This window comes from Argiope bruennichi, chromosome 3 (genome assembly GCF_947563725.1).
Source record: "Argiope bruennichi chromosome 3, qqArgBrue1.1, whole genome shotgun sequence".
NCBI lineage: Eukaryota > Metazoa > Arthropoda > Arachnida > Araneae > Araneidae > Argiope > Argiope bruennichi.
The window spans coordinates 94,898,922-94,971,010 of record NC_079153.1 but is presented as its reverse complement, the minus strand read 5'-3'; the positions used below and the strand labels follow the sequence as shown (position 1 = coordinate 94,971,010).

The 72,089-nt window shown below is 29.3% G+C and overlaps 1 protein-coding gene across 2 annotated transcripts; it reads left to right on the top strand.

Annotated features, from left to right (window-relative positions):
• Window positions 1–21,768: 21,768 nt before the first annotated feature.
• Window positions 21,769–56,678, top strand: LOC129963113 (probable cytochrome P450 301a1, mitochondrial). 2 transcript variants are annotated; one of them, XM_056077189.1, is made up of 12 exons: window positions 21,769–21,923; window positions 31,973–32,204; window positions 33,861–34,007; window positions 34,096–34,186; window positions 36,328–36,518; window positions 38,037–38,247; window positions 43,078–43,231; window positions 47,151–47,317; window positions 50,108–50,186; window positions 51,696–51,905; window positions 53,076–53,193; window positions 56,105–56,678. In XM_056077189.1, exons 2-11 carry the CDS (start codon window positions 31,991–31,993, stop codon window positions 53,184–53,186), a joined length of 1,575 nt encoding a protein of 524 aa, XP_055933164.1. In that variant the 5' UTR covers window positions 21,769–21,923; window positions 31,973–31,990; the 3' UTR covers window positions 53,187–53,193; window positions 56,105–56,678. The 2 variants fall into 2 exon arrangements, with proteins under 2 accessions (XP_055933164.1, XP_055933163.1); XM_056077188.1 differs by lacking the exon at window positions 21,769–21,923 and adding an exon at window positions 28,848–29,000.
• The last annotated feature ends 15,411 nt before the right edge of the window (window positions 56,679–72,089 follow it).

Sequence of the window (72,089 nt, the reverse complement as noted above, 5' to 3'; positions counted from 1 at the left end):
CCTCTGTCATTCAACGGGTACTATAAAACGAGCGAAAGAAAAAGAAAATGGTTTATTTACAAGAAGAAAGTTAACAACTACGAATTTCGTTCTATCAGAATGTTCTTACAATTACGCCTAAGAACTTATACGAAGGCTTTGCTGTTTCATTCTGGGAAAACTCGACGAATCGTCTTTATCCATATCCCATAATCCCCCTCCTCTTTCCACCTCCTCAGTCTCTGTCTCTAGCGAGATGACCAGGTGTAACGGTGTAGCAATTACTTGTAGGTGTAGCAATTATTTTTGAGTTTCATCTTAGTTGGTAGATTTTTGCGTCGCCATTTCGTCTGGGAAAATTCGGCGAGTCTTATTTACTTACAGGTATTAAGATCAGTTTTATTTCCTTGGTTCTGTATCACTAAAAAAAACAAACTCAGCATATTTGAGTATCAGTATATTTAATTTAGTAAAATAAATTCTTTTGTTTTGCATTTATGATAGAATGAAGATTAAAATTAGAATCTGGACTCATGCTGGAATAATATTAGTATTATTATGGATTTTGAAATATATCTCGTAAATCAAGAATACATATTTGTGTAAATTAGCCTATTACCTAAAGTTCAATATATAGAGAAAATTTGACATACAAAACTTGACATTGGTTTGACAAAATTTAATTGGTCTTACCCTTTTTGAAACATAATGACAGTCAAATTTGTAAACATTTTAATTTACGAAGAAGTATTTTTCATTCATTTGTGTAAACTTAAAATAAATTTCAGTTATTAGAACTTTTCTGTATTTAAGTGCGCTATTGGTAGAAAATACATGTTCTTGAAGCATTTCACTTTATTTAGTTCCATTATTGGTATAACATGAAAGCCATTTAGTAATGCTTTTCGCCTAAACGGCTCTGAAAATGGATTTCTCTTAAAATGGATGAAGTGAATTTTCTTTCGTCTATAACATCTTAAAGTATAAACTCAGAGTGCTTTATATAAGAATTTTGAATTGGTTTAAGAGTGTACTCAATGTATTAAAGGAAATGTTTTGATTTTAAGTCGCCGGTGAGGGTTTACCGAATATAGCGACATTAACATCATCCTCTTAGTCCATACTGAGTGGTCAACTATGAAAGCATGAACACATTTATAATATGAATTCATTTTGCTTTCTATAATGATACTTCTTTTCTGTGTGATCTATCGAGTCTATTTATATTTAGTTTGGCGTTCCTACTTACTATTAAAATGATGTTATAAAGTATTTGTTTTTTAGATTTTCTATGCACTGTCGTAAAAATAAATCTAGATTGCTGATATGAACGCTCCGAAAAAAAAAAAAAAAAAAGAGTTATTCCAATTTTAATCTTCGACATTATTGTATATTTAAATGTTCCTTCTTAAAATTATAATTTTATTGAATGTCATTTTTTTTATTTATTTTGCTATTTGTATTTTCTTTCGAATACTTTACTTTTCGAATAAGATATAATATTCAATTTCATATAATTGTAAATGCAAATATATTGAATATCAGATTTAGAAAATCAATTTGTTTCTGAAAAGTCCATTCTTTTATATAAAATGAAAAACGCGAATACTGATATTGGAGGTTCAAAAACGAAGAGATTTCATTTTAATAAATTTTTATGTTCGAAGAACTGAATATTCATTACTTTGTTTCCCAAAATAGGTGCTCAGTTATTTTAAGATATTTTCACTATAAAAAGTTCTTTAAGGCCGTAGATATTAGAAAATTGGATTTATTATTTCTTATATCCTATCTTTTCATATTTTTATAATTCCTCTGTGAAAATAATTATCAAACTGATATATTGTACGAGTCTTTATTTTAGAATATCGATAAAGAGATATATTAAATTGCCAAAAGATGAAAAACCAATTTCAATAAAATTACTCTCGGTAAATTTTGGCCTTTTATTTTATATCTGTTAAAAATGGCCGTAGATAGGAGGAAATAGATATTTCTTTCAGAATATTGATATATTATAGGGAATAGATGATAATTAATGCATACATATTGTAAATGTAGATTAAATCTTTTATGTAAATTATTATTATCTTTTATGTAAAAGCTTGTGTGTGTGGGGGGGGGTAATTTCATAAATGAAATGTTTAAGGAAGATATATATATATATTATGAGTGAGCTTCTCTTGTTTTTTCAGTAGCGCCAACTAAGGCCAAGAGTATGACTTAGATACTTCATGCGTTACATTTGCTTGCACAAGTCCTTTTTACAGGAATCTTGGCAACTTTGTGGCGTGCAATTAATGATTTTGGCAAAGCCGACCTTCTCTATAAAGGGACCTGGTGCAGTAAACCATTCAAAACCCTAAAATTTTTTGTAAAGTAAACAAAAAACAAACAACAAATACGAACACACATTAATATTGCATGTTTATTTAATGCGTGATTTTGTTTTGCTATTATTTAGTTAAGAAAAATTATATATTATATTTTGCAATTTCTTTTTCGATACTTAATATGACAAGTGCATTTAAATGTTCTGCACACATGCTTGACCGAAGACAATTCTTTATTAATTTTAATTTGATGAAAGAGCTCTCAGCATTCTTTATAGTAACTGGCAACATAAAGAAAATTTTAATACAGTAATACATTTAGAAATAATTCATCATAATTATTATTTGATATGTATTGAAGTATTTATAGTGCATTATTTACATGCTTTTTATTCAAAATCAAATACCGTAGCAAACCAATTTCCTGGATTAGGTTTTCATCTATATCTTTGTTATAAAATTCTATGCAGTTTTTGGTATGGTATAGTTAAGGTTTTCTGGCACAAGGTCCAATTTCGGACAAGCTGCGCCATCCACAAGGATATTTAAATAGTTTCATCATAAAAGTGTAAAATGTGTCAATAAAACAAGGATACATTGTAAAACGTCAAAAGTTGAGAAGGTCTATGATTTATAATGATTTGGCACAAGAATAAAAATAAAACTCAAATTTTAAATGCTATGAAAGAAACCAATGGCTTTTAAAAAGTCAAAAAGTTTTAAGTGAGGTTTTTCACCCACTAGGTCCTGTAAATTTAAAATAGACGAATGAAAGTGAGTTAAACGATCAGAAGTAAAATTAGGACATTGAGTAAGAATATGTGCAATAGAATTGATCACTCCACAGTTCGTACAATAAGGGGCTCGTTCACCAAACAGCAAATATCTATGCGTATACCTTGTGTGTCCGATTCGTAGACGAATTAATTTTACATCTGCGCATCGTTTTGGTAAAACTGACCACATATTTATTTTTGGTTGAATAGCATGTAGTTTGTTATCAACCTGTGTGTCCCAAACTTCTTGCCACTTTTCATCGATGTATCGTTTGATATAACTTGATACATCACAAAAGGGAACACGGAAATTGAAAGGTTCTAAAGCTGATTTTGCAGCTAGATCTGCAAGCTCATTGCCACGGATTCCAACGTGACTCGGTACCCAGCAGAAAATTATTTCGAAGTCTCTATTAGCCAGTATTTATAGTTGCTCCATGATTTGTGCAACAATTGGATGACAAGAATAATCAAAATTTTGTAATTGTTGCAAAACGCTCATGCAGTTTTTGGAAAATTTTTCTAATTCATGTTTTTCTAAAGTTTTTATATCAGTGATTAATTTGAAATACTTTTAAATCTATCTTCTAACTATACAATAACAGCAATTGCAGTGTTAAGAAATAACATCTAAATTCCTCTTCCTAACATTTAACTTCATCTTCTACTATTTCGAAATATAATACTTTATTTCTTCGAATTCGTTTTTCAAGAAAATATTCTGAAATATTCAAATTACGTGCAATCACTTTTGCTTCGTCTAAAAAGGTGTTAAATTTTGTTCTTAAATTTTGGATTTGCTTTAGTTTTATTGACTAAATTAAATTAACCCTTATCGTGGCAAGATTGCTTTTTTGTTATTTTTCACAGCTGATTTAAAATTATGACAGATAAACTACTATTTTTATTTTTGAAGTATAAATAAACGTCTAGAAATGCCATGTGTTTAATAAAACTAAGTTAAAAATTATTTTATAGTGATAGTATATTTTTATAAAGTTGTATGTATGGTATACTATACAAAATGAACATAAGGGTTTGTAGTGGTAATATTATAAGCCAGATAACAACTTCCGGAGAAGAGAGTACTCTTTTGTCTAGTGGTTATGTTACTCGGCTATGAACCCTAACGTTGCGTATTCGAACCTCAACCCGCACATTGGTGACCCGGACGTGATTTGAACGTTGAGGTTCGAACTCGCAACGTTAGGGTTCATAGCCGAGTAACATAACCACTAGACAAAAGAGTACTCTCTTCTCGGGAAGTTGTTATCTGACTTATAATATTACCACTACAGGTTCAAATTCAATCAACAATCAACAACAATTGTTTCTGCTTGGAAAAGTTTTTTGATAGTGTTTATTTAGGACAATTTTGGAAATCATACTTTTAATCATAAAATAAATGCATTTGTTATATTGAAACCAATAAATTTTTAGCTTTGGATTCACAATCATTTGGATTCTCATTTTGTAACAGAATGTTACAAAAATGTGTTTTTCGAACTCAGGGGGTCTAAAACATGGAGATTCATCAAAATCTGGAGGTCGAAGTTTTTGACGATTTCAATATTTTCTCTATACTTCGTATACGACAGAATAAAAAGGATTCTGATTATCATAAATAGACTTAAAATAATACAAAATTTGGTAGTGGGACAGATGCGTACAACCATTTGCGTACAGCTCATAAAAAAGCCAATAAATCACGCGTAGCTCTTTGAAAAAAAGGGGGTAGGGAGTAATTAGTCTAGGTTTGCTAAAACATATGTTATCTGTTGGCAAGAGTATTTGGCGAGAAAATGTATTGGTATTTTAACTAAATTTTGATGCTTAAAGACAGGGAAAAAACTTTTGTCTCTATGTGTATATGCTGGCTCTGTACACACCAGGCCGTCTGCCTATCAAATTTGGCAAATATATATTTTGGAGGGTAGGAAAGTGATTTTTTGAATTTTTAATTAGAATTTTAATTTATCAAAAAATAAGAGAATTATTTGATAACTTTCTAAAAATTTACAGTAAAAAATAGTTTTTACTTCCAAATCATATCCATTCTCTGCATTATTTATTCACAGTCAAAGTATGCTAAATATAGTTCTCAAATGAAAATAAATAAAGTTTAAAAGAAAATCTGGAACAGGAACACCTGAACTTAACTATTACCATCGCAAGCGATTCCAATTGTTTTAAGATAAGTGGATTATTTAAATGTGCATTTCAGCTAATTAATAACACACAAGTCAATAAGAGAATTTAACAGTTGATAAATTTGCTACTATTTGAAATTAAATTTGTTCAAAACTTTTGATAAATCTGGTAATCAAATAAATAATTCATATACACATGAAATAAATAACTTAAGAAGCCTGATATAGTTATAAAAATACATTTTATCTTATATTTAAAAATCTAGTTTTCTCGTTTATATGAAAACTTTATCTTTTCATACGTAAATATAAACGGAAGATCTTGACTATAAAACATACATGCTATCTAAGATCTGTATTCTTTTTACAGAATAAAAATACGCAAGTACTGATAAACCAATAAAATGAATGTTGTTTAAAAAATTTTAAGATAATTTACATTAGAGATAACATTATTTTTTGTATTAATATTTTTAAATGCACTGAATTGCATATTTCTTTCTCCCAAATATACGTGTGTTAAATTTAATATCTCTACATCCAATGGTCGATTTTTAAATAGATTGATAGACGCATATATATACATTCACTTTTATTCTTGGAAGAAAATCTTATTTTGTTAATTAAAACTTCTAGATTAAAGTCTGAATATTCCACACTTTAATTTTTGAATAATTTTAAACGAAAAATTTGGAAATACCTGTGAAATTTAAAGTATATGCTTCCGTGTTTAAATTCAATTTTTTCCATTCCATTCCCTCCCCTCCCCCTCCTTTGTGTGTGTGTATATGCGCGCGCGTATGTTATCAGGTATTTTGTTATTTAAGTTCCTAAATCAGTCCTTATTTTATTTTATGAATTAAAAATAAAATTCGGGATATTTTAATGGAACATTACAACTGAAAATGGAATAATAATACGTGAGAAAGCATTTTTTAAACTTTTCCCGAATTTACTATTTATTTGATTTTTATAATATCGCAGTTTATTGAATATTATTTTAAAATATTCTTAGTATGATTTCTTTTATCTTTTGTGACATTGTTACAAATTTAGATAATTTTTAAACGCTGTATTCTCTTATTTTTCCATTGATGATGTAAATTTTGAAAGTAGAATGCATAAGAAGCTTATAAAGAATACTTATGATAAATATTAATCGCAAAATGCATATGCAGGTAAGTTAACATAATATTCTAATTGGATGAAAAAGTATTTAAATATGACGAGTCTGATTAAATGACAAATCTTAACAAAGAGTGATTAGTTAAAAAAAGCAACAAAGAAAACTACCCTCAGCTCTTGATAATTTTTAGTAGTTGTAGAAAGGTATTTAGTTTTATACTTTCATTTATGACAGACGGCCCTGCAGTCAATTTATTCAAGTCATAATCAAGTATTTATTAAATTAATTTTAGAATTTTATTCTAGTTATATTCCTAATTACCATTTACAAGTTATTCGTTATGCTGTTTTATAATTCTAAAAAATTTGGATCTTTACAGTTTAAAAAAATATATTTCATATTTCCTCCTTTTACAATATTGTTTAGAGTGTTATATAAAGTTGTCTTTTGTTTTCGATATTTTGCTTAAAATTAATTTTACGTTTTGACTGTGCACTTTTTTTATTTGTACAATATTGAAATGGACTTTTTAGAAAGGGACATAATATTGCGACTTCAGTTTTCAAAATTTACTACTTAAAATTGCTGAATAAAAATTAAATTAAAAAATTTGGAGAGAAAAAGGGCTTTGAGATTTGCATTATCTCAGGGCCCCTGGAAGGTTTAAAACGGCTATAAATTCTTCTGAAATAAGAAATAATTATATTGATTAAAATATGGATAAAACGCATAGCTAATCAGTAAACATTTTAATTAAGGTGTAGATGTATATTGTTGAAGAGTGTATTACAAGAACTTCATTCAAAACTATTTTTAATGATTTATTGTAAATATAAGAACGATCTTCAATAAAATTAAAGTTATTGAAGAACATATACTACATATATTAATGTAAAAATCATTTTTCTTAATTCTATTTTATTTTTTAACAGTAGATTTGTATTATGGTTTAATAAATAGTGCAACTAGAAAAAAATTAAATTTGAATTCAGCTAATATCTCCTACAAATTTTCGCAGATACAAATGATCAGTTAGCAAAATATTAATATACTTCTGATTTAGTAAGTTGCTTATTTTATACACCGTATACTTACAATATTTCATATACAAAATGCAAAGTCATACAATGAACAAATAATTTATCTTTATCAGAGTACAGATTTTTTAAAAAATGTAACAATATTTAAATTATATCTACGATGACAAACAGAAAATTTTAAATTTGTAATGGCTTTCTACTCTGGAAACTGATTTTTTTAAAATTGATATAGCGTGAAAACTTAACATCCGTAATTGGAAGCTTTTCTTACTACTTACGGAATTTCAAGAATTTCTTTTGCAAGTTTTCCCTCTTTACAAATCATTCCAATACCACTAACCTCTTTTAATTGTACTTTAAATTTAAGAAACAACTTTTTTAAGTGCCTATATTTAAATAACATATTTTAATGTTCGAAATTATTGAATTAAATAAACGAATGAAGAAGAAATAAATCAAAAATTAATGAAACGCAAACTTTTTCGTTTAATGCAAAACGTTAGATTGATGTAAAGTAATGCATTTATATCTGAAATCTAGAAAAAATGATTATTATTTTGAAGAGGGTACACTATTTATATAAGCAGAAATATCATTCCTCAATGTTTTTATCTTACATTTTTAAATAAATACATGGAAAAGCTATCCATCTTTCATAAAAAGCAAAGTGGAAATTACTCCTATAGTATTAAAACGCATGAAATTATATTAATGAACGTATCGTTAAGTATTCGAAATTGTGTCAAACATCAGGCTAACTCTCGCCAAATATGAGACTTTTAGATAACGTTTAAGATGTTGTAACTTCTTCTAGAACTGGCCCTTATCAGTAACACGACCGCATTGTAAACGAGACAACTGATTGACAGTTTTATGATCCGTACGCAAATGGTTGTACGCAAAACTCATACAACCACAAAATTTGCTCTGAAGGCCAAAATGATAGATCTCAATTTATTTTCAACTTAGACTTCCTCTTAAGTTTGAAGAAGATGCATTTTCAATGGAATTTTAATTAGTAACTTTGTAGTTCCTTTAATGTCTTTTTGATGATATAAAATTGGATATTATTTAATTTTTCCCTTTGTATTTAAGTTGATATTGAATTTGCGTCAAATTTTTAGTCATGTAATTTATTAAAGTTTTTCGCTGAACGATGTCAATTATGGTATAGTGGAAAAGGTATGTTTCCATCTTGACCATAAATGCGATAAAATCTTATCTAGAAAATATCTGAATGATTGGAAGAAAGATGATTATTTCAGCAACCATCCGTATTTTCAATGACGCATTATTTTAATTGTGGAAACTTTTTTCCATTATCACGCTTTTTTTTGAAGTTTATAAAAAGCAATTTCTCTCTGAGCCAAAATAAAAGTATTACAATGTTTTCCAAACTTTGTGGAATAGAAACTCAAGTGATTCTTGATTGGTAAATTTTAGAACCTTTTGACTTACTTACTCCAAGACGATTTGCCTACCTATTGAGAATACAGAAAATAACGCAATGAAAAAAAAAAAATTGTCCTATCGAATTCTAATAGAATTCAAAGGTGGCACTTCAGTGCTAAAATTTGTTTCAATGCCCTCTTTCGAATCAACGGAAAAATAATGATAAAATTAAGCCTTGAATCTTTAATTCACAAAAAGGGAATGGAATTTGGAAAATATTCAACACCTAACTTAATGTTGAAAATATGAATATTGATTTTTAATTGCATTTAATGTGCATTGACTTAATGGCAGAATGGTCATAATTAAAAATCATGATCCATGCTGAGTTCGCACAATCGTGCTGAAATTTTGATCTTTGGTAAAATAATTGGGATTTTACTGATCTACAAATATATGCAGTATTTTATTAAACAACAGTCTTTAGATCAAAATATGAACCAGCGTCATAGTGAAAAAGGGAATATACTTTGATGGTAGAAAAATTAATGCTATTTTCCTGAAAAGAAATATGATTTAAAATAAATGGTAAACGAGGCTGACTAGCGATATCTCGGTCATGTCATACCTGCGAGTAGAACCAGTGCTAAAATAGCCAATGCAGATACAGTAGTTTTAAAATATTGGAATCAGTGAACCGAAAGCGATTGATTGTGATGGCTCAGAAACAACACACAGGATACAAAAATTGTATCATCTAAGGATATAATAATTGTACCATTAAAAGTTAACGTTCAGCTTCCATTGTAGTGTTCCTTAATTTGCTTCAGTTCAACGAGTTAGCATTTGTACTTTTATGCGAATACATAGACAATGAGAAGATGGGATGGCATTGCAGCAATATCTATTAATTTAGAATAAACGAGAACAATAGCAACTGCGAATACAATGTGGAAGTTACGGAAACTTCAATATTGCCAAATAAACTAGGAAAATCACGCGCTGCTTAAGCAATATTTCAGAATATTACTATGGTGCCAAGAGAAATAGGCATTTCTGTTCATGTGCTTTCGCAAAAGTTCAAATTAATTTTATCTAGACAGTTTCGAAATTAAATGTTACCAGTTCGTATTAAACAAATTAACCATTGAATTGTAAAATTGAAAATAAAGTAAGGTCGGTGTCGCGGCTGGTTCGTGAGTGCTTTGAAAAAATTAGGCAAATAGAAAACTTAACAAATTTATTGCAGATTCGTTCGAGTTACTCTGCTCAGTAACTCCTTCTCCTCCAAGAGCCAACACTCGAATGACATCACTCTTTGAATTACACTCGCGCTAGTTGTCTAGCGCCATCTATGAACGTTTATTTCCTAACGCTTCAAAATCCAATCATTACACCCCCAACGTAAGAGTAATGTTTATATGAAAACATAAACATATCTCTGAATTAAAATTATGAATTGGATTTTAAAACGTATCTAATAACATCAAATTATCCAAATAAAAATAAACACAAATGCAAAGTTAACTCGAATGAATAACTAATAAACATTTAAGAAAGCAACGAGGTAAAATAAGAAATGCACAATTGAATATAAATACCATCTTGATAATAAGAAACTCAATTATCTGTTAATATACATTAATATGTACTCAATAACTATATAATCACTTATCAACTAATAAACACAAATTTATAATGAATATAATCACTTAGTAAACATTAATACATAATTAAGAAAGGATTTCACTTGATAAACATTACTCAAATAATATTTCAAATATAACCAAAACTGCTGAAAGAAAATTTATAACAAACACTAGAAAAAGTTATATTCCTGTAACCAATACTATTTCAAACAGTTTTGCACATTATACTCTTAAACTTGCGAATACCAATTATTCAACATATTAAGAAAATGATAATAAAAAAACATTAAAACAAATATACATAATATCAAGCATAATTTATTATTATTTTATAGTCACTTTTATAGCCAACTGATTCACTTTATCGCCTAATATTTTATCCCGGTGGAATATTAATTCATTATTCATAAAAAAGTTTCCTTTTCCAAGGGATAAATTTTTTCTTTCCACAACAAATCATAAATTCATCAAAGCTCTCTTCCATCGGCGCCTCTAATCCAGACGAGTTTTGGGTGCGGCTGTGGTTTATGCTTTCTCCCAATAAATTTAATACAGAGGGGGGGATGATGAATTGCTCTTGAATTCTATCCGTGACAGCTGCAACTATCTCAATAGGTCTGGAAAATCCTTCGTTATTTTTATCTTTTAATGTTATTTGGAAACTCGAAAGAGTAGCGTTAATCCTTTCTCCAAATGCACTTTTTAAAATGATTTTTCCTTTTTCTTTTTGTTCACTCGACACATATTTAGAATTTAAAACTGTATCATAGCACCTGAGTCAACTAGGATTTTCAGTTCTCTATTGTCTACACAAATATCAACGTATTGTAAAGGGTTGATATTTAAGCTTTTTTCACCATTAATTAATTCCGACTGAATTTCCGCGGTTAAAATGTCTTCCCGTTTCTTTTCTGCCGCAGATTCTCTCAACTGCGATTTTTTATGTCTATTTGGGCAGTCTCTAGCAAAATGTGACAATCCACAAACGTAACAGTCTCTTGTCACTTTTCTTGAATTTGTAGTTTCGTTTTTATGAAAGTTTTTGTTTCTGAATTCTCGTTGATGCGGGGGTACATAATTCCGTTCCGAAAAATGTCTCTCTTCTCTTTCGTCGTAGGTTTGATGTTTAGAACAGTTATTCTCTTGATATAGTTCTTTCTTCTTCCTCACACTGTTTGATCGCACATTTTCGTAATCATCTAATTTGCTTGCAGTTTCGTTTGGATTCGTGAATTGTGACCAAATATCAATAAAATGTGCTTTAATATCCGCAGGTACTTTTCGCTTTATCTGTTCTGTTATGATTAAACCCGACAAACTTTCAAAAGTAGTTGTTTCCAATCCTTGAATCCATTGTTCAAAATAATTTTTAAGTTCGTAAGTAAAATCGCACCAGGTAGTCTCCGGTCTTTTAAAATGAGTCATAAACTTTTGCCTGAATTTTTCCGGGCTGAGTTTAAATCGTTTCACTAATAAACTCTTGATGTGGTCATAGTCCTTAACTTTCTCGATTGGCTCTCGAGCGATGAGTTGGGTTATATCCGTTGGCAATAATCCTAATAGATGCGACACGTAATCTTCTCGTTTTATTTGAGCCCACTCGGCTTGTCTCTCGAACAACAGCAAATATAAACTGATATCACTGTTCTTTTCATCGAATTTTTGCATCACGTGCCTGAGTTCTATCTTGGGAGTTGGTAATTCGACATCCACGGGTACACTGGAATATTGCAGCTTCAGTTTCTCAAGTTCGAATTCTCGTTCTTCTTGTGCCTTTTTCTCCTGCAACTCCCACTCTTCTTTAATTTTTCTTTCTTCAAATTCTCGTTCTTCTTTAATTTTTCTTTCTTCAAATTCTCGTTCTTCTTTAATTTTTCTTTCTTCCAATTCTCGTTCTTCTTTAATTTTTCTTTCTTCAAATTCTCGTTCTTCTTTAATTTTTCTTTCTTCCAATTCTCGTTCTTCTTTAATTTTTCTTTCTTCCAATTCTCGTTCTTCTTTAATTTTTCTTTCTTCCAATTCTCGTTCTTCTTGCTTTCGTTTTTGATCTTCTCTCTCTTTTCTATCCTTTATGATAAATATCATTTGTTTCTTCACAAACTCTTCCTCGTAATTTTCACTTCCAATAATTAATTTTTTTAAGTCCACAATTTTCATCTCTAATGAAACAGTTTCACCCAGCTCTTCCGCCAACAACTTCAAATCTTCCTTTTTCGCACTGCCTAGGAAGGCCATATCGATACCGAAAGCACACACCTTTATCGAATAAAGTTCGATTTCAAGTTCATCAAAAATAGCACTCGATTCTCAATCTGGTCGACTGCGCCAAATGTCGTGGCTGGTTCGTGAGTGCTTTGAAAAAATTAGGCAAATAGAAAACTTAACAAATTCATTGCAGATTCGTTCGAGTTACTCTGCTCCGTAACTCCTTCTCCTCCAACACTCGAATGACATCACTCTTTGAATTACACTCGCGCTAGTTGTCTAGCGCCATCTATGAAAGTTTATTTCCTAACGCTTCAAAATCCAATCATTACAGTCGGTGACTACGTTAAAAAACTCATTTTTTTTTTCGGAATTGTGAATTTTTTATTTAATATTTTTGGTGTTCGAACAGGTTTCTTTATAAAATCTTTAGAATTTTGTTTCTAAGTATATTTTTTTTGAACTTTACACTAATTTTTATTTTTGCATTTACTTACGTTTTAATGCTATTTTGTATCTCTAAATGCTATTTTATCAAAATCTAAATTTTTATAGAATTTTCTTCCGAAAAACCCCATACATTAAAATTGAATGCACTATTTTATTCAAATGTGCTATAATAATTTATCAATATGTTCTTCAGTTCCTGAACTAGTGAATAAGCAATCTATTCATTTAGAAATATTTTATAGTTATTTTAGTGCTTTACAATATGAAAAAAAATTTAAAATTTTGAGTATTTATCAGTCGAACACCAATATTTTAAGAAAAGATAAAAATACAGCTTATCTTTCAGTTCAGGAACCAGATAATATATTTTTTAAAGCTACCTTCAACATTTTAAGTAAATCATTTGATAAATTTCTAAATTAGAAGTTTTTGTTTCATACCTCTTTTTAGCCCCCCCCCCCCTCAAAAGCACTTTTTCCAATTTCTACTAAATTTTTGCCACTTAACTGGCATATTTTGATTTCATAGATTTTTTTTTCAATCTTTTTAATGCAAATATTCAAAAACATAACTATATTTTATTATTTTTCAAAAATTCATCCCAAACGTAATCACATACATAAAAAAAAAAAAAAAAAGGAGAACAGTACTTTTATTTTTCTTACAATGCTAAGATAATTCTCAATACGTCGTCAATAATCTAGCAAATATAAATGGCACTTGGAGCATGAAATCATTTCTTCATCCTTTTCTGATACTTCAGATTAGAAAATGACGCAAATGCACTAATGGTTTTTCTTCATGGCGTCCTCTACTACTGACATCCGAAGCATTTATACCTTTTCAATCCCCCCCCCCCCCCGCGCTCAGGTTCCTTTACCATTAACCTCCGGGGAAAGTGCTGAGCAAAACTATCTCACATTTCAGGGTTGTGGAAGATATGTGCAGTAGCGTAACGACGGTAATTGGCGCTTGGCTCATGATATTATTTTTTCACCCCCCGCCCCCCGAAGATGTTTTACTTTGAAAAGTGATCTAAATGCATTAGTGTTTGCTCCAAAGGCGGCCCACAAGACTAATAACAGAGGCATATATACCTCCCCCCCACCCCTCCCATTAGTTTGGATAAGCAATTCTTTCCAATAATTATACAAATTTAAACTCAACTGGTTCACCAAAATTATTGCTTCCATAAAAAAAAAAAAAAAAAAAAAAAAATCAGTATAATCGCTATGAGGAGCGTGGTCTTAATAGTCCTCACAATTTATCTCCTCTGTTCAAAGTAACAAAAGAATTGGCAAAAAATCGATACGTTGCTGAGGTTGTGTTGTGATATCTTTAAAAGCTGAGGATGATGAGGAGCAGATAACAATTTAAAACGCATATTAAGTGCGTTAAGTTTTTATCTCTATTAATAACGACGATGAATGCCTATATGTTGGAACTCTACAGATCAAACTATTTGACCTAGAACAATTAAACTAGGTACATATATTATACTAGGATGCATCTAGGATGAAAATACGCGCCTCGTAGCAATTTTAATTAATTAAAAATAATTGAAATTTCAATATTTATTCACAATTTTTCATAAATATTACTGCAAAATACAAAGAAATTTTGCATCTTAAAATTAAAAAAATTCATTTTAAATTATACCCATTTTTATTAATAATAAAAATGGGTATAAAATATTTAAAAATATTTTTAATATATAAAATATTTAAAAATATTTTTAATATGTAAAATATTTAAAAATATTTTAAGCATATTTTACATCAACATATTGCCAAAGAGTAATTTAAATCGTTTTCATCGTTGCTACTAATATTTCATTTCAGTCTTCCCCCCTTTCCCTCATTGTTGATGGCCACACTACTAAGATTTGATTTAATTTCCCATGTTGAGTAAATTTTAGTAAAAGGCATGCTTTCAATGAAATTTTTGAAATGTTGATATATTTATAATTAAAGTTTAACCTCAGAATCAGAACAAAAATCATTCAGATAAAAAAAAATGGAGAAAACATTATAAAGTGCAAACTCTGCTTCTCTTTTCATTGGTATAATTGTATTATTATAAAAATATAGGGAAAAAATTTGTAGCTGGTTGTGTGTATTTAAGCCAAGGAAAGATGCCTTCTTGTCTCTTTTCTTATTTATTTTGCACACACACACATATAACAACACATGGACGATGACTTCACATATATAAGGTAACACATAATACTATATACAATTAAAGTAGAAATTGCCGCTAACAAAGAGCGAACGAATACTTCTTTTTGCCGCTAACAAAAGAGCGAGCGGTGCCTACTTGCACCAGTTTCGCACCAACTCTCAGGGAGAAGTGTTTACAAAAAAAAAAAAAAAAAAAAAAAAAACTTAAGTGCGCCTCCCCCACATTCCAAACATACATATGGGTTAGCGCATAATGCGCCATCTATGTTCAGTATTAATCTTTACTGTATGAATAAATATACAAAGAATAAAAAATACAAATAAAGTAATTAAATAAAAACAAAATATTATAAATAATAAAATCACATAAACATACTCCCACCCATCAAGAAGTCATTCTTGATGCACAGGTAAGATACACATTTAACTATAGGCCTTTTAAAAAGCCCTTTCAAAATTTTTAATGTAACTACTCTTATGGCCCCATCCTTGCCAGGATGTATAGCTACAACCTTACTAAGAGGCCATGTTGCTGGGGTAATATTGTCTTCTTTAATAATTGCAATATCACCGATTTTAATGTTTGGATAACAATTTTTTCCATTTTCTCTTGTTTTGTTTTGACATATTACTTCAAAATCTACAACATACAACACAATTTAATACACATTTTTTAACTATTCTTTTAACATTTAATTTCTAAAATGTTTGGCGTAAAATACCCATTAACAAATTACCACATGCATGCAAATTTAAAATATGAAAATATTGTACAATCAGAATACTTAATTTATGCTGGTTAGGTAATATGATAGGATGTTTTGCATTATATTGCAAAGATGCATTTTGAAGACGCCCTCCCACTCTGAGCAACCCGTCCTTATCAATGAATGGACAAAGTGCTGATAGTGGGCTTTTCTTTGGCATTGGTTGGTTTGACCTTATACAATTGATTTCAGCATCACAAAATACAGTTTGAACATATTTTACAATAATATTACGAGCAAAAATTCTTTCCTTTGAAGTTATAGGTTCAATTATACCTGTAGAATTATTAACTTTACCAGTTTTACAATTATTTATAAATCTAATACAAAAACATAATACATTAATTAACTTAGTATATGACGAATATTTTTTTTTAATTAATGAATCTATTAAGTCATTTTTCAAAATTGCAGCAAATACACATGCAGTTTTTTTCTTTTCCTTAAGGACAGAGTCATTGGTTTTGAATACTGGTTGCTTTGGCCAGTCAGCCTCTGATGATGATAGGAAAGTAGGGCCCTCCCACCATAGGCGACAGTCTGGCAGATCCGGACGAGACAAACCTCTGGATCCTATATCTCCTTGATTTTCCTTTGACGGCACATACCTCCATCTATTTTGAGGGATGAGGTCCAAGATCTCTGAAGTCCTGTTGGCAACAAAGGGCTTCCAATTTCGAGGAGGTGAAGACAACCAGGAAAGAACAACTTGAGAATCTGTCCAAGCATATATATTAATATCATAATCATGAAAAGTATTAATTAGAACAGATAATAATCGGGCTAACAGGAGAGCTCCATTTAACTCTAACCGTGGAATGGATACAGGCTTTAGCGGAGCTACCTTGCTTTTAGCTGCTAAAATAGTGACTTGAGTAACACCATTATCAGCTCTTTGAACCGCATAAATTACACAGGCATATGCTGATTCCGATGCATCCGAAAATCCATGAAGAGTAATTTCCCTTTCTGTAGTTAGAAGCCATCTCGGAATAGAAATGTGACATATTTGCTGAAATTCCTTTTTGAATTTACGCCACTTAACTGCAAAATGTTCCGGTAAGGCACTATCCCAATCAAGTTTCAGCAACCATAACTGCTGATAAAAGATTTTTATTAATATTGTGCAAGTTGAAATAAAACCCAAAGGATCAAATAGCCTTGCTGATTGTGACAGAAAAGATCTTTTAGTGATTTCATTCTCAAAATTAAAGTCAATTTTAAAAACAAAGCAATCAGTAGAAGAGTTCCAAATAAGTCCCAGAGTTTTAGAACAGTTTTCGGGATGAATTTCCACATTAGATTCATTAGCACTCAGGCATTCAGCTAAATTATTTAAGACATGTGGAGAATTAGAACGCCGCTTTCTTAAGTGAAATCCTCGGACATCTAGAATTTCCGACAATTTTTGAATTAACACGATTGCTTCTTCATTAGATTTTGCTCCAGCCATCAAGTCATCCATATAAAAGGAATTTTGAATTATTTTAGATATTTCAGGATTTATAATTTGAGAATCCAAGCCTATTTGATGTAAACATCTAGTGGCTAAAAATGGAGCGGATGAAGTTCCATAAGTTACAGTAGAAAGTTTGTATTCCTTAATAGTGGAATCAGGTGAATTTCTCCACACTATTTTTTGCAAATTTTGATCTTCTGAATCAATTAAAATGTGTCTATACATTTGCTTTATATCGGAAGTGAAAACAACTTTATTTAGTCTGAATCTGACAAGAATAGTAAATATATCTGGTTGCAATAATTTTCCTACCCCCAACATTGAATTCAACGAATTAAAGTTAGGCGGTTTGCAGGATCCATCAAACACAACTCGAAGTTTGGTTGTAATACTGTCTTTCTTTTGCACAGCATGATGAGGAAGAAAGTAATCCGGTTTAGAAGGATCAAAATCTTTATTAGGTGACATATGCCCCAATTCTTCATATTCTCTCATAAAACTCTTGTATTCCATTTCAAATTCTGAGTTAAACTTAAATTTCCTTTCCATAGCTAGAAGCCTAGAAATAGCCATTCCCTTTGTATCTCCTAACTGATTAATGTCCTTATAAACAGGTAATCTTACAACAAATCGACCCTGATCATTTATCCTGCAAGTCGATTTAAAATGATTTTCACAAAATTCTTCTTCATCTGACATAAGAAACTTTTTATCCGGCAACTCTTCCATTTGCCAAAATTTTTGCAAAACAGAATCAATTTTACAATCATTTTCAACGGAAATCAGATGCGATTGTGTGTACGATGATGAAATAGAATCTCTTCGAATCTGACCTGCGACAACCCATCCAAATATTGTGCTTTGCGCAATTGGTTGTCCTTCAGACCCACTAATTTTTCCATTACGAAGGATTGAGAAAAAGCAATCAGAACCTAAAATTATATCACATACTGATGGCCTTGAAAAATCTTCATCTGACAGAGTGATGCCCTTCAAATAATCTAATTCTTTAATGTTAATATTCTCAACTGGGATTTGAGAAGTAACCTTATTTAAAATAAAAGCATTAACTGTCAAACATTCTTCACTAAATCTTGACCCAATTTTTAAATTAACTGAGCCACGTGTGGTTCCTGCTTGAACCCCACTTATCCCACTTAGAGTCACTCTAGCATTCTTTCTTTTTAATCCTAAAATATTTATTACATTTTCACTGACAAAACTGGACTCCGAACCACTATCTAGTAAATCTCTGAATAAGAAAGAATCACCCCCACTATTATACAGTAAAACTTTTGCCGTGGGAAGGAAGGTTATAAATTTGGAGTTGTTTAGACATGTGCTAGAACTAACAGGCCTTTGAAGTTCCACTGATTTATTGCGTTGCGTTTCTCCCCCTTGTCGGATGTCGTCTTCGGAGGGGTGTTTTGGGGTTTGATCGTTAGGTTCGGGTTCGGATTCTGAAACACGTGCACTATTTACTACCCTTTTAACATCTTCATGCAAGAGTGAATTATGGTTTCCTTTACATATGGTACACTTTAAATGGCTATTAGTGCAATCCTTAATTTTATGAGAATTCAAACATAAAAAGCAAAGATAGTTTCGCTTTACAAAATTCTTCCGAGCATTCAAATCCATATTTCTAAATTTAATACACTTAAACAATTTATGCATTCCCGAACATTTCAAACAATTTTTATCACTTTTATTTCTTTGAATATTTTCACATGCAACAAAATTAGACTTAGTAGGAATTTTAGCATCAGATTCATTATAAACCATTAATTCAAGAGATGAACATCTGGTATTTAAAAATTTCAAGAATTCTTCCCACGTAGGAAATTCTATTTCTGACGTTTTCACGGACCAAAGTCTTCTTGTTTCAGGATCTAATTTTTGCAATAACAAATTAATCAGCCATGGATCTCTGCTAGATGCCTCTTCTCCTAAAGATTTTAACCCTCTCAAAACCTCATCACTCGTGTCAACTATATTTCGCAAATTCGTTGAATTGGCTTGAGAGATGCCTTTTTGTTCCAAAAATGTTTTGATTAATGCATTAATAATTTTCTTCTTCTTATCATACCTGTCCATTAATTTTCCCCATGCTTCTTCATAGGAATCATTGGACAACGGTATGTGCTTAATTAAAGAAGCGGGTTCATCAGACAACAAACCCTTTAAATACTGAAATTTTTGGCTATTGCTTAGTGAAAGCTGCGAATGAACTGTGGATACAAATAAATCTTTAAAGTTCATCCAATCTTCAAATTTACCAGAAAACACTGGAATAGTAAGTTTTGGTAAACGAAAATTCGAAATAGATTGAACTGAAGGATTTTGTGTTACAACAGAAGTAAATTGTGATGTATTAAAAACATCAATTTTATTTTGAAACTTTAATTTCAAGGAAAAATATCTATTTTCGAATTCCTCTATTTCAGAATCCTCAACAGTTAATTCTGAACAGTTAATCTTTCGAATTCTTTCAAAAGTTCTTCTAATCTCTGCACACGAATCACTATTTCATTTTTCGATTCTAATTCATTTGCAGAGTTTTCTAATCTAGTCAAGGAGGCCTTAACCTTGCCTCTTGCAACTTTAATTTGCGTTATGTGTTCCTTATATCTTTTCGGATCGTCCATGTTGAAAAGAAATTATAGAACAAATCGTTTGCGAACCGACACCAAAACTAAATAAAATTACGTTCGCTCGCAATTGAAAACTTCTTAAACTCTTCAGATGTTCTTCTCTTTAAAAATATCAAACTAATAATCAATAATAATAAGATAAAAATGAAAGAAACTTATCTGTTTCTCATGCTGACATCTCGTCGGTGCCTCCACTTTTATGTAGAGCTGGTTGTGTGTATTTAAGCCAAGGAAAGATGCCTTCTTGTCTCTTTTCTTATTTATTTTGCACACACACACATATAACAACACATGGACGATGACTTCACATATATAAGGTAACACATAATACTATATACAATTAAAGTAGAAATTGCCGCTAACAAAGAGCAAACGAATACTTCTTTTTGCCGCTAACAAAAGAGCGAGCGGTGCCTACTTGCACCAGTTTCACACCAACTCTCAGGGAGAAGTGTTTACAAAAAAAAAAAAAAAAAAAAAAAAACTTAAGTGCGCCTCCCCCACATTCCAAACATACATATGGGTTAGCGCATAATGCGCCATCTATGTTCAGTATTAATCTTTACTGTATGAATAAATATACAAAGAATAAAAAATACAAATAAAGTAATTAAATAAAAACAAAATATTATAAATAATAAAATCACATAAACAAAATTAGAGAAATGCATAATATAATAAACAGTACGGTTCTTAAAACAGTATGATTTATATGCTTATTTAATTTTAAAAATATTTTGCTAAGGAAGCCATTAAGACCAAGTTGCATGAAACATTTATAGAAATTTTTAAATTAATTCCAGCGAACCAATTGGTCGCTGAAGGAATTGACTAATTCTTACCTTTGTGACTGCTTTTATTGATTACTTTAAATATAAATGTATACAGTATTTCCTTTCAACCTGATTCCAACGATCATATTTAAGAAAATTGGTTGTAAAAATGATTCTGCTTCTACCCAAAAGAATTTATCTAAAATTTAATTCATCCATATAAATATTTTAGTGAAAGATCTATATACCATATTTTATCCATCTTATTTGACATGCTTTCGTATTTAAAAAAATCTTCTAATTTGTGGTAAAAAGATTATTTTTCTTTTTTTAATATATATATAAACGTTTTTTAAAATTTATCTTTTAGCTTTTTCTATAACTGAAACCACTGTTACCATTTAAATGCTTAAAAAAAAAATCATACTTTATTGAAAAAATCGAGAATAAAAATAAGGCGAATTTTACTGAAAATGGTTTCCATTTCATGTCATTTCTAAATGGCCTCACAAATAAAATTTTGTTGAAGTGCTATTTTTATTTCCTTTACGGAAATCCTAGTTTATGCAAGGTAAAAAAGATGGTGATGGAAAAAGAAAGATTCCTAACTAAATTTTATTAAATAATCGATTATCGATCAGCTCATTGCGTGCCTTTGATTCATTCAGTTCATTAAGAAGTCCCAGACCAGGATTACGATTCGCATCTGAAATTGAAAGGGGGAAAATGATTTATAATTCAAACAACGTACAGCGTTGCAAACTTTTCTGTAATATCGCTGCAAAAGGTTAGCATTTTATATTAACATTTCAGGTTTTATAGAAACAAAAAGGAGGAACAACGCGACTATCGATGTTCTTGCAGCTAGTTATTATTGTTGTTTGCAACCTTGAATAAATGCTAAGATCAGACAAGACATGAAATGTTCATTCAGTCGCGTGACCTCTATATCTAGGAGTCTCAGCTGAAAATTCGCCATTCAGTTTTAAAGTAAGTTAATGTCTTTTAGTTTCGTTTGTGTTGGCGCTTTAATTTAAGTGACGTTCTCAAAAATTTAAATTAAAGTCACTGTTTATTTGTAAAAGTCTTAAGAGAAAGTGTGAGCTCTTTTCAACATTATACCGAAATAGTTTTAAAGACCCTGTTAATTAAAGTCATTGTTTATTTGTAAAAGTCTTAAGAGAAAATGCGAGCTCTTTTCAGAATTATACCGAAAGGGTTTTAAAGCCACTGTTTATTTGTAAAAGTCTTAAGAGAAAGTGTGAGCTCTTTTCAGCATTATACCGAAATAGTTTTAAAACCACTGTTTATTTGTAAAAGTCTTAAGAGAAAATGCGAGCTATTTTCAGAATTATACCGAAATGGTTTTAAAGCCACTGTTAATTAAAGTCATTGTTTATTTGTAAAAGTCTTAAAAGAAAGTGTGAGCTCTTTTCAGCATTATACCGAAATAGTTTTAAAGCCACTGTTTATTTGTAAAAGTCTTAAGAGAAAATGCGAGCCATTTTCAGAATTATACCGAAATGGTTTTAAAGCCACTGTTAATTAAAGTCATTGTTTATTTGTAAAAGTCTTAAAAGAAAGTGTGAGCTCTTTTCAGCATTATACCGAAATAGTTTTAAAGCCACTGTTTATTTGTAAAAGTCTTAAGAGAAAATGCGAGCTATTTTCAGAATTATACCGAAATGGTTTTAAAGCCACTGTTAATTAAAGTCATTGTTTATTTGTAAAAGTCTTAAAAGAAAGTGTGAGCTCTTTTCAGCATTATACCGAAATAGTTTTAAAACCACTGTTTATTTGTAAAAGTCTTAAGAGAAAGTGTCAGCTCTTTTCTGAATTATACCGAAATAGTTTTAAAGCCACTGTTAATTAACGTCACTGTTTATTAGTAAAAGTCTTAAGAGAAAATGCAAGCTCTTTTCAGAATTATACCGAAATGATTTTAAAGCACTGTTTATTTGTAAAAGTCTTAAAAGAAAGTGTGAGCTCTTTTCAGCATTATATCGAAATAGTTTTAAAGCCACTGTTTATTTGTAAAAGTCTTAAGAGAAAGTGTGAGCTCTTTTCTGAATTATACCGAAATAGTTTTAAAGCCACTGTTAATTAACGTCACTGTTTATTAGTAAAAGTCTTAAGAGAAAATGCGAGCTCTTTTCAGAATTATACCGAAATGGTTTTAAAGCCACTGTTAATTAAAGGTACTGTTTATTTGTAAAAGTCTTAAGAGAAAATGCGAGCTCTTTTCAGAATTATACCGAAAGGGTTTTAAAGCCACTGTTTATTTGTAAAAGTCTTAAGAGAAAGTGTGAGCTCTTTTCAGCATTATACCGAAATAGTTTTAAAACCACTGTTTATTTGTAAAAGTCTTAAGAGAAAATGCGAGCTATTTTCAGAATTATACCGAAATGGTTTTAAAGCCACTGTTAATTAAAGTCATTGTTTATTTGTAAAAGTCTTAAAAGAAAGTGTGAGCTCTTTTCAGCATTATACCGAAATAGTTTTAAAGCCACTGTTTATTTGTAAAAGTCTTAAGAGAAAATGCGAGCCATTTTCAGAATTATACCGAAATGGTTTTAAAGCCACTGTTAATTAAAGTCATTGTTTATTTGTAAAAGTCTTAAAAGAAAGTGTGAGCTCTTTTCAGCATTATACCGAAATAGTTTTAAAGCCACTGTTTATTTGTAAAAGTCTTAAGAGAAAATGCGAGCTATTTTCAGAATTATACCGAAATGGTTTTAAAGCCACTGTTAATTAAAGTCATTGTTTATTTGTAAAAGTCTTAAAAGAAAGTGTGAGCTCTTTTCAGCATTATACCGAAATAGTTTTAAAACCACTGTTTATTTGTAAAAGTCTTAAGAGAAAGTGTCAGCTCTTTTCTGAATTATACCGAAATAGTTTTAAAGCCACTGTTAATTAACGTCACTGTTTATTAGTAAAAGTCTTAAGAGAAAATGCAAGCTCTTTTCAGAATTATACCGAAATGATTTTAAAGCACTGTTTATTTGTAAAAGTCTTAAAAGAAAGTGTGAGCTCTTTTCAGCATTATATCGAAATAGTTTTAAAGCCACTGTTTATTTGTAAAAGTCTTAAGAGAAAGTGTGAGCTCTTTTCTGAATTATACCGAAATAGTTTTAAAGCCACTGTTAATTAACGTCACTGTTTATTAGTAAAAGTCTTAAGAGAAAATGCGAGCTCTTTTCAGAATTATACCGAAATGGTTTTAAAGCCACTGTTAATTAAAGGTACTGTTTATTTGTAAAAGTCTTAAGAGAAAATGCGAGCTCTTTTCAGAATTATATCGATACAGTTTTTTCCAGTTTTTCTAGCATCAAAATTAAGAAAAATAGAATGATTAAGAGACTCTCAATCCATTAAAAGCCAATTTTTTTTCTTTTCATGGTATATTGAAATATTTTAAGGAATTAGATTGGCTTATGAAAATTGATTCATTTAGCTTATACAAATTTAATTTGAATTTTTTATTAATTTGGTTAATTAAAATTTAAGAAACATCATTTTGTGTGACATAAGAAATGGAAGCATCTAGGATTAAGTCTTATAAAAAAATTATGAGAACTTATTCCAACCTATATGATTTCATTTAAAAATTGATAAATATGGCGGATTATGGATCCCATGGCCTTATAAAGGATTAAGAATTTTTTTTTCAGTTGATTTGAATTAGAATCAAATTTTGTGATGCATTCTATGATGAAATTTTTAATTTTTACCTGTCTAAATTTGGTGTGACCAATAGTGGATTTAGACATTTTGTATACTAAGCAATGCATCTTATGATGCCGATCTTTTAATAATCTGTTCAATTTAGTTTGATACTTTAACACATATTTAATTGGCATGCAAAGCTTTATTTTAGATGAATTTTTATTTAAAAAACTTAGTGAAAATATATGTTTTTATTTATTTATTTGTTTTATTCATGACAGAGCGGCATTCATATTTGCACATAATTACATTCAAATAGACGCTTTATGTTTATAAATCTTGCAATAACTAAATAAATATAATGAAACGGATAGGAAGCTGGGCAATTATATTTGGCAAAGTCTTAAAATTATTCTAAAATTTTACAATTTAGGATTTCGTATTTTTTATCAAATAAACTGATAATACTTTTAATGCTTATTTTTACATTCTTACCATCCTTTTCCTCCCACCTAGCCCAGTTCCATAAGGCTGTTGTCTAATCTACCTTTTCGAATATTGCAGTGAAAAAGTTGTAATGAATTATTCTTCAGGGACAGGGAATGCACTCCCAGGAAATAACAAAAAAAGTGAATAAACAAACAAATAAGGGTTTAATTTTTAATATAAAATATATTAAATATTTCTTATTATCTAAGAAATATTGCTGAACTTATAATGCGTTTATTGTAAAATAAGAACAAAATAAATAACACTTCATTTTTCGTAACTTGATTTCAAATAATTTATAGGAAATCTCAATAAAATTTATGCCTTGACAAAATTCATTTCCTACGGAAAGTAAAGATAGTTTGATAATTGTTTTTTGTATCATTGTTTGTCTGATCTCTTATTTTAATCGTTGAAAAACTATGTTATTTATTTATATTTTTAGCAATACCGGAATTGCTAATATATTTCTTAAAATTATGTTTGATTTAAAAAATGTATTTCCTGTTTTTTGAAATTTATTTAATCCTTTCTAATGTAGCGTACGCACACACACACACACACACACACACACACACACACACACACACACACACACACACACACACACACACACACACACACACACACACACACACGCACACGCACGCACACGCACGCACACGCACACGCACGCACGCACACCGCGAGCATAATATGTCTTCAGAATTGTCATGATGTATTAAGGCTAGATACAAATTCACACAGAATACTCATTTTCTATGTATATTAAATCAGGTATATTATATTATGAAGCGAAAAAAGCTATTGTGTTTTTCTTGTTATTTCGATCTCAGTTGAACTGAAATTATAATCAACTGTTCGTAAAAATGTTCTCGATAAAAGTTAATTTAAGGGATTATTGGACTAATTATATTGTTCGTAATTCAGACGAAACCACCATGGCATGACATATCAGGTCAACGGGCGCATGTGAATGCCTGGCCACCGCGAATAGAAACAGGATATAAGATCAGTAATAGTCATAACACCCCATGCACTAATCTCTCTTGCAGGACTTTAACAGCTGTAGAATTTATTTTTGAATTTTTCTCTCTTTTTTTTATAGCAGCATTTGTTTAGCACAGAAAAAAAAAAATGGAAACATAATGGAAAAAAATTGAATTGGAAATTTGGAGATATGAAGTTGGAAATATAATTCTGGAAATAGGATAATCAAATATTCAAATGAAGACCATTTCAGTGCGATCATTTATAGAACCGAGTTTTATTAAATTAACTTCAACTGATCACATATAATATCATGCCTGGAGTTGCATCAAGCTCAAGGTTTTATTTTGTAGTGAATATGTGCATGAAACGAGTAAATTCTCTATACAGCTTAAAAATTTTTATTCATTATATTTCGTATTTTACACCATTATCAAAATTTCTTTGCATGCACCACCCAAGAAACTTTGAGATTAGAGATTAAAATTTTCTTTGATTCATTGTTTTTAAGAAAATTATTCAAGAATCGCAATTTAAACGTCCCGAATTTAATAAAATTTATTTTAAATATTTCATTTTCTTTTCAAACAACCTATCTAATCTTTATTTGACATTTGCTTTTACTTCTCATTTCTCTAATAATGTATTGAAACATTTTCCATTATTTTTGTGGACTTAGGTTGTCTTTAAAATAGTGAAAAAAATTCTGAATTTTGAAGATAGAATTAATTTATTCATTTTATCCAGAAAGGGTTTTTTTTAAATATGAATAATGCTCTATCAATTTAACCTCGAGATCAATGATAAAAACATTTATGATAAATTCACTACTTTTACTTTACTCGCTCGTCCTTAATTTTAGAATTTTATTATTATTTCACTCTTTCCACAAGTGCTATATATACATATTTCACTCCATTCAAGATTTCCATTAATATATTTGATGATTTATAAGAATTTAACGCAAATGTAAACTTCCAAAGTATTTAAGTGATAATTTGGTGGAAATCGTGAAATAAAAAGAATATTAAGATTTGAAAATGTACCTAAAAAAACAGAAGAAGAAATATAAAATAAGCAAACTTCTGAAAAGTTTTTAATAAGTAAAGTCACACTTATTAAAAATTTACTTAATGATTATGTTTAAGTAAAAAATTATTCTTTATACATCGATCCATAGTCACACCAATAACAATGATAATAATATTAATGATAAAAGGAGATTTGGTTCTCTAGTCCGAAATATCGTAACAGGATTTTGGTTCGATTCGTTTATTCAAATTATTGCATCAAATTTTATTCTTAATTATAATAAAAGATAATGTATACACAAGAAAATGTTTTTAATACCGTAAAATGCACGTTATATCTAAACAGTATACCTAAAACAATGGAAATTATAATTATAAACTATGCTTAAAAGTTTTTTTTTTTTTGAAAAATTTATTAAAATTCAGAAAGGAAAAAAACCCCCTCTGCATGGCAGAAAAAAAAAAGGCATTGCTAAAATGTTTATTCTTTGAATTTTTAAAGCACTGTAAAATAAAATTTGAGTAGTATTATTATTAGAAATTCTTGGAGAAAAAAATTGCATTTTGAATTACCTTTTAAATAATTAGAATTAAAAAAAACTTTGTTAATAAGCCTCAACTACATAAGATGTAACTGTGTTATCAAATTTGATAGCTGTATATCGAACGATGTTTGCACTATGTACAATATGTTACATCATTAACGTTGAATTTACAGATAGTATGTCAGTTTATCAAAATTATTATGATAAAACTTTCATATTCTTATCAGTGAAGTTTCCCTCACAATTTATTAAAATAAATAAATTTTCTCAATTTTTTTTTCTTTGAACTATTTAATTGTTTCAACCTAATCTTATTATTATTTTTATTAAATTTATTTTGGATACAATTCTATTGTTTTGTTTTATTATTTTTTTTCCTATGCATAATTTTCAGTTTTTCCTTAGCAGGTTTTGTTTCTATGTGCTTATCATTAAGAACAATAAATTGCTAGCTTAACTTAATCAACATTGAATTTCTGAAAATAATTAATCTATTTTAACAATAAATTTTCACACATCGTGACTCTTATACTTGCTTGTACTAAAGATATGCTTTGTTCCCCTCCCCCTCCAGCCGCAAAAAAGAAACATTTCATCATGCATTTAAAGTGGAAGAGCTTATTGTTAGTTAAATTTAATTAACACTGAATTTTTGAAAATAATTAATACATTTTTTGAATTAGTTTTCACATATCATATTACTTATATCTGTTTGTACTGAAGACATGCTTTGTTTTCCAAAATAAAAAACATTTCAGTATGAATTTAAATTGGTAGAGCTTATTGCTAATTAAACTTAATTAGCACTGAATTTTTGAAAATAATTAATACATTTTTCCAATTAATTTTCACACTTCGCACTGCTTATACTCATTTGTACTGAAGATATGCTTTGTTTTCCAAATAAAAAAATAATTTCATCACAAGTTAAATTGGTAAACAGTTTCACTACTGATTCTTCTTTTATTTATTTTCATGTTCACCTATCTTCTTGTTTTTATCAACAGTTCACAAGTTGTTGGAAATCTTTGTTATTGTCACATTTTAGAATGCACTTAATAGTGCGCTGGGTGCAAATGCACTGACAGTTATCTAAAGTGATAAAAAGAAAAAAAAAAACTTCCTCTTTCAACGCAGCCAACCTTTGAGGTCATTTGTGTAACAGACAAAATAACCCTTTAGGATGACATCGTTTATCAAATCATGCGCCAGTATAAAGGCAACAGCAAGAAATAAAACTTCAGTGCATTCAGAGATAAATCGTCTGAAATCGAAATCATAAATACTGTTTAGATAACAAAAATTTCTTTTATTAGGAAAGCTAGTTCTCGATTTCAGCTTTTCAGGTAAGTTAATTAGTTCTTTTAATTCATATAAAATTTCCGTTTAAAATAAGGATACTGAAATACTGAAATTTTCTATACTGATATACAGAAAATTTCAGTATCTTAATAATATAGAAACAATAGGTACAAATTTGATAATTTCAGTTGAATTATTGATAACTTTTTTTGAAAAATCATTCTGCTAAACATTAGATACTGATCTGATTGTTTAAGAAAGAAATTAGGCTTAAATACATTTCACTGGTCATTTTTCGATTAAAATCATTCAAATTATAATTTTAAGGAAGTTTTACCAGATTTTTCTGTCTTGAAATCCCTCAATGTATCTTTATTTCTGTTGAAATTATCACGTGCATTAAAAAGATTAAATCAAGAAATGAAGAGGAAAATTTTTTCTAAATTTTCTTAAGTGATTTCTACACAATCGTTCATTTATTTATAGCTCTTATAATTTTAAAGGCTACGGAATTAAAAGTTACCAAATAAATAAATCTTTTTTAAATATTTCTTATAATAATCATAAAAAAGTGTGACTTCGTACAGTTCTGTTAAGCCTGTATTGGGACAGATCATTTGATATACTATGAAAAATAGGAATGTGCGTCTCAGAGCGAATTTTTTTGTCATTTTAATTAGAATTTTTATTATTTAAAATTAATTAGAATTTTTATTATTTAAAATTAATTAGAATTTTCAACGTTTTTTCTTCATAATTTTCGAAGATATTATCTCGCATTTTACAATATTTTAATTTTTAAAAGATTATTTTTTTGAATGATATATAAATTGTTCTCTTGCATTCCTCCCAGAAATTTTAGATATGAACACTTTCATGTCTAAATTTCAACATTAACTTTTATTTTTGCACTAACATTTAAACCATTTTTATAGTTTTTATAAATGTTTAATCGTGTTTTTGATTCCAGTGGTGAAAGCTAAGGAGCGATCCTTCATATCCTTCGGGAAAGCCGAAATTAACTTCTATATCCTTACCTTATTATCATTATAATAATTATTTAGAAGTTATTTATAAAGGCATCTAAGTTATTAAGTAATACTTTTAAACGGCTTAAAAATTGGTATTTTATTAAAAAAATATTTTATCAACCTATTTCAATCCAGTTAACATACTGTTGGAGTGAAATAACTCTGTTGGATACTAATACTGTTGGAGTACTGAAATAAAATGCTTCACACCTTTTAATACTCGAATCAACTTCGTATTTAACAGGAGTAAGAAGGTGAAGTGACAATACCGTGTATAACAACGTGTAATTAGATGTTTGATGACGCTGTCAGTTATCCTTTTCATGCAAATGTTAAGTCATGTGATTTGACAAGAGTAGTGCAAGACAGGAGTAAGGCCTCTAAAATAACACGGCCTCTCTATCACAATTTGAAGTTTAAAAATATTTTATTCAGGGACTTATAAATATCAGGTTAGGTATAAAAGTTTTAAAGGAAACTAAATATAAAAATTATTCCCGGCGAAATATATGGTCACTAAATCCAGCCAGTAATTAATATAACTAATGGAATAGAAATGAAAAATATCAATAATCTAAATGCAATTATGCCTTTTTTGTACATACAATCAGCATTTTTTATCTCTTCTGTATTTGTTGATCCGGATAATAAGTCATGACCGTATTATTGATAATAACATTATAATACTCATTTATACTAAGTATTTTATACCAGGTTATTTATATTTATATTGGAAAAGTTTGAAATTTGGTATTCTATAGAAAATCTAGGCAATTTTAGGCAAAGTAGGAAATATATTTTATATATATTACCAAACGGCCATCGTCGATTCTTTTTAAATATGATTTCTATTCATGTTTTGCCAAAATAAAATGTATCATTCTATAGAAAATCTATTATTACTCATAATGTTTAGAGAAAGTATATAATATATTTAAAAATAATCATATTTTATATTTTTTCTAAAAATCTTAAGCATTTTACAAAATGTCGATATTACAAGTAACACATTTCCTAGATATTCTAAGCATTGCCAAACGGCAAACTGGCTAAGTATGAAATACATTACCGATTCCTTTCGAATATCGCTTCCTTTTATATTTTGCCCAAATAGCATTCATCGTTGTATAGAATTCCTAGAATAAATATATATCATATTCAAATAATTCTCATATTTCTAGTCTAAAATTGTCTAAGTATTCTATAAAATGTCGGAGTTTCAAATATTCTAGTTAGGAAATTATTACATAAGATACTTAAAAAAAAACATGATAAAAACCTACTATTTGGCAGTTAGAATGCGATAAAATTCTTTTACGAATTCTCACTTCATTTTTACACCAGTTATTTATATTATTTTATCATTTATTTACGCATATTTTATCAACGTTAATATTTTTTTTTCGCTAGATCATTTGCTTATAATTTGTTTAAGTATTTTTTTTTCCTAAGGAGATTCTGCTGTATGATTTTTTTTTCTACAAACTGCTCACAATACCAAGTTTAATTGGGTTCACCTAATATATACCGAGAACCACAAATACGAGTACATTAAATTTCTTTAAGATGGTAAAAATAGATATTTTTTAAATCAAGATCTCTAAAGAATCAATTTTGATTGCTGCATATAATGAAATTTTAAAATAACTGTAGTTTGTAATTTTTTTTTTAAAAAAAGGGCCATTGTCTCTGCTATGAAATGCATTGTAAATCTTCAAAAGTTTTTGCTTTATTTGATTAACAAATATGCACATTAATTCAATTATATATATATATATATATATATATATATATATATACAAGATTTATTTTAAGTTTTTTTGTAACAGAACCAAAAATGTAAGTAAAATACAAAGATCTCATCTTTATTTCGAAAAAAAAAAAAAGAAAAAAAGAATAATATCTTAGATTTTTATTAAACTTGTTTCTTATTTTATTGCTGTTATGTCATTACCTGATTGGTTTGCAATTTATGGTATTTTTAGGAAAGAGAATTCAGAAAAATGAAGATACCGACCAACATCCTTTTGAAATGTCCCAGATTAGATCCTTCAGCAGTCGGCAGAGTATGTCCGAAAGACCTGAGATATCAATCTACTCTTCTGTCGGACGCAGTTTCTATGGAGGCACTGGACAGAGCTCGACCTTTTGAAGAGATCCCAGGTCCCAAACCACTGCCCCTGCTTGGCAACCTGCATAGATACATGCCAGTCATTGGTAGGTGAAATGAGCACGTCAGAAATTCATTCCCTGAATTTTTTTTTCAGATTTCTTATATATATATATATAATAAACGGCAAAATCAGAGAATCATGCCATCAGTTGCAATCACTGGTTTTCCTACCAATTTTTATTTCATATGGAAACTCATGATACTTAAATACGCTATCAATGTTCGTTCATCCTCCACCAATTTCAAAAATCTCAAAAGCACCATTGCACAAGACATTTTTTATAGGGATAAATCTCGAATGAATTCACCACTATCAACCATTGTACTGATTTCGCTAACGTTTCGCTTTCTTATGAAAGATCATTTCTAGATACGTCACCAATGATCATCTGTTGTCCAAAGCCGAAATACATATGATATAAATTTCTGAAACTTTTCTAAATTTGTATTCCTATAGAAAGAGTTTCCCAGTCATTATCACTGTACTGATTCACCATTTTTTTTATATGAAAGTTCCTAACTCTTGAATAAGTTATCTATGTTTGCCCTCCCCCTCCTCTTTTGTCTTCATTTTCAAGAAATATTGTAATAATACTTTGACAGTGCCCACAGCTTTAAAAACTAGATGGATTTTTGCTTTTAATTTCATCACTTTTCAAGCTAAATGGCGAAGTTAATATCAAAGAGATTAATGTTTATTGTGCAATCACATTTTAAAATGTTATTTTTTGTTGTTATGATAAAATACAGTTAATCAAAGTTGGTTGTCATTACTGAATTAATGCTATTTATATAGAGGGCGACAGCTAGTCGCTGAAAGTGGTTAGTAATACTTTAATTTAATGAATGCAAAAATAATGTTGTTTTTCTTTTTTATATTTACATACTATATTAAAATACTTTTCATTAACGGATTCTGAGACCCTTCATACTTTTGCGCATGCGTCATGAGACTTCATTTTGTCAAAAGGGGTGAGGGGAGGGGAGGGGGAGGAGTGAGAGAAAAAAATGGATGGACGAGAAGTTTACATTTAGCAGTAAGGTAATCTCAGATTATCCGCAGGATTAGGAGGCTTAACAAATGCTGATCTTTTTCATTCCACTTCTTAGAGAAGTGCTACTTTCGAAATACTAAAGCAAATAGTATTTATTACTGCTTAAACGCATCTATTTAAATCAGTTGTTCTTTGTTTTTATTTTGGAAGGCTTTATTAACAAATTTCTGGGTTTTTTTCCTCTTCTGGAAGCGTGATGTATGGTTGGATCTCGGACAATCGGAATTCATTTTTATTTTACCTTAATTTTGCTTTTGTTGTTTCCACCATCAATATGAAATTCTTTAATAAGAAATATATAAGAAATACGAAATACCAAAAGTAGAAAGAAAGAAATTCCAAAATGTAGAGCTCGAATTTTTGACGATTAAAATGCTTTCCCTTTCGAGATAAACGAGAAAGTAAAAATGCGCATTTTCGAGAAAAAAAAAATTGAGAGAAGATATAATGTTAAGTATTGTGGTGGATATTATTACAGAGAAATTAGGAAAAGGATGTAAATAAATAACAATCGATAAAACAATTACAAACTACTTAATATTTAAAAAAATATTAATTATAAAAATTAATCCTGATATTTTTTAACATACATTACATGTATAAGAAAGAATTTCTGTTCCAAATCACTATTTTTCGATTTTGCAGGTGAGTATACAAAAAGAGAATGGCATGAAGCACAGAGGAAGAAATTCCACCAATACGGATCTATTGTCCGGGAAGAAATTGCACCGGGTTTCAACATCGTCCACTTGTTTGATCCCAAGGACATGGAAGTAGTCAGCTGGAATGAAGGTATACATCATTTTGAGTACGTGATAAAATTTACAATGTGCCTGTTCGTTGTCTGTCTGCTCGATAATTATTTATATTTTTGTCCCAGGGAAGTTTCCAAAAAGGGAGTTTTTCGTTGCAATGAGAATGATGCGAGAACAAAATCCCGAAGTATATTCTTCTGCCGGAGTTGCCGCAGCGTAAGAAAGCTTATTTGTTTTTAAACTTTTGCTTGAATCATAAAAATGTTTGATGAATATATAGTAATAATAAATTTAATGTTAGCGAAGCTGTTCTTTGTAAAGGTTAAAGAAATAAAAAATAAACAAGAAAAAAAACCCCTAATGAATTTCGCTGTAAAAATACTAAATAAAATGAATGTTGCCAATACCACCTCGTCATCCTGTTTATCACCATAACATAAACATTATTTTTAAACGCTTATTAGAATTTTTTATGAAGAGAATGAATCCTATAACCGGCTACTCCGACCCGTCCGAAGACACATGGAAAAATCTGAATGACCGAACTGCCGCAACAGCAGCATTGGCAAAAACCGTGGTTGAGTCCTAAGAGCCAGAACTGACCACGGCACAACCATTCCCGTGGGAAGTACGTCCCGTTATCGATGCGAGGCAGCCGACCCTCCCATATTTTTCTGTATCCATCAGGGTGGCGAGAACCACCCACTATACCGGAAGCTCCTCACTCTAAATTATGAGGTGCCCCCCCAATGGGACGGGAAGAGTGAATCTATCAAATTTCTGATTTATGCAATTTGATAATTGATTGTTTAGCATTTTTCTTGCACTGAAACTTCATAATGAACACAGAAAAATTCGTCATTAATTTAAATGGCTTTTGGCACTTTGCTGATAATTCTGAAATCAAATGCCACGGGCTGAAAATTGGAACATTTCTTTTCTCAAGTTTTATTGACTAACCACAAGAAAAAAAATAAGCAATCAAAACTTTAATTGATCAAACTATTTTTCTCATTGCAGTTGTTGTAATATTCGACAGACTATATTTCATGTCAACAGCATAAAAGAATATCTATGGGATTGAATTGTGGAAAGTAACTTCCTACTTTTCTGGTATCTCTTTGAAGCCGTCGAGTCATATATAGGGTGATCGGTGAAGTCCTTTTTCAGTCTTTTAAATTCAAAGTGGCGTTTCGTACAACCAGGAAAATAACGAAAACCTATAGTAAAGTTACTATATGAATTTATCGAGGCAGATTACAACGCCCAAAATAAGCGAAATAAGGAAGTTGCAAAAGATAATTGAAAAAATAAAGGAGATCGACCTGAAAATACAAATAGAGAAATATAATCCATACCGTAATAAAAACACAGGGAATGAATTATATTTAATGAAATTATATATAAAATTGGTGAATATATTTGAGATTAAAATTATGAGCTTTAAGTGATTTGAAAAAGGGTTCATCTAAAATTGAGAAACACATTCTTTTGTATTATCATATAGTTTTTACAATTTCGGGGACGGTAAAAGGAAATTTAAGCAATGAAGAAAGTAAATAAAAATAATTAAGAAAAAAAATCTGAAAATTGCATTTGGGTGTAAGTGATCTGACGATACATTTTCCAGTTTTAAGAAGAACCCATTTTTAAGTCACAGAAAGTTCGTAATTTAAATCGCGAATATTTTCCACCAATTTTACAGATAACTCCATGAAACATTGTCCTGTGTTTGTATTATGATATAGCGTGCTTCTTTTCCAATTTTTTTGGCCGATCTCTTTTATTTTTTAATTATATTTGGCATTTTCCTTATTATCCTTCCTTTAAAATAAAATCTAGGAATATTTTAAAGGTTTGGTTTAGTTATATTAACTTCCCGTTTGAAGCAACACTAAGGTTATTTTGGGACGGACCTCGTCATTTTGAACCGCGGTCAAATGACGAGGACGACACCTGAGCTGGCGCCCCTCTCTCCACACCAGAGGGAGGACGTTTGGTCATGACGGATTTAACGTGCAACAGACCTCCTTACACGACGGTTCTTTGGTGGAATCGGGTCACGAACCTGAAACCCTTCGGTTCCGAAGGCGAGATCTTACCACCAAGCCACCGCGACCCCCAGGAATATTTTAAAGTATAATTTGCAACAATACTTTGTACTGTTTTAGTAGTTGTGTTTACATACATAAAAGCGTTGCAAAGATATTGAATAGAATTTTGTGTACACTTTATATTTGTTATAAGTGGTGATTTGTTATAAGTGATATTTGTTTAAGTTATGATATGATTTAAGTTATAATGTTTAAGTTAATTGCTAAAATTCCATCTTTAAGCAGAATTTCCTTCATTTACAGCAACGGAGAAGCCTGGCACCACATTCGAACTCGATCGCAAGTTCCAATGTTAAGACCTGAAATAATGAAGACTTACTTGCCTCAAATGAACGTCATAGCCGATGATCTGATTCGTCGGATGCGCTTGCTTCGTCAACCGAATCATCAAGTTCCCAAATTAATAGACGAGTTCTTCAAATGGGCTTTAGAATGTAAGTAATTACAAAATTATTTTTTCTTAACACCTTGATTACCGTGTCGGGTGATAGTAAAAGCTGACATTCAGTGTAAAATTTGATGCAAGAACACGCTTATGTTTAATTTATATCTCTTTATTTCAATACGTTTTCACCGCATGAATCATGTGGAATTCATCCATTATCTAATTAGGTATTCTCTTCTCTATAATAGTTAAGAAAGAGCAAACAAGTAAGCATCTTATTAGATAGTAATCCGAATCACTTGTATGAATCATGGCAGTGAACATGTTAATAAGCGTTTAATATTGTTCAGAGCAATATTAAGAAATAAAATAAATGAAAAAGATAATCGAAAGGTGCCTACCATAGGAGTAGAGGTCAAATTATAACTCTAGAATGATATGTTTAATCCTTTCATTATAACTGGTTTTAAAACTGAAATGACCTTCTATGTTTATTGACTGTTTTGTTTGAAATGAGGCTTTTGAAAGAATGAAGTTTTGCAATCAGAAGTGCAATATTGTGTTTTAAAGAAAATCCCTGATAACACTTTTAAGTATATAATTATTATATGGCTAATGCTACCATTAATTCTATCTATCATTAAATTCAGAATGATAGCAACTGGCCATAATTATCAAATTTCAAACTTTCGAATAAGGAATCGTTTAACAATTTTTTATGATCTTACAAGATCAATTGAAACAGTAATTACTAGCGGAAAAAGAGAAATGTTGGCTAGATATATCCCGCCCACTGAACATAACCTGCAAATTACGCGCGTATAGAAATACAACTAGTGAAACAACCTTGGAATGAAATTAATTTTCCTTGCACTACGCAGATTTCTAGTTGCCTCTGGCGACTAGTTGGTTTGCCGGAAATCAGGCATTAAAGTCGTGTTATTTTATCAATCTTACTTAAGTTCTGTTTATTGTGTACACGAACGTTTTTAATGGAGGCCAGTCTCGTAATATCACAGCACTATTAAAAATGTAAATGTAAGGTTCATTTATATGTTCTAAATTTCGCTGTAATTCTTTTATCTGTCTTATTAACTACATAAATATTGAACAGAATCTTTCTTCCTCAGATTTTATCAATCGAAGAAACTCCCGTAATAAATATTTGATGAAACAATGAAAATAGTTTGAATTTGAGGTTAAACAATGAAAACTGTTATTGGAAAATAGGCAAAAAATTTAAAAAATACCAAAATTCAGGAAATTTTGTACAACTATTAAATTGATATAATTAAAAAGACAAATTTTTGAGTTTTGAAACGGTGTGAAATTCATGTAAGTGCAACAATATTTTCTAAAAAATTGTTAAAATTTAGTTTGGTTTTAAAATTAAGTGATTAGTGATTATTAAAATGATCATTAGCAGAAAACTCCTATCCGCTTTCCGAGTTCTTCTTAAAATTATATGTTTTTCCTCCCTAAATTTCATTTAAAAGCGAATAACCCTATCATGATATTATTCTGATTATAAGGCTATATTTTTTGTGATGTTTTCTTCACCCTTTAGCTGTTACTTATATTCTCTTCAATGAACGGATGGGTTGCCTGGACGATAACGTGTCTCCAGACTCCATGTCTCAAAAGTACATCCAGGCTGTTAATCAGTTTTTTCAACTCTCAGCTAAAGTGGAACTGGCTTCAATTCCCATTTGGCGCTTCTATCCATCCCTCTCACCATCGTACCAGAAATTGAAAAAAGTTCACGACTTCTTTTTTGAGTAAGTTTCTTAATTCTCTTTTTTTAATTTGGAAGGTCGGTATCAAAGTCATTGAGCATTAAGGAAAGCAATCAGTACATTAAAGGAACTATAAGATGTGGGCTGCGTAAAGCTTCTATCGAACAGGCCATAAGTTTTCAAATAATTGTATAATTTTAAAATAATAGTAAAATCAGTATATACCAGTACGATTCAGATTACGAAGAACTTTTAAAAATATAACCATAACATCATTCAGTGCATTAGTATTACAGAATTTTTTAAACAGCATTTTTTAGTCTTTATCAAAGCTTATAATAAGTTATACCAGTCAAGTTTTGCCAGTTAAGTAAGTTATGCCACCAGTTTTTCAAAAACTTTTTCGCACGTTCTAGAAAAACAGTTTTTTGTTCCAGTATTTTTCAATTCAGAACCAGACTTTAAATTTTCAACAGTATATTTTAATCAATTTGAAGCTTGCCATATTTTTAAAAGTTGTATCCCTCCTTTTCATAGGCAGGACACAACTTTGTTTCTGTTTTCTGATCTTTTGTATCATCATCCGAATTAATTCTCATTAACTTATTTAACGTAACTGAAATCCAAATACATTTATTGTACTCAAAGAATTATGATTTATCTTATTAATTTATTTTTTCATATAAATTCTTGTGCACGAACTATTACAAAAAATATTAATTGATAACTATGCAAATGTTAAATTTCCTCAAGGTTCAATAACTTATTTTTTACCAATAGATAAGATACATACTAAAAGACACTAAATGAACGTAAAAATTTTATTTTATGTTGTTGAGTTAGTATACGTACTGCTGAAGAAGTTACAAAGCCACATTTTTGTACATTTTCCTAATCCTATTAATCACTTTTAATAAAATAATCTTATCAAGCTGAAGTTTTACAGAAAAGAGGTTCCAGTCTTCTTCAGCCAAAACTGATTAAGTTATGAGATCTGAATTGCATTATTTTAGGCCAATCAACGGCCGCTTCTAGCAAATACCAGGCATTGATTGCCATAGCCATTTCTTGAGGTAGCTACTGAAATGAATGTAAATTTACTAAAATAGCGATATACAAAGCCTCAAAACTTGGTCTGCTTTGGTTACAGAACTGTTTTTGTTTAACATGTTAGTGCGACAAAAATATTTTATTCAACATGTTTGAAAGGACCTGTGGACTGTTTGAAAATTTAGCTATCGTAATTTTTTCACAAACACATTTTCTGGCTTACAATCTAGAACATAAAATTTTGCGTTATTTAGATATTTTGTATTTAGTGAGGAATTATATATAAGTTCAGAAAGAATGATTAGAATGGACTACTTGTATAGATATCCTTAACGTAAAATTGTTATTAAAACTTATTTTTATTAAAACAGTTACCTCAGAAAAACTTATGACAGTATATTTTTGCTCGTTCCGTATTTAAAAATAAATATACTTTAAAAAAAAAAGAAAACTTTTCTGACTTCATTTAAGTTTCAAAACACCCATTCACCACATAAATTCGAAAACTTTCCTTATAATCGATCTACTGTAGAGCTATTTAGTTGCTTCTTAAACTGAACAAAAATGAAAGCTCTTTTGAAACTAAGAAATGAAGTAACCGCACCTTATTGTGTAATGCTGATTGGAACGGAAAGGGGAACAAGATTCCAATTTCCGGTAATCACATGCTAATCATGTGCCGTTTTGTTCTGGGCCACGAAGGAATCTCGCGATCTTTGGAAAATCCATTGAAATTTTCCTTCCTTCTGATCACATCTTAGTTTGCGTGCAAAAGGAATGAGATGCAATCTTCACTTTTGAGAAAACGAGGACTTTCTGTTGGACTTTTTTCTGCTCAATTGTCATGAAATGGTTGTGTGGAATAATTGTGCCATTGTCTTACCAAGGACTCGTTCGAAGATAAGAACTGTATAATTAAGCTCCTTGTTTGAGATTTTGATAGAGCGAAATATAATTTCAGTGATTGGAAAACTTTCTTCAAGATCGATTAAATGATTGAATTGATTTTTAAATGGATACTTTTGACTTTGTGAGTGATTCTGAAAGTAAAAAAGAGTTTTAAAATAATTTTTTTTTCTAAATCAATGCAAGTTTTTGGAAGAAAATGAGCGAATTCGAATTTTTGGATTTCAAAAGTTTATCTAAAGCCCCACAACTCCATATAAATCTCTTAAAATTAGGTTTTATGTTCTTTTTATATAAACTAACTAGCCGCCTTTGGCGACCAGCCGGTTCGCCAATCTTAATGTTCGTGAAAATTTTAATAATTAAATATTTTATGCAATTCCTACTTTAATAGCTTCTTCATCAAAATATTTTAAAACTTCAAATTTTGATAGTCATATAATTCTCTCATAATATTATAAACGCCTTCAGTCATAACGTAATATGTATCTCTCCAATTTTCTGTTAGTTCCCGTAGAATTTATACTATCAATTAAAGTGGAAAGGATTAATCTGCAATTAATATAATAATATTTTTTACTGAAACAAAGCATTTTTTAATATGATTACTGAAAACAGTCACTGAGCGTTTAAACTTTATGGGCACTAAAGAATATCTTTTCTAATTTATGTAATATTTCAAGAATTTGTCAACAAAATATTCTCAGTGATTGGTTAACAATGTTTAATTTTAAATGCATCAAACACTAAGAAAATAAAACAAATCGTTTAAAATAATCGGTTGAAAACAGGTTAAAAAAACTAAAAAAACGATGTACTTAAAACTATAAGCGTATACAAAAAATATATAACTAAAATAAATACAATTTAATTACAAAAACATGCAGCTAACCTAAAAATAATTTAAATCATCCGTTGATAATGGTTGTCATATCAACAATCAGAACAGAATGCTCATGCGTGAATTTTCAACGCCAGTTTCGGTAACGGAAATGCGTGAGTTTTTTTACGCCAGTTGAGGTAACGCTATGCAGATTAGACATTTTTAATTTCCTTTATTCTGTGTTATTTTAATTCAAAAGTACTTAAGAATGAATCTGAAAGATCGATTCATTAACAATGTTTAATTTTAAATGCATCAAACATTAAGAAAATAAATAGAATCGTTTCAAATAATCAGCCGAAAAATCTTAAGCCTAGCCTCATGACTGTTGGGGGAAAAAACTGAAGCCGTACTCATTTGGCGGTGGGGAAAATGAAAAGATTTATTTGGTTGGAAAGTTAGTTTTTAATTCATAATTAAAATTCTAATTAAAAATTTAAAAAAAAGGCTATCCTATCTTTTAAGTTAGATCAAACTGCACACGGTGTGCAAATTTTATTAAAATCGGTTAAGTAGTTTAGGAGTCCATCGCGGACAAACAACGTGACACGTAATTTATATATAAACTAATATTGCAATTTGATTGCCCGTTTGAAATTTAAGTAGATTTGTTAAAGCAGTTCAATCCATCCTGTAAATAACAATTTGAAATTTAAAAAGTTCCTTTATAGATAAACTTCAAAGCAACGTAATATATCTGAGAGACAGTATCATGTCTTTTTCACAACGAATTTCCTTAATGTATTCTTTTATTTCATGTACATACGTAAATTGGAATCAAATTAAGTATATGCTTTGTTCCATTGATTGAAAGCGCGATTTTAAGATTTGACATGCATAGAAAGAGGAAATATGTATACAGTTCGTAATAATAGCTTGGAAATAAAAGAGTTAATAGAGGGTCAGACAAAGAATTCGAATCAAAGACACAAAATACTCAATGGCTTAGAATTTGGAATTTCGTAAAAGATATACAAAATTACATGTTAATTTCCTTTTTAGTGTAACCGTATCTTCTTGACTTTATATTTACTTTCTCATATGTATATACATAATAGAGAAAATATAATGATCGTCAAAAAATTCGAAATGGAGATTTTGACGAATCTCCTCGCTTTAGACCTTCTTGAATTCGAAAAACGCATTTTTGGAAAATGTCCCACTGCCTGTCTGTCTGTGACAAAGACAACTCAAAAACGTTTTGAGCTAGATGTTTGAAATTTGGTATACGATCTTTACACCAAATTTATAGATTTCTATCAAATTTTGAGTAAAATCTGTTTAGAGGATGTCCGTCTGTCCGACTATTCGAATATAAATTAATGCGGTAACTACAAAACTAGGACAGCAAAGTAGATAAAATTCGGTACATAGATTTAACATCTATACCGTAGATACTGATAAAACGTTGAACCAAATCCAACTAGATTGATTGATAATTCAAAAATGCAACAAAAATATATCAAATTTGATATGGGATTTTGCTATTACAAGCCCGTTTTTGTAACAAATTTTGGTTTCAATAAATTGAGAAAAGCATGTTTAAAATCATAAATTCGATTTTTGGATGCTAATAATGCATGCCTGGGATCAATCGTCAAAAACACGCCAAGGATGACTCTATAGTTTCAGTAAAAATGCTAAATCTACGCCAAAGATTAATATTTCGTAACGGTTGTTCGCCATTGCCATGCAACGGGGTTCCCTGACATGACAAATTTATTAAAGTATGCGAGAAATTTTTAGGGAGACCACTATCGTTGATTTAATAATAAAATTAGATATTCGAATTTTATTAACAGTTCACGAGATTTCAGATGATTTAATACATCGAAAGCAAAAATTATTCATAGATTAATAGCACAAAATATCCCAATATTATTACGATATCTTCTCAAATATCCAATCACATCATGGAGATATTTTAAAATATCATGTGCTAATAGGGTATGATAGCTTAATATTTTTACAAAATCAATATGTGAAATATGTTTAATCGAATCACTTGTGAAAACACTATTTTTCTTTCTTAGACGTGCCATGCAGTACGTCCAATCTAAAATGAAAGATTTGGAGAAAGAAAGGGACTCAAAGAGCATGTCCTTGATGGAAAAATTAATTCTTAGGGGATCTCCAAGAGATGCCAGTATCATGGCAGTTGATGCCATGGCAGCTGGAATCGACACGGTAAGCCCATAGAGTTACTATAAATTTTATTTTTCTTAAATGATTATTTTAAATTCCATTTTCAGGACGAACGTAGGAAGTCATCACACATTCAGGTGACATAAAACAGCGCAGATCATATTGTAAATTAAAGAAGGGGGGGGGGGGAAATTTAAATCGCGTCTTGAGGAATCAGGTACTTTGCATTTCATAACCTTTCTTGGATTTCCATTTGAATTATTCTTTAATGATTCCTTATTTTTATCTTTGGATTCTGTTGCTTAAGCATATGGCTCACCTTGAGAGTATTTTTCTTTGTAGAATATTTTCAGAAGTAATTTTTAAAATTCAGCCTTGTTGCTGAGTGATTATGTAAGTCAAAACTTGTTTGGCCCTTGATTTTTATCACAATCGTAATGCTAAATACTGATAATTTTTATCTGCTGGTTAAATAAGGATTTAAAAATTAAATCCTTCCGTATTTTTCAAGTATGATTTATTTAGAATGAAAAAGGCAGAAAATGTTTGAATATGCTGACAGTATTCGTAAATGTGCAGCTAGAGACAAATTCATTTAGCACTTAATAGTAAATATAGTATTCTATATATAGATGTGTGGTGAAGAGCTTATAAGCCAGTTAACAGCTACTAAACACGGGCAATTGCTTTTGTCTTGTGGTCTTGTTACTCGGCTGCGAACCGCAAGGTCCCATGTTCTATCCTCGCTTATCGCAATCCGCCACAGATGCGAAAAAAATTAGAAACAAATTTATATCCAATGAATAACTGTTTCTACTCATTTTCTGTCTTTAGGAAAAGTTACATGAAATAAAACATATTCATTTTAGGCACTAGAATATCATTACTAGAATACTAACGATAAGTGTTTAATAAATTCTGAAGAATGATGTCTGATGATGATAATACGGTTATTTTTATTTCAAATTATGACCGTATTATCAACACCTGTAGCTATGCTGATAAAAAAATGAAAACACGTATTTATTAGTTCTATCTATTTTCTTTAAGATTGAAAAATTTTTTTGTTTCCCCTTTCAAATTTCAAATTTTAATTTTACAGAATATATTTTATTTTAAATAATGCAACAAAGAGAAAGTACTGCAATCGCGTAAAAAAAAAAAAAAAAAAAAATTGAGATTTTAACCAATCTGTAACTTTTTTGACCTTCTTGCGTTCGAAAAACACATTTTTGTAATTATGTCTATGTGAAAGCGATAACTCAAAAATTGAATAACTCAGAAGTTGAATGAATTTTGGTATGTGGTTTTTACATTGGATTCGTACATTTTTATCAAATTTTGAACGAAATCTTCACAGGAAATCTGTTGGAATATTCCGATTGTTAGTAAATATAATAACTAAAAAACGTAAAGAGCTAGATAGATAAAATTTAGTACTTAAAGTGTAAATCTGTATACATTTTGTATCAAATTCATCACAAGACTGACTTTTTGTCGTCTTTTAGAAATAAATCTATATAAAAACACGATTGTTCGGCGTTTCTATGAAGGTTCGTCACCTTCAACAACTGATGGCACAGCTAATTTATCGTTTGATTTCTTACTTTTAATTAACTAAGCTCACGTCACAAAGAATCACGAGAATATCGTTTGATGTTTTAGAACTTTTTATATTTTTAATTATCGCTCTCTTGTAATACACAATTTATGTTTGTTCTTTAACAATTTTTTCTATATTTTATAGCCATATTCTTACGAATTGTATTGTTTCTCAAAAATTCTACAAATATAATTCTAAAATTAAATTGCATTATATTCTTTGGACTTTATCACACAATCACTAGCTTCGGGAGTTTTCTATTAATGACGAACTTGTGATAAATGACTTGCTACCACTTATTTGTTATTTTCACCTACCGCATCATGAGCAAGCGACAGCAATATTTCAGAAACATAACGAATTAAACAAATGAAATTTTGTACGTAATCTTGTACTAAAATTTGTAATTCTGTGCCAAATTTTTGTTTTAGCCCGTCTAAAAGTAATTCCAAAATGCATTTTCGATTTTCTTTGCTATACTACGAATCAGAAAATACTTATATACGAATACCTGAAAATAAATATCGGGACATTCGTAGCGTTCGTGGCCTTGTCCAAGATTCACAATTTTATGCGGAGAAAAATGGAGTTTAGTTATATTAACGTCCCTTTGTAAAGCAACACTAGGGCTATTTTGGGACGGACCTCATAATTTTGAACCGCGGTCAGATGACGAGGACGACACCTGAGCTGGCACCCGCCTCTCCACACCACACCAGCGGGAGGACGTTTGGCATGACAGATTTAACGTGCAACATACCCCTTTACACGACGGTTCTTCGGTGGAATCGGGTCTCGAATCAGAAACCGTACGGCTCACAAGCCGAGATCTTACCACCAGGCCACCACGGCCCGGAGAAAAATGGAAAATTATCTTTTTTATAGAGCATTAGAGGGAATTTCGGAAAGAATCTTCCCGCTAGCTTTGAAGGTTATATTGTCAGTAGAGATATTTCACTTCAACCATTTTTTTTATAAATTAAATTCATATCTTTTGAAGTTTTATTTTAATTTAAATAAAAAACAATGATGGAAAATCACAAGTTTTCCTATTTTTATGATGAGATTCATGTTTGAAACAATTCATATATAAAAGTTATAAATGAAAAGATTCACGAAAACAAAGAAATCTTCATAAATGCTGCGGAAAATTCAAATTGAAAAAAAAAAAAAAAATGAAACCATCTCTAAACAGTGGGAAAAAAAGACAGAATAATTATTTAAAAAGTAAGGGCTTGAACTTTGAAGAAATAATATATACTTACTTCCACTAGTAGCCTTATTTTTCTATAGACATGAATAAGAAATCGCTTGTGATTCATGTAAGACTCATAAATGTTTTGAGAACTGGAGCATTTGTGGTGAAAAGCTTATAAGCCAGATAACAGCCACGAAACACTGGCAATTGCTTTTGTCTTGTGGTCTTGTTACTCGGCTGTGAACTACAAGGTCCCAGGTTCTATTCTCGCTCATAACAATCCGCTACGCATTCATCATATATTAATGAAGAGCATTAAAACTGCTATCAGGTTCAATAGTAAGTTACCTTTCATCAATTTAATAAATACACGAAAAAAGGCATAATCTTACGAGATCAAATATGGGCCTCCGCTTTAGAAGGTAAACAAACGCAGATTACTTGTTTACATGTATGATTATTCGATTAATTCAGAACAACAAGCTACTGCAGAATCACATGAGTTTTCTCTTCAATATAGTCAAGCGCTTTTACTTTATTCGGATACAAAATATATGCGTTGAAAGTATCGTAATTTTCAGAATGACGTAATAATAATTTTATAACACATTTCTAACATTTCCCGTTCTGTTAGCTTGTGTTGTCTCAGACTATGGAAATGTGTAAGATAGTTTATAAACACAGGATATGGTATAATAGTTGTCTGAGAAAATTAAGAATTTTTTTTTAAATGTTAACTGGTCTGAAAAATATAACATTTAAAAATTTAAAAGCCTGTGTAATTTTTCAGCTACATATGAAGAATTGTTTCAATGATCAAATGTTTCCTGATATAGTTTTCTAAACGCAGAATTCAGCAGAAGAGGGTAATTTTTTTTTTTTTATGTTCATTAGTTGCTGTCAATTGATGGATATCTTCGAAGGACAATTTCAACTCTAATATTGAATTCTTGATTAAATATTTCACGTTTCTTGAGAATTCCAAGAATATGCCTAGTATTTAATTCCCAGATTCACAACCAATGTATATTAAAGGCAATAAAAAAAATCTGAAATTATTGCTAATTTATGTAATATTTATTTAATTTTTTTTTATCTAGATATTTATTTGATCCGATTTTAACAATGAAAAGAAACATAAAATGTTATTTTTGCTTTAGACATCTCTGACTACCGCTTACGTTTTGCGTAATTTGGCTGCGAATCCGGAAAAGCAGAAAAAACTTCAAGAAGAGATCGACCGAATCGTTCCCAACAAGACTCCCTTGACCGTGGATGGTTTAAATCAGTTATCTTATCTCAGAGCGTGCGTCAAAGAGAGTATGAGGTAAGTCTGTCTTGCTGATGGTGTCTTTGTATAATCACACTTTGCTATTTGCTTGTATGTGTTTGATGTTATCAAGCTTTCTTAAATGATGGATGTAAAAAATGTAAAATACAAAACAATTCCTTTATCGTTCAAATCGCTGCATATCAATTAACATATCCGTTCGAGCCTGATTCGTTCATCGAAACATAAGAATTTTTATTCTTGCTTTTAGAACAAATATTTTATCCAAGATATTTGAATATTGCAAAATAAAGTCTTTAAGTTTTTAAATATCAGATAACACAATTTTGTTTTCAAATATGCTAAAATATTATTTTATTGATATTAATCATCTAATATCCGTCTTAATTATTTTTGTTGTTTCGGATAACATAATTTGATGTTATTTGGCAAAAAAACTGACTTGATGGTGTGGTGATTTGTATGGGCGAGGATAGAACCTGGGACCTCGTGGTTCGCAGCCCAGTAACATGACCACAATATAAAAGCAATTGCTTGTGTAGCTTAGCTGTTAACTGGCTTATAAGCTTTCACTACAATGGCATTATTTTTACACATTTCCAATTTTTAAGTTTTTCACTATTGTTACAAGTTTTATCCTTTTTCATTGACAGATATTTTCCTTTAAGCATGCATGAATTCGCCATGAATATCCCCATGCAACATTCCACATTTCCCATACTTGTACAAATGAATCTGTTACTAAAGCAAAGTAGCTATACGTTTAAACTAAAAATAATTTGGGCACTTTTAAGTGTCTTAGATTCTTTCTATTTTTTATTATATTTTGAAATAACAGTATATGTTCATTTAAGATGTATAATCTAGTTAAAAGTTTGAATCAATTCTTTGTTCAGGAAATGAATTTGGGTAATTTAATCGAAATTTTCTAAATAACTCTATTGAAACTAATTTGTTTCGAGTTACCATTAATTGATTGTTCCTTTTGTCAGTGTATTATCATAAAAATTATAATGAATTTTGCTTATTTGGATAATTGGAAAGTGAGAAACGTGCAAATTTAAGCAATTCTTTTAGTAGTTAATACGATTCTCAAAGGAAATTTTATAAATTTTCTGCCTCAATTAATTTTAACGTTAATATTACATTTAATATTGAAAATTTTCGCTTTCATTTTAATGTATTTGGGAACGAAATGTTTCAATCAGATTTATTTAATCATTCATTTTATATTCCTTCTAGTTCATTTTGTAGAATATTGTGGCCTGCCCATAGGTATTTAATATTTTAAGTACTTTATAAAATATCTTTAATGCCATTTTCATTACTATTTTTAAATATGATATTTGAATTTTTAAGATTTGAAAAGAAGGCTTTTTTAATTTAATTTAAAGATTACTTTTTTTTGTCTTTTTTGCTACTTCCATGCCTTGCTTTTAAAATTTTGCAATCAGAACTACTCAGATAGAATTTTTTTTTGTCGCACACCTCGGTTTATGCAAGAAATAGAGTAACGAAGTTATAATATTTAATGTATTTTATACTTCGATTAAAATATAACTTTTATGTGTTTTTCCTAAATAATATTTTGAAATAATACTAAATCCACACAAAATTAGATAACACCTACGTCTTAATTCTGAAGCTTAGCAACTCTTTTAGAGATGTAATTCTTAGAATTAGAATTCACGAAATTCATTCTTAGAATAATGCATGCCGATTCTACAAAAGGAAATATACAAGGAACCAAGTTACAACGCAGAAAAAGTTATGGAAGCAAATAATCAGAAACATGAGTTGAAAGTTCATGATTTTGTGATTCAGGGATATACAGAGACCATTTTAAATTTGGTTTACATAAATAAATATCCTGCATTTAAGTTAATAGAGGTTTATTTTGAGATATTTGTCATAATTATTAAAAATATGGTCTCATTACAAGGATTACACCTGTGCCAGCACCTCAAATTCCAAACATCCGCACATTACAACAGCAGAAGGATTTAACTTTCACCAGGTCTTTACACACGATGGAACTCCGCCGAAACTGGATCTCAAAGCGGCCATTCTATTGTATCAATGTCAAGATTGTGCTATTAGACTTCATATTGTTCTGTAATTATGGTGTTTTATATAAATTACAAGAATGGGCATGCATAGAATCCATTTAGGTTTCCCATTTTCCATAGAAAGTCTTCATCATTAGAATAAAATCACAATAGCATGAGATTCTAAGAAAAATTCAAGTACATATGTGATGAACATCATTAATTGGGCTGAATTCTCATAATAGTCGGGAAAAAGAGATTCTACATTATGAATGCATAGTGGTCATAATTTATTAACAATTCGTAATCAAAATTAACAATTATAATTGTGATATTCTGAGATGAAAGACATTCACAATATTCTGAAATGAATTAGTTGTTTTTAAATAAAAACTTCCTAATTGTAAACATGTTGCAAGAGAAATACCAGATTTTTCTTTTAAGAATTTACTAATAATGGTGGGATTTATTAAAAGATGAAAGAAGAAAAAAAATCTAATTATTCATTTTTTTCATTTTTCAGCTGATTTTTTACGAGATTTTTTTTTTTTTTTTGTGTGTGTGTGGATAAAGATATTCCTTGGACATTTCTTTTTTCAGAATCAGTTATTGAAGAAAAATACAAGAAGGCAATTAAAAAAAAATATTTTTTTTGTAGATTCATCTAATTTTTTAGAACAAAAAAGACTGCTCTTAACTTTCTTCGAGAATATTTTTATTGGTTTAAATCTATTATCTCTGTAAAAAAATCTGTTAAGGAAAAATAATTTTTTTCCAGACTTTATCCAACCGTTCAAGGCACATCTCGAACACTTGATAGAGATATAGTCTTATCTGGTTACAGGATACCAGCCAATGTAAGTTTTACTATCATTTTTTTTTGTAATTTATAGAATCTATTAACTTGTAACTTCTTTATCGTTGCCAAGAATTAGCTTTAGAAATAAGCTAATGAATTTTATATTTATTAAATCATTAATATAAAGTCTAATCAAATAAGTAAAGATATTTAAAAAAAATAATATATATTAAAAAGTAAGATTATATCTTGTATATTAAAATAATTTTATTCAAATTAAAATTGTATTGTATATAGATTCACTATGAATTTTATGAGAAAAATAGAAAATTAAAATGAATTTTCAAAATATAATTTTTATTTGCTGTTTCTACAGATATCTGACCTATATTTCTCTAAACATGATATTTTTGTACAATTCTTTTAACTGTGAATCTGGTAAGAGTGAAATGTTTCTTTTTTGCTTTGTTTTTTAATTGAAACTTGGCTCATTAAGATACGATTCACTGTAGTAAAGGACCCTGAATATTCACGATAAATGATAGCACTAAAATTAAATCTGCTATTAAATTCTTTCTGCTAGAATCCTTTTAATTCCATTTTTCATTTCAATTTTTTTTGAATGAATAAATAAAAAATATGTATATTAATTAAATGAAACATGAATATTCCAAAATGTGGAATTCCTAATAGAAAAACTTCTGACTACAGCTATTGTTGAAAGTTATTATCTTGTCATGGTCTCCCATACTTATTAAATTTTCCAGTTATTAGTATGCGACAAGGATAATGGTACTCTCACATCAATATTTTTGCTACCATGAACAAATTTGACGCATCTCTCACTTCCATTTTTCTTTGAGTTTGTAGCGGATTGTTATGAGCGAGGATAGAACCTGGGACCTTGTGGTTCGCAGTCGAGTAACAAGACCACAAGACAAAAGCAATTGCCCGATTTTTCGTAGCTGTTATCTGGTTTATAAGCTTTTTACCACAACAATAATAAGGCAGTTAACAGTTACGAAACACGAGCAATTGCTTTTGTCTTGTGGTCTTGCTACTCGGCTGCGAACCACAAGGTCCCAGGTTCTATCCTCGCTCATAACAATCCGCTACATTGGTGACCTCGGACGATGAACCTTCGTACAGCTTTTGTGGCTCCCTCTACCCACAGCAACCCAAAGTCGTCAGGCTCACTTGACGCAGCAACACAAAAGTCGTCAGGCTCACTTGACGCAGCAACACAAAAGTCGTCAGACTCACTTGACGCAGCAACACAAAAGTCGTCAGACTCACTTGACGCAGCAACACAAAAGTCGTCAGACTCACTTGACGCAGCAACACAAAGCCGTCAGACTCACTCACTTGACGTAACAGCATCAGCAACCACACACGCTTGCCATAACGCTTGGCGCTTCTCAAATGGGTACAGGTGTATTAGGCTCATCAGCTAAATACATCACCATTCAACTGTTACAAGTTGAATCGCATATCTTTCATGAATTTCTAAGTCGTGAGACAGGGACCATTTATATTGATTTTAATGATCTGAATTGAATAATAATAGACGCAGCTCACCTTGAACTACAACGTGTCAAGTACCCAGGAGAAATATTTCAAGGACGCCGAAAAGTACATCCCCGAAAGATGGCTCAAGACCGCCACTGGACAGAGGGAAGACAGGGAAGCATTCGCTTTTGTGCCTTTCGGATTCGGACCCAGGATGTGCATTGGAAGACGAATAGCAGAGCTGGAAATGTTCACTTTGCTCACGAAAGTAAGTGTGTTTCTTTAAAAAAAATACATTTACCTTCTTGGGTCGCTCATCATAAATGTACTTTGGAAAGAAATAAGTTTAGTTGCTGCAATTAATTGTCAAGTTTATGATTTATTTATTTAAAGAACAGTGAGACAATGGGAAAAGGAATAAAGCGCAAAAATATTCTCAAGGTTTTATTTTTCGAAAATGATTGTTAAAAAACTTAGGCTTTTTTCGTTTTTTTTCTTTTTTTCTTTATTATATCTTTATAAGAAAAGAAAAAAAAATTAAGAAACTTTGATTATTATCAAATTAAAAATACATGTCGTTTCAAATTTTATCCTTGCTGAATAAACAATGACCAAAAAATATCTAATTTAACAGCGTTTTGAAAAAAAAAATACTCATAAAGTCTGTACCTTCAATTTTGAAGTCTAGACTTTATTATCAGATATTTTATGAATTTGTTTCAGGAAGATGCTTCGCTGGTCCTTGGAGGGTTATTTATCTAACTTTCATAATGTTTAAATGTCAAAATAGAAAATAAAATTGTAAATTATTCTATAGAATTTTAAGTAAATTAGATTCGCTATGCCACAATATGGAACCCTGTTCTTTTGCATTTTTCATAATTAAGATTCAATATTTTCTTAAAATGCCAACTTAGATATTCTACCCTAGGAGTTCATAATTTATAACTCTTATAAAAATTAAAACTTTTGCAGGACAGTATTAAAAATTAAAAAAATGTTAAGTTACTAACAATAACAATTAAAATTTTTTGCTGAATTAAAATTTATCGGGAAATATTAGAGAAAAAAATATCCGAAGAATCAGATATTCCTCTAAAATGAAATCGAAAAAGAAAGAAATTTTGAATTTTTTTAAGATCTATTTATTTGAACAGATTCAGTTAGCTCAGCGTAATTTTATCTTTAATTCAATCTAAAATCAATGAATTAGAGATTGAGATTCGGAAATAAAGGGGGAAAAAATAGAATATTGAATTTATTCATCGAAAAGTTATATGATAAATTTTATGTACATATAAGCGTATATGACAAATGTTTACCCTTCTAAAAACTACAATATTTCACAGATTTGTTAGGAGTGCAGAGATTCTGAAAAGACATTCTGTCTTGATTACTATAAATTATTTATTCATATAATTCAATGTTTTTTTTTCAGATTATGCAGAACTTTTGGGTAGAAAATAAAGATGACGATCTTCAAATCCGTTTTCAATTAGTTCTGATGATTAGTAGTCCTCTGAAATATGAATTTTATGACAGGCGCTGAAGTGAAGGTAAGACTACATCATTTCAGTTCTAATTTGTCGTAGTAATCAATAAATTTATATTTGTGTATTTCTTGATTCAAGTTGGAAAAGCTTTTGAAATGATATTTAATTCAAATCAATAAATTACATAATAGAATTATCGTATCTGTGAGAAGGTATTTTACAAAAAATTATTATTTTTACTTTACCCAAAACATCACTGGAGCAATCTGCATCTAATTATCAACTGCTGCTATCATTTGTATTTATAATTACACTTGAAAATATTTCTAGAATGACAAAAAATATGGATAAATAAGGAACGAATATTTTAATTAAGTATGAAATATTTATAAATTGTATATTCATTTAATGTTTAATTTTCTTTACTAACAACTAATAAGTTGAGCTGGAGCGATTTAATAAAAATGCATACTTAAAATAAAGAATAAATTAAATCAAGCAAAAAACATGATTTATCTTCTCTTAAAGTCTTTAATAAATAGCATTGCAAATGAAAATTGAAATTAATTATTGCAATTTACACAACACATAACTAATTACAAATTACAGATTTTGATACCATACATATATTAAAATTCCTTACAACGGCGTTTTCCCTCATTGGAGAAAACCAGGTGTTTCCCAAGTTTTCTTAGATGATATTTCTTTTTAATACGTTTCTATTTATTCGTTTTTCCGTCTCTGTTTGTTTGTCCATTCAATACCAATTTTGTAATTGACTTTTAAGTTTCTAGATTATCGGGAAATCAGTTTAAAGTTTAAACATAGCTCAGAACTGGAAGACAATACAATATTAACTCGCTTTTTTCTCTGTTTGGTACAAATTTTGTCATCAGGTGTCGATCATCAAAGATTTAATTTGAAATCAATTGCAAAATTTCTCAAACACTAGACTAAAAATTGGAAAACATTATTTAAAGAAAAAGATTTTAATATACCTTTTTAAAATGGGCTTAAAATTATAAATTAATTTCTCTTAACCCTATACAGATATATCACCCCATACAGATTCCTAATCCCATGCAGACTGTTCTGAAAGTTTGTGATTGTGAATTTTTAAAATTCACAATTACAAATTTTTGACGATAGCAATCAAATATCAAATTAAAAAGTTTTAAAATTTGTGAATCTTTAAAATTTATAACTTTTTAAGGCAACCTGAATCGAGTTATAAACCAATGTAAGATTAAGAGAAATTATTTTGTACTTTTTAGTCCGTTTTAAAAACGTGGTATATTAATTTTTTCATTTAAATAATTATTTTGGAGGCAAATTGATCCATTGGAGACATCTAAAACGACTTCTTACAATATGCACTTATTTTGCGAAATGGCACTGAAACAAGTTTCTAGAACCTAGTTGTCTTTTATATCACAGATTTTTATGCCTCAAAATAATACTTTTTATCTAGTACAAAGCACCATACATTATTAAAAAAATCGTTAAAAACTAAGCCTAGTAAAAAATAAACAGATATCATTAACAATCAAAGCAATAAAATGAAAGTTGTACTTACATTGAAATGCACTCACCTTCAGAATTGCAGTACTTTCTTTTCCATAGACAATTTTCTCAAAAGAAATCTTTCATTGAAAATCTGAATTTAGTGTTTCCTTTCTTCTGTAACTTCCTGTATCACTAGTAAGTGCCTTTAAGGAAGGAACTGTTCTCATTCGTGGTATTGCTCGTTGATGAAATACACTTATCAAAGAAGTTGCCGAATAATTAAGAAGGTTCTAGCATCCCCGGTGGATATAGAAATTGTGTAGGGCTGAGGTGCCTCCGTCGGGCCGTCTTAGTGAGGGGTGGGCATATAAGCTGTACCGCAATGGAGGGCTGTTTTGTGTTTACATTATTGCTCGATTATGTTTTCACAGATGTTCAACCATTTAGGTTTCCTCGGACGCATTAGCATGACGGGGCTAGCTATAGGGCTCGATTCTTGTTATCTATAAATGAGAGAAAAAAAACAATAATAAAATAAATAAAATTCTTTATCCTATAAGGTACCCGGTATATAAGCTTAAGTACAAAGCTACTTCCACAAATTCAAAATAAATCTGAATTATGTTCTATTTGTAAAAAATTAATTGTATTTTTCCAAATTAATTACTGAATTATAAGTCAACTGTTTTACAGCAGATTGATTTCATTTTCCTATTGCAAATAACTTATATTTGTAGAGCGAACTATTTTTCAGTAGTTTGATGAGAAAAATCAATAAAATGATGATTGGATTCCGATTCCACTAATATAATCAATTAAGGATTTCAAAATACAGATTTTAAATTTATGAAATATTTAAAATGCATTTAGAAAAAAAAAATTAAAATTTATTTATTGCTTATTTTTGCAAAATTAAAAAAAAAGAATCGTTTCTATATTTGCTAATGCTGAAAGAGGTCTAAAATAGCCGCTTAAATAATTTTCTTTTAAATATTTATATATCTTTAGTAAGGTTCAATATATTTCATTCAGATTTTCATTTATCAAAATCAGACTATTATTTGTTGGAATGTTTTTAATTTAATTTTGCATTATAAAATTCAATTTATTTCATGAACTATAAATTCATGAAATAAATTGAATTTTATAATTTGAATTTCAATTATTTATTTAATTATTCATTGAATTGTTCATTCAGATTTACATTTATCAAAATCAGACATTATTTGCTGGAATGTTTTTAAATCAGTTTTGCATTACAAAAAAAAAAAAATATGAACTATAAATTATTTACTCAATTATTTATTTAATTATTCATTGAACAGTTCATTCAGATTTACATTTATCAAAATGAGACATTATTTGCTGGAATGTTTTTAAATCAGTTTTGCATTACAAAAAACAATTTATTTTATGACTTATAAATTATTTATTTTTAATAACATTTTACTTTTTTTTCTTTTTATAGAGCCACAGATGACTTATAGAAGCATTATTTCAAGTACTGACATCCGAGTTCTTCAAAGAACCTTGTACATATGCTGTATATATTTTAAAATGTTGTATTTTATTTTACATTCAGTGCCATTTAATATTTCTTATTATTACTACTGTAGCGTTAATTAAAAACTGACACAAAGGAAAACACTTGTCAGAAAATTTTACTTAAGCCAAATTAAAAATAGCATGAATAAAAACTCTAAAGAATGGACTGAGAAATAATTTACTATGTTTAATTCAGGAGTATTTTCATGGGAGAAATGTCCTAACAAAACGTGAAAACGCTGAATGTAAATATGTAAAGAAGTATTTCCTTTTTAGAAAACACTGAAAGGACTTGTTTATTCGTATTTGCTACAAATGTCATCTTTTGTTATATTTTATATGCTTTTTCTTAGAAAGACTTATTATGAATTTTTAAAAGGATCTCTAGGGGATTCTTAGTATAATCCTTTTGATGACTAAAAATATTTCAAATCATTTTATTGCTAATGCTTTGTTTGTGATATCTTTTGTTACATTTTATTAAACATATGCTTTTATCTTTGTGTTTTTTTTTCTTTCTTTGGGGATTCGAATTACAGCGGAGTCAGCCAATTTACTTTAATAATACTAATTTACTTTAATAAATACAGACTTCTGCATTTTATCAAGATATTTTTTTAAAATTTCAGTACAAGTACATAAAAGTCCTTTAAATAAATTCTTGTAAAATTTTATATTATAGTATCTATAAGCATCGTACATTTGCCAAAACTATTTTTATTTATTTATGGACACTATTATATTTTTTAGAGGCTATTTTTAAGTTTTAGTTTAGTTTAGTTATATTAACGTCCCGTTTCAAAGCAAAACTAGGGCTATTTTGGGACGGACCTCGTCATTTTGAACCGCGGTCAGATAACGAGGACGACACCTGAGCTGGCACCCCTCTCTCCACACCACACCAACAGGAGGACGTTTGGTCCTGACGTATTTATCGAGCAACAGACCCCCTTACACGGCGGTTCTTCGGTGGAATGGGGTCTCGAACCTGAAACCCTCCGAAGCCGAGACTTTACCACCAGGCCACCACGGCCCCAGGCTATATTTAATGAAAACCTTTTTGCATTTTTCGGATTTGCCATGTGGCATTCAATACTTAAAAAATAATTTGAGTGTATTTAAATGAAAATAATTTTATTATATATATATTGAACCTGTACTCACATGTTGTGGTATTTTTTGGAATGATCTTAAGCAGAATGAACTTGAACTTTTTTTAATATCTTAATGCATTTTTGATTTTGTATTAAAAAACAAATATTTTAAGAATCAATTTTTTTTTGTTTTAAATTGAAAGAAGCTTATTCTTGTCATTCATAAGAAAAATTAGGGTAATTGGGAAAGAAATTTGCAAATGTTTTGGCTCAACTTAAAACAATATCGTGAGATTAAAAAGCGCTTTATGTTTTTTGGGATTGTATAATCAGCTTCAGGTACAAGAGCTTTTCCATTTACTCCGATGAGTTTCCAATTACCAGTAATCTCTGGAATAACTGGGGATCTGTGTTTCGAATTCTGATCGTTGTAACGAATTTATTTGGAAAGAATATGCTTAAAATAACGAGAAATACCGTCTAAGTTTGCGTCTTATTATTAATTCCCGATTACCTGAAACTACTATTTTTTAAAGCTGCTTTTCATCAAAGATATCTTCCATTTCATAGTTTTTGCATATAAATATCTTATCTAGTTACTATTTTTTATATCTCCATATTGGAGTACTTTGTAATCTTTCCGTTTCTTTTTTTCTGGAGATGTAAAAAAATGAATCTATATAAAAATAGAAATATTGGAATATTATGATGTGCGAGAAAAAATATTTAAAACTCAGAAATACTCTTTTAAAATGAGCAAAAATTAGCTACTTTTTTTTTTATTTCTTTGATAAAGTAGAACTTTTTCTTCAAATAGAGTGTTCATATTTTTACTGGACACATTTTTTAATTCTAAATTTACACTTCCTGAAAAACAAACATTTCTTTCCTATCATTTATTTCAATAATAGGATCTAGGAGTATAGCTGTAACTTTAAGAAATTATAAACTGATCCTTTACCATCAAAACAAATTTTGATTTAAAGAAACTGGTGTTTCTTGAACCTGTCAAATCCAGCTCGCCATCACCAACTTTATCAATCCTGCCATACGAATAACGAGTCTTTATTCTGGCACCTCCAAGGTTATCAATTAAAATAAACATATTTGTTGAAAACTCCGCCATGGATGGTCTAGATAAATTACTGCTTCTATCTTCATACATCTTATTTCTTCTCGAGAGTCAAAATACATCAACTTCGTATTATTCCATGAATATCACATTTTATTATCATCTGTTTAATTATTTTCTTTCATTCTCGGTATCAAAATTTATTACTATCGGCTAATTGTTGTAGGTGAAAAATAACACCATTTAGGTCAATGAAATTTTTTTTATTAGCAATAAAAATATATAACTTAATTGTGAGACGGAACATTGGCTGACATTTAGGTTTAAACTATTACTACTTATTCCTATCAAATTATTAAATATCTGAAAATATATGTATTTATTACTTTGTTTGTTTGTTTGTTTCTTATGGCACTTGCCACTGACAAGCCCGCTGTTACGAAGACAGCGATTTAAGCCTGAGGGGGAACGTCTCTTATTTTTTATAGCAGCGCCAGCTAGGGCCAAGAGTACGACTTTGCCACTCACGCATCACTCATTCGCTTGCACAACCCCTTTTTACAGGAGGGCACATTCACACATCTCACAGATAGAACAACAGAAGAACAACCATGCCCAAACCGGGACTCGAACCCGGGACGCCCAGATCACGGGGAAGACGCGCTACCCCTATGCCAGGACGCCGGCTTTATTACTTTAATGGTACGTTATAAATACATATATTATATATGTTAATAGTACTTTACCTATTTCCCATTACTCGCGTTGAAAATGATCAGGAGTAATTGAAAAAACTAATCTCTTTTCCAGGGGAAAATAATAATAATAAAACGAAAATTGAATTTTTTTCTTAATTGTTATAACTATACAAGAAATTATTATTAGCAACCAATTGTTGTAGGTGAGAAATAATATTATTTAGATTAATGAATTTTTTTTATTAGCAATAAAAAAATTAATTTTGGGATTGAACTCTGCCTCACATTTAGGTTTAAATCTTTTTCTAGATTTATTTCTATCATGTAATTAAATGTTTAAAATATATGTATTTATTACGTTAAAACTTTATTCCCAATCACTAGCTATGGAATTAAACAGGTGTAGTTGAAAAACCCAATCTCTTTCGAAAGAAATAATAATAATAATAAACGAAAATTGAATTTTTTCTTGATTGTTAAAACTATCCAAGAAATATACATAACTAAGCAATTTACATGAATATAACCGAAATAGAAAAAAAGCAATGAAACACATGGAAGTTTGGGTTTAGTTTTTCTAGCCACAAATACAAATAAATTAAAAAAAAAACTTCATTAAGTAACGCTGCAAAAAGCGGAAAAGTATTTGTTTAGATAGTTTCAACTAAATTAGCCTTTCAATTTGTTAAGATTTACCAATCCCCGCTTTAGTCATCTCATTCATTTGTCACTTATTATCAATTACCTTGTCTGATTCTTTTAAATTTTATATATAACTAACTAATGGTAATTACTAAGTTCAATTATTTTAAAGTTAAATTCATCACTTTTATTATAAATACCTATTAAAGTTTTTCAATTAGAAATTTCTATATTTATATCTAGATAGGTAGCTTTAAATTGATTTTCGTTTGTTTCAGTTAAAACTAAATCTTTTGGGTAACAATTAATAACAACATTAGGAGTATCCAAGTTTAACAAAAGTAAGTCAAAAATACATCTCCAACTGTTTATTAAGTTGTGTTTAATTATTTTTTCTCATAATAATGTAAGAAAATATTGGCTAAAGCACTTGAAAAAGCTGTTCTCATTGGAATTCCCTTTACTTGTTTATAAAAATTAATTCCGTTAAAGACGTAATTTTCTTTAATATTAAATTTACATAATTCTAGCCAATTACTTTTGTAATGTATCTCTATTTAGATATTCATCATATATAATAGTACAGACATCTATTAATTTTTCATGAGGTAAATTAGTGTAAAAATTTTCAAAGTCATAAGTATTAGTTTATTAATATAGTTATCTTTTTGAAAATATCTTTGTTACTATTGATTATAAAGTTATCATCTTTAATTTTATTTAGGATAATTTTCAAGTATTTAAAGAAATTTTTTTCCCGTATAGTAATTTTAACTGCCAGTGCTACAAGTTACAAATCTAAATTTCATTGGTTTTTTTTTATGAAATTTTACGGTTGGGAACAAGTAAGGTTAGTTTTACAAGATACAAGTTACAAGATATAGATACAAGTTACAAATCTAAATTTTATAGTTTTTTTTTATGAAATTTTACTGTTGGGAACAAGTAAGGAGGTTGAAGCTGATTTCACTCCAACATGGTATTCATTTCCAGTGGATCCCATCTCATCTGGATCTACTTGGTAACGAAATAGCAGACAGGCTTGCAAAAGAAAGGAAGCAGCCTAGCGACTTCATCTTCTGCTGAACTCACATACTTAGAATTCTTCTCTCAGGCGAAATTCCTAAATAAGTAGAATTGGATGGTACCCCCTACTCATGATTGTTATAGGACCAATAAGCCGGGCCAATCCTTAATTCTTCATAGTGATAGAAAAACCAACACTTGCCTATCGCGCCTTGCCAGTGGCCACCTTAAATGTCTTTTCTTTTCTCAGGGTGAAAAATCTTACCCTCTTTGCCCGAAATGTTGTCAACATCGGGTTTCTGATGAACATATTCTAGACTGTTTAGGACTTCTTTGGGGATAAATTTATTCTTCTCCCTTCCTCGTTTTTGACTTTCTTCTTATCAACGGATTTTTGGATTTGGTCTGATTAAGTGAGGCCATGGAGATTAGCAACAACAACAACAACGATAGTTTAAAAAGCAAGTCATAATTTTAGTTTTTTTTAGCGAAATCTAGTATCCTTTTATGTAATTCCTTTTTCCCGGTACTAATTAAGTAATAAATCGAATTAGAATTATATTCATTAATTAAAAGTTCTTTATAATAATATTTACAAATTGAACAAAAATTATTTGCCAATTTATCTATTACTGTAATAATAAACCTTTCTTTTAAATTTTTTATTTCTTTTTTTCAATTATTTGTTAAAATAAATTAATCGTTTTTTAATTCTGACGCTATCTGCATTAAACTTTGTCTTAATTTCTTCTAAGATCCTCATTTTCCATTCTCTGAAACCCTCTAGTGGCCAATGGTATTTAGAAATAATTTAGAAATAAAAATATCCAAATTTTGCCCGATAGAAATCAAGATTTTTTTAATGTTTACTTTTTTTTCTCAATCTAAATTTAGTTCCCCTTTCCAATAGATCTCTTAAAGAGCTGGAATCTATAATTTTACAAATTCTTTTCCTTAAAGTTGCCGAATAACTAAATGCTATTGAAACAATTGCATTATCCTTTAAAGGAAAAAATTCTTTACTGTTGTGCATAATTTTAGGTAACTTTAGGTTTTCGAAGCTAATATCCAAAAATTTCACCACACAGAACTCTTTATTTTAATTATTTCTATTTTTTAAAAATTATATTGAAGCAACAACAATCTCACTAAAAACTTAATTACTAATGCATTTCCCAAAAACTTTTGCAATATAGAAATATTGATAAAAGAAAAGTTTATCTAATTTCTAACTTATTCCTGTTTATTCACTTTGAATTTTAACTCAATAGATGGCGCCTCAATTATTCCTTATGATGACGATGCTTATGACCAAACGTAGTAGGCGTATTCAGTTGTAAACGCGGGAAAATTAAATTTAGTTTAACGAAGTACAATTGCACTAACAAGTTTACTTACTTCACATTGTCTTTTAGAGTTGCACTTTCAATTGGTAAGTGTTTTGCTTTCATATTTTAATGAATTTGGTTCTATGTTTTATGGTCTTTTGTTGTTTGGTTTTGCTGTGATCTTAATTGGATTTAAAAAATTCGGAAATGATTTTGCGTGTTATTGTATAATTTTATCTTGTTATTGTATTTTTAATTTTGTGATACTAATTTTATCTCTAAAAGCTCAATTTCCTGGGATTTTCGGGTGACGAGGGGGTCAGTTTGTTGGATGAAAGTCAGGCCCCTCACAAAAAAATCCCTGGTTTGAATCTGTGCCTGAGGGTGACCCTTGAGAAAGGCCGGATTCATTATATCTTTCTTTTTGGTTCTGTGGCTTTAAACTTGATATTTATTTCTAATATTTATTTTAATTTGGTTAAGTTCATTTGTGTTTTACTTGCAGCAGCATTAGCTCTTTCTAAATACTATGTATGTTTTATTATATAGGTTCAGTAAATATTTTGTAGGTGAATATCATATTGTTTGGTTTTGGATTAATAGTTTTTTTTTATCAGAAAGAGATTCCTTTTCCCCCCTCTCATATCTATAACTCGTTTTGTAGTTTTATATTATACTTCTAAATAAAAACATTATGAGGTTGCTTAATCAATTTCAAATCTTATTTATGCATACATTTCTGGTTATTATATATACAGTGTCTCACAAAAGTGATGGGACACTTGTGCTTTACGAAAGGAAACTGTAATAAAATAAATAAATAAACATGTACAAAAATCTTTTGGGTGTGTTTCATATTTAAAGTTAGTAACAATTATTACGTAACATACATTTTGTCAAAATATTAATTTAATAAAAATACAATTCTTTAGAACGGAGCAAAAAATGGCTCACATAAGTGATGGGACACTTACTTTTCAATCAAATATTTATCCAAAAATTTTACTTTTTAAAAGATTTTAATATTTTGTTGGATTTCCTTTTACTTTTAAAACATGATTTAATCTTCTTGGGATGGATCCGACTAATTTTTTTGTGATTTCTGGAATGATTTTACCCCATTCTTCTTGAAGCACTGATTTTAATTGTTGTTTTGAAGAAATGGTGTGTTTGCGAATTCTTGATTCCAATTCTTGCCAAATATTCTCTATGGGATTTAAGTCTGGAGATTGTGGTGGTGTTTTTATTATTTCTGGACAGTTATACAGCAGCCAGAGTCTAACGTTCAAAGCAGTGTGCTTGGGGTCATTGTCCTGGTAGAATTTAAAATCGTTATGAAGGTTCAATTTTCTTGCTGAAGATTTCAAATTTTGCTTTAAAATGTCAATATACTTGTACTGATCCATTATACTGTCAATGAAAAGAAGATTACCAACTCCAGCGGACGACATACACCCCCATACCATAACTCCTCCTCCACCATGTTTTAATGTTGGCACCAAGTTCTGTTTGCGAAATTCTTCCCTGGGTTTTCTCCACACCAAGATTCTACCGTCAGAACCAAATATATTAAATTTACTCTCATCAGCAAATATAACTTTATTCCAGTAATCAGAATTCTTATTTATGTTGGATTTTGCGAAAGCTAGTCTGAGTTTTCTATTCTTTTCACTTACGAAGAATTTTTTCCTGGCTACTCTACCGTGATATCCAGCAGATCGAATTACCCTTCTAATAGTCTCAGGATTAACAATTATTCCATATAATGCTTGTAAATCAGCAGCAACTTTAGGAGCACTCTTTCTTGGATTTTTTTTTTTTAATATTTCGAACGATGATTCGCTTTATTCCATTAGATAGCTTTGATGGTCGGCCAGGTTTTCTTTTATCCTGAATAATATGATTCTTTTTATATCGTTTAATGATATTGAAAACTGATGAATGACTCAAGTTAACTGTTTCAGCAGTTTTTCTAATAGATTTTCCACGTTCAATATGCAAATTAATAACTAATTTTCGAATTTCAGGTGAAGTTTCTTTTTGTTTAGCATTCATGGCTGCACAGAGCTAAAAAATACAAAAATTAAAAAACAAACTGGGGAGAAATACTGCAGACGATTTTATAAATTATTGCCAATTGCTTTTGAGTAAAAATAAAACCACCAAAAATATTTTTATTGCTTATTTTAGACGATTTTTGTTGCATATCTAATGGTGTCCCATCACTTATGTGAGCTATTTTTTGCTCCGTTCTAAACAATTGTATTTTTATTAAACTAATATTTTAATATTTTGACAAAATGTATGTTATGTAATAATTGTTACTAAATTTAAGTATGAAACACACCCACAAAAAATTTGTACATGTTTTTTTTAATTTATTTTATTACAGTTTCCTTTTGTAAAGCACAAGTGTCCCATCACTTTTGTGAGACACTGTATATAATTGTTACTTTATGGCAATCCTTTTTTAATAGCTTGAATTTCAACCCAAAAGTTGATAATTTTCTTAACACGTTTCGAAAACAAAATACTATTTTCGAAACATTCAGAAAATTGCAAGGAAGTCTGTTTATTATTTTTGAACAAAATTTACCCAAAAACCTGGAAATTTCATTGAAAAGCAGAGACGTGAGAAAAGTCATATTTGAAATATCAAAAACAAATTAACAATTTTTTTAAAGTCGAAAAAAATATTGATCTTTTTATCGTAAATGCATAAAAAGAGTAAAATAAGATGCAAATACAGAACAACAAAGACAGACAAAAATGTTGATTTTATATTTTATAGTTATTAAGGGATGATCATGTTTTGTAAAGCAAAATCTTGATCAATAAATTAAATACTGAATTAAACTGCAAAAATATATCGGAAATTTATATAAATTATTATATAAATATATCGAAAAATTAGAATTTTTAAGAATCTAAAAAAAAAAAAAAAAAACTTTTTTAGAAATTTTATTTTTATAACTTTAGATTGATAACCCTTTACTCTTTATTGTATTAGATATCAAACAAATTGTACAATTACAAAACTGACTATAATATAAATAAAATCATTTTAATTAAATTTCAAAAAGTTTTATTAACATTTATTTCTCAAATTTCATACAACTTATTTGATTTATTTCTACAAGTCGATACTTAAATAATTTTTCCTTAACTTGAAGATATTTAACTGTTAAGAAAAATATTATTATTCGTTTCACTGCGTATTAAAATTATTATTTTTTCCTTCATTATGTTCCTCTACTTTAATCTTAAACTTCTGCAAGGAAAATTTATTATTAATACACTATTTTCACTTAATTGGCACTTCGTTTATTCTACAAGATCATTAGTATTTTATTCTTTTTACAAGATTGTTTTCCTATTTTTCATTAGAACACCGATTTTTTTTTAGTTTTACGCAAGTCAGTACTTAAGTTAACATGACTAACGATCTGTAAACGCTTAACGCAAATGCAAACTCGCGAAGTATTCGAATGGTAATTTGCCGGAAATCCAGGAGCTGAAAGAACGTTAAAATTTAAAACGTTCTTCACGGTAAGAAGAAAAATAAATAAATTTTAGAAAGCCAGCGGAAATAAATTTTTGTTTTACTTACTGGAAAACTTTTGAAACAGCAAAGTTTTCTATAAAGAGAAACATAATTTCATTCCGAGCTTGTTTACATTCTTCTGGAATTAAATGTTTGGCAGCTTGTTATAAAATCTGGAAAACGATTTTATTAATATTTGTGCTTGACTTTTATGAGGTTGCAGACGAAATTTTATTTGCCTCTTTTCGCAAACGATAAATAAAAAAAAAATCTCAGAATGTTATTAAATTCTTATTCTGAAAACGTGTTCTGAAGCTAATATATCTAGATCAGTTGCAATGGATGATAAAAGTTAGATTAGGGGCATAAAATTGTTGTGACAAAATATCACTCACATTTCGTCACCATTTTTTGTTTCAACGCTGGATTAAATATATTTTATTTTATGACACAATGTATTTTATTCAAAGCATTTTAATGCTATCGATAAAATCTAAAATTTTACGAGACAAAAAGTTTGTTATGTTTTATATTTGCCGAATCTAGGAAAGGAGGTGTATATCGATATATCTTTATATCGATATAAGTTGAAATAAATATTAAATGAGGAAGAACAGAATTCTTTGAATTAATGAAATAATATGATTATAAAATAAAATACAGAAACTCAGTATTTTTTTTTACAATTTTTGATTAATTTATTTAATTTGCACCTCATTTCTTATACATTTTTGATTAGAAAAGGAATTGTGGTCTACTGTGAAAGCTACTGGTTAAGTAACAATAACTTCAGAAAAAATGCAGTGAACTGATTTATTTAATCATACCCGTAGCTACGGCAAGAACAACAACAACAACAAAAAAAAGGAACGGGATTACGTTTTTTTTTCACTATAACTGAAACCGTTAAATTTCGAAACAGAAATCAATCAATATTTAATTCGTTTGATATGAACAAAACAACAAACGGATGAGTTTATTTAAATTGTAAAGAAATTATTTGAAATTTTCTATCTTGGTAAGTCTGCAATTTTAAATATTTCTCAATTTTCACCAAACCCATTTGAAAATTAAATGGGTTTTACAATTAAACTTTTATAAAGATTGTGTAAGATTTTACTTTATTTTTTCCTATTAAATTCAAAACTCGAAAGTGCTACTAAATTTCTTGGAACACGTTCTTTTGCATTTGTTTTGTTATGTTATTTGAACGAATGGACATTGAAATATATCCGCAATATAAGTTCCTAAATTGTTGCTTTTAATACATTTCTTATTTAGTTAGATAAACGAAAATTAAAATATATTTACCAAAGATATATAAGGTGGTAATGAAATATATGATCTCTTCACTTTCTTAATGGAAAAAATTTCATAAAACTGTACCAATATCGGTGCTCAGAATAGAGAACAAACAATATGAAAATTATATAATTCCTTAATTCCTGTAAGAATAAAGTATAAAATTGCGTTCTTTTTCATTTATGCGATAAATAAATAAGTTATAGCTTATTCAGTACATAGATTTAATCGGTAGGTGTTTATAGTAATACTTATCTTTAAGCATGAAAATTCAATGCAAAACTTTTTTGTTTGTTTACAGCAGAAGTATTTATTAATCATTAACTGAGAGTTTGAAATTAGATACTTTATCTTTTTTTCGATGAATTTGATTCGAAAATTAAGTTTTGTTGAAAAATATTTTCCTGACGCAAATTTATATTTCAGTAGAAAGTAAACATTGCTTTAAAAACAGTTATAATTATTATATGTTTCACATTTATTGAATTTTATTTAGAAATTTAATTTATGAAATGACCGTGATTAAATTTCGTATAAAACATTTTTATTTATACTACCTTAAATATTTTTATAGTATAAGTAGCTTATTTCATTTTTTTAAATTTACCTATTTTCAAAATTTAATATTATATTTGGTCCTTTTAAGCCTAAATTTATTGGTCATATTTTTGACTCCTAATAAGTCAAAAATATGACTAATAAAAATAAGACATCAATGGCAGCAGGCATACTGTTCGTGCATTCATCGAAAATATGTCTGCTTTATAGGCATAAAGGCTTTAAATGCATAAAGAAGAAAGAAAACTAAAAATTAGTCTCAAAATGCTCAAGGAAAAAAGAAGCGAAAATAAATCTTCACTGGCCCAAACGTATTAGTAAAATTACTCTTTAGTTGTACGATAACTGTAATGTTAAATGCTCCTTCTTATGTTGTAAATGTTGCTATATATCACTGTTACGCATAATATATATATAATTTAAACTGTGGCCTTTTCTTGCAGAACACAGGGTTATCATTATTTATGATTATGAAGGTAATTCGGCTGAAAAATCTTGGGGTCTTTGTAATTTAGGAAAGATGGGATAGTTGGAATGAATAGGATTGTAGGAAAATGTACCCACTAAATTTAACTAAATAGATTTATGAATTTTTATAAATGCTCCACAAATTAACGCATTATTATGAAAGACATTCAGTGACAGCAGTGAAAATACTACTGTTAGTCACGTCAGAGATTCAAAATTGCATTTATTGATCCAAGACTTTTAATCAACTACCATATAATCTGATTAACTAGAGGTCAATGTTATCCCGAATTTAATCAAGTCGTCATGGAAAATCTAATTTCTTCTTTCTTAAAATATTAAAACTTCGAGACAGAATTTTGGTCTCTAAATTCTACTAGCAAATATCAGATTCATTAAGAGGGGTCACCAAATGTTCGTCAATGTTGAGTTATCAGCAGTAAAAATTAAGTAAAGTAAAACGTACGCGATTACTTACTATCTCGACAAAAATGTAAAATCCTTTTCACTTATTTAGATATTAATGATTAAAAATGAAAGATAATATTTAAATTTTAAATAATAATAAGTTTTTAAATAATAATTTTAAATAATGTATTAAGTTCATTTAATTTGAAAATATTTAATAATAAATCATTCTATTTTGTATTTAAGAAGATAATATTTAGTGGTAAAACGATTCACCCATCATTTCATATCTAAAATTTGATACTCATCGAATTTGATCGGGTTTTTTTCGTATTGATCGAACTTTTGATGATGATCAAGATTTTGATATTGATCAAGCTTGATTAAAACCTTCGATTCTGATAGTGATTATTGAGAATCAATCTTTATAATCTTCCGATTTGATCCGAGAGCATCGCATTGGTTCCACTTTTTTTGGAAGGGCTATATTTGTTGATGGGATTATAGATCAGATATATTTGTTGATGGGATGGTGGAATACAGATGAAAACGGGCAATAGTAGCCTTGTTTATTCTCGGCTTCAGAATATGAAGAATGTGGGTTCGAATCTGACTCCTTGACGATCCATTGTATGTGTGCTTTAAATGCACATCAAATTTGTTGGAAACATACTTCTTGTAAGTGAAGTGAAGAAATCTGCCGAAAGCTAATTTTTGACGTTTATTATGTCCCAAAATTATGGTTTTTTCCTTTGAAACTGGTAAAAATGGAAACTCATTGAAGTATATTAGGTTAACGAATCAAATATTAGGTTAAATCTTTTCTGGTTATGACATATTCTTATAAGACTTATATACTGAACCACTTTCATTTCTTGAATGCATATGTTTTTTGGTATAAATGACTTTTTATCGAAATCTAAATTATATGCGAACAATATTTTTTTACACAATAAATCGCTCTACTAACAAAAAAAAAAGTCAGATTCATCTGACATACTCTAATTTAATACTATTGTTGCGTATTTTTCCTGTTTTTGACTAATAATTTAATATTTTATTTGGTCAACACTATTTATAGCTCAACTTTTATTCATGAATCATGAAAATTAGGCTTTTATGCTGTAAACAATTTTGAATTTTGTCAGTTTATACAGGGTGGCCACTAATCACGGCCCAATAGTTTTTATACTGTTAAAGATAATTAACTTCAACCACGAATAAATATACTTGTGTATTCTTATGTATTATTCTTAATCACATGTCATTGACGAATTATAGTCACTAAAAAACTTATTAGAGTGCGAGTAATGGTGATTACTTGCTGAAAGAATAGTCTTCCAGGAACTCTATTGCATACTATCCAATAAAGGTGAATTCCTTTGCAAAAAATTGGGAACCTTGGATAAGATCGCGAATGCATTGCATGGAATTGGTGAAAAACTATTATAAAATACGAATTTTCAGCTTGAATCTATCATGCGAATATTCATTTTGGATGCTTTTTTCCCCTAACTGATTGAAAACACCGAAATTGATTAACACGGAACTCCAGGTACAGCCACAATGTCAATGAAGTCATTGTATTTACAGGCATACGACAGTACAGATTGACAGACGGTCAACCTTTTGAGAGATTCGGTTCAAAATTTGATTAGAATCTACATCTTAAATGCTAAACATAGATATCAAAATTTATCTGTTTAGTTCATTAGTTCATTAAGTTTATTAAGTTCATTTGAACTAAATTAGTCTAACAGGATTTTTCGAAGCTTTTAAGATATCACTAACGTAAAATTGAAAACAGGATTCGCATTTAAATCAGTTTTCATCACCAATCCTGTTTCAGTGATTTACAAGAAAAATACGTTAAGTAAATTTTAGAAATGTATTACGAAATTCAAATTTATACGAACTCGTATAGAGAGAATGAAAGAAAAAAAAAATCTTTTAAAAAACAAAGATCGTGTTCGAATATTTCGTTAAGTATGTCTGCTTTAAACTTGAATTTAAATAAGTGAAGTTCTTAAGGACTATAAGGTCTTTTAAATGCTAAAACAGATTTTAAAATTAAATAATATTTAGCAATTATTGTTAAAGGAATACTTTTGGAGTTTGTTATAAGCATGATTTTTAAGTTGTATTTATAAAAGTATTAAAAATTAGAAGTTGGTAAAAATGAAGTTGTGGTTAATTAACATTATCCTTAGAAAGATTTTTTTGAATGTTTAAAATCAAGAGGACATAAAAACATTTACTTGATTGTAAATATATCTGAAAATATGATGCATATTTTTGCTATTTTTATCAAATTTAAATAACAATACATTGCTAGAATTTTTTTTATAATTTAGGGAAAATAATTAAACAATAATTAAATTTCAAAATGAGTTGTTTAAAGCAAATTTTTTATATATTGAAAATATGACAGGGATTTTGAAGAAGTTTAACAAAAATTTTGTAAAAAGAGAAAAACAACAAAAGATACCCGTGCTCTCAAGATACAAAAATTCATTTCCTTTCCTATTATCTTTATATTCTCCACCTTTTCAAAATCATTCAAATTTTATCATCTTCCAACTTATTTTCGTTTTCGGAAGGTGGGATTAAAGCAAGTACACCAATGATAAAAATTCAGAGTAAACATCGGCTAAGCATCGAAAACGGAAACTAATTATGCTTATCGATTAAATGTACGCGATTTACAGAGAGCCATGATTCATAATTATAATAGTGATAAATTAATTTTTTTTTTCAAGAATTAATATCAAGCATCGATATTTACGAAGTATTGATTTTTTTACGATAAATTGAAAATCTGTACTGCCCTACACATAGTTTTAGTAAATTCCATAAAAATTTATAGGTTTAAAAAGGAAACGAAAGCTCTTCAACGATTTTAATATCGGTATTTAATCAAAAATTAAAAAGTGTCTTATAAATATTTCGCATAATTCTGGACAGTCTGAACGAAAACCGTTATTAACGGCTTTGAGTGTTGTTTAAGATTTGTTTGTATTTTGAGAATCTTTGGATATATAATAGAAATAGAAGCTATCATATATTGATAATATTTGCAAGTACTTGATTCGTTATCTTTATTTATCATATCAGTAATTCATATCACTACTGGAAATATTTGTTGTGATAAAAATATGATCAAATTTTATAGATTTATAACTGAAATGTGAAATAATTTTACTTAATGTGCGCATTTACTTCTCATTGTCTGTTTCAGAACTACAAAACACATTTAAGAATTTTTTAGCGATTTCACACTTTGAAATTTGAAACCTGAGCAGCTCATGAGAGCAACAAAACAACATCCATAATTTTTATACTAATTGTAAGAAATCTATTAATTCGTATAAAATAAAATAGGAAAAAAAACTTTTTAAATCTAAAATGTTAATATATGAATTAAAATTTGAAATGAAGGCACAACGTGTTTTAAGAATCAATTTAATAAATGAATTTTTAACTTCGTTTTCTAAAGAGTCATCTAATAATACAATTTTTCTCGGAAAATGTATGCATTAAAAGAAAATGCATTAAGTTTAGATTATAATCAATAGATGGCGACAGCAAGCTCAAACCGTTTGATAGTATTTTATGGGAGGGGGAAATTAAAACTTAGTTTCAAAATCCTGTGTGAAATTGACCAATTTTACAAATTACCGACACAAATTGCATTGAATTAAAATTCAAGCGTTTTAGTGATCTGTTGTTCATTAAAAATGATTACCTTTTTTCATTCAATTTCAGGCA

Bases quoted from the DNA above. Each gene is read 5' to 3' on its own strand.
- LOC129963113 (XM_056077189.1), top strand. From the start codon at position 31,991: ATGAAGATACCGACCAACATCCTTTTGAAATGTCCCAGATTAGATCCT. The intron at 34,008-34,095 runs GTATACATCATT...TTTTTGTCCCAG, and splicing joins AGTAGTCAGCTGGAATGAAG to GGAAGTTTCCAAAAAGGGAG. The intron at 50,187-51,695 runs GTAAGTTTTACT...GAATAATAATAG, and splicing joins GTTACAGGATACCAGCCAAT to ACGCAGCTCACCTTGAACTA.